Genomic DNA, 72,089 nt, shown 5'->3' with positions numbered 1-72,089 from the left:
CTAGAATTACAGGTGTCAGTCAACAACTGTCCACATACCACAGGTTCTGTGTTACAGCAAATAGCCACTATAGTACATCCACTATGAATGCTCAGTTTAGGCATGAACCTCCCACATTACATGCACAGTGAGTGCTGGGTTACTGATTTCAATCTCACATTCACAAAAAGTGCTGTGTTATAGGGACAAACCTCCTAATGTATATGGACCATGAGTTCTAGGATACAGGTGTGAGCCTCCCTCACTAAAGGCACCATGACTGCTTGGTTACAGACATGAGTGTCTCAGAGCACATGCAGTATGTATGCTGGTTTACAGGTATGATCCAGCCCACTACAGTACATGTACCATGAATACTGGGTTACAGCTAAGAGCCCTCACAAATATGTTCACTGTGAATGTTGGGCTATATGCTGGAGCCTCCCAAAGTACATGCACCATGAGTGCCAGATTACAACCATAAACCCACCATAGTATATGCTCCATGAATACTGGTTTATAGCCATGAGCTTCCCACAATGCAAGAACAATGAGAGCTGAGTTATAGGTTTGAGCCTCCCACAGCACATGCACTGTAAGTACTAGTATTCGGATATCAGCCTCCCAAAATACATGAATCATAAATGATTTGTTTCAGGCTGGTGCTTCCTGCAGTACAAGCACCATGATTTCTGGGCTACAGGCATGAGTCCTTCAAAATTCACGCACCATGAGTGCAGGTTTATAGGCATGAGCCTCTTAGAGTACATGCATGATGAGTAAAGGTATACAGATGTCATCTACCCAGAGTCCATGCACTATAAGGGCTAAGTTCCAGGACTGAGCACACCATAGTAAATGTATCATGAATACAGCCTTATAGGGATGAGACCCCACAGTTTATGCATCATGAGTGCTCTACTATAGGCACAAGCCTCCCACAGTATGTAACATGAGCACTAGGATTTCACATTTCAGCCTCCCACAGTACATGTATGATGAGTGCTGATAAACAGATATCACCCTCTGACAATATATGTATAATGAGTAATGAGTTACAGGCTGGAACCTCCCAGAGAACATGCACTATGAGTTCTAGGTTACAGGTTTGTCCTCTACAGTGTATGCACTGAGTTATTAAATATGTGTATATTAAATATGTGTATCTCCAGGCGGTGATGGCGCACGCCTTTAATCCCAGCACTTGGGAGGCAGAGCCAGGCGGATCTCTGTGAGTTTGAGGCCAGCCTGGTCTACAGAGTGAGATCCAAGACAGGCACCAAAACTACACAGAGAAACCCTGTCTTGAAAAAAAAATATGTGTATCTCTATGTACATGTACCATGAGTGCTGGGTTACAGCATGAGCCTACCATAGTACATGCATTACAAGTGCTGTACTATGGGCCTGAGCCTCTAGGAAAACATTCAGAGAGAGTGCTGGGTTACAGACATGAATTCACTATAGTATATGTATCACAAATGTTTCATTATAGGCATGAATCCCCATGAAACCTGATTGCTTGGCAATAGGTGTGAATGACCCACAGTAAATGCAGCATGAGTACTGAGTTATATGGGTAAGCTTCTCACAACATGTGCACCATGAGTGTAAGGATTATAGGTGTCACCCTGCCACAGTATATGCATGGTGAATGTTGCATTATAGCCAACCGCCAACCATAGTAAAGGCACTATAGATGCTAGGTTGTAGGCATGAGCCTCCCACAGTACATGCACCATGATTGACGGCTTACTGTTTTGAGTCTCACATAGTACATACAGAATGAGTGCTATGTTATAGGCATGAGCCTCCCACAGTTACATGTACCATCAGTGCTGGGCTGTTGCTGTGATATATATATATATATATAAATGCTATGGGCTGCAGGAATATAAGAACTCAGCTGGTTATGACAAAGCTGCCACCTAAAGGGGTCAAGGAATTACTTCAGAGGAAGCCAAACCTCAGGGATTATTTGGTGCTATTTGGCTTTTTATGTATCAGCTGTCTTCTGCTATGAATATCATGTGTGCCTTCATAGTTTTCCCAATTGGTTTTTTCCCTAAGAACTGCTAACAGTGTAGACTGATCACTCTTTGGACATATACATTTGAGGTATTTGGAGAACAGCCTCAAGAAAGGCTTCCTTCCCTCAGGCCCATCTGTTTCTCCCTTTTTAGCAATGGAATCAGATATCTCCCTTAGCTATATCCAAGGACAAACAGAAATAACAGTCCAGACCACCACATGCTAGTCTCCTGAATTAAGGTAAATTCCACACAGAGGCACCGCCTAGGGTCAGGCAGACCTTAAGTACATAGCTTCATACAAATTAAGCTCGGACCCTCCTTTCTTATACAGCGTTAGTGGTATTTATACTAACATTATAGACTTCTAACTTTTTACCTAACCACTTTTAGCAATGTAGATTGACTACATAAATTTCCTTTTTGATATATTAACTGATCTTAGCTCTCAAGTTGACCTCCTCCTATAACCACTCTCTTCTGAGGTTGTAGAAGAATGCCTGACAGCCACTGCCCGAGGAAAATTCTTACCTGCCTTTATGACCCTGTAAAAATTCAAGCCTGGTGACCTAGTGGGGGGGGGGGATTGTTTTTGTTTTGTTTTTGTTGTTGTTGTTGTTGTTTTGGTTTTTCGAGACAGGGTTTCTCTGTGTAGCTTTGGCGCCTTTCCTGGAACTCACTCTGTAGCCCAGACTGGCCTTGAACTCACAGAGATCCACCTGGCTCTGCCTCCCAAGTGCTGGGATTAAAGGCGTGTGCCACCACCGCCTGGTTATTGCTTAGTTTTATAATGGTAAACCTCAGAGACTGAGAAGAAAAATAAATCTATGGACTAAGAGCTCAGTGTGCTGAGATTCTTTTCTCAAAAATAATTGGTGTCATTTGTAGCTTTTCTTCTGGGCTCCTGGGAAGAAGGTTATTAAGGCTGGTCCTTAATAATTTTCAAGATATAAACAAAGAGTGCTGGGATAAAGTCAAGAGTCCTGTACATGCACAATGAGTCCTGTGTTACAGATGTACATCATGAGTGCTGGGTTACAGGCATGAGATTCCCCTTGTACATGCATCATGAATGCTCAGATACAGCAGTAAGCCTTCCACTAGTGTGCACCTAGTGGTGTACCTTGAGTATTGGTTACAGGACTGAGCATACCAGAGTTCATTAACTACAAATCTTGGATTATAAGCATGAAGTGCCAATTAGTACATGCTTGCTGAGTACTTTATTATAAGTATGAGCATCACAGAGTAAGTGCAACATGAGTGCTGAGTTGCAGGCATGAGACTCTCACAGTACATGTATCATGAGTGCTAATATAACAGGTATCAGCCTACCAGTCTGTGATCCATGACTGCGTATTGTATTTAAAAATTGGAGTTAAATGAGTAGCAAAGAGCTCAGAATCCAAGTTTGGTTTATAGTACCCAGGCCAGAAGCTACTCATAACTGCCTGAAATTCCAGCTCTGGAACCAAGCATGCACATGATATACAAATATACATGCAAGTAAAACACAAATACTTTTCAAAATGAATTATCTCCATGTACATGGTATTTTTCAAATATTAAAAAAGGAATATATTTTTTATGTGATGGATGTTTACCTTACATGTATGTTTGTGTACCACATGCATGTCTAATGACAGCAGAGGACAGAAGAGGGTGTCAGATTCCTAAGAACTAAAGTTACAGAAAGTTGTAAGTTGTTTTGTGGGTGCTGCAAGCTAAATGCATGCTCTCTGGAAGAGCAGCCAGTGTTCTTAACCACTCGGATTTTGAAAAAGTTTTAAGTATTTTAAATACTTAAAAAAAATTACCAGCCTCCAATTGTTATAGCTGTCAATGGCAGCAGCTTGTCCAACACTGAGCAATCTGTTCTTTTGGTTCACTTGGGATGTGTGCTTTCCCAAGACCACTTCTAGGCTGATGCAAACTCCCATGAGCCTTCCAAGTCTAAACATTTTAAAGTGTCAGCTTCCTTTGATAGTTAGCTAGTATTGGAGACACATGGTTAAGAAAATTCTTCAGTCTCTGTAGAAGCCAGAAAATATAGTATGTAAAGCATATGTCAAAAAATAAAATAAAGCAAATACACAGCCTTGGAAGTCTGGTATCATTGCCTTAGTAAAAATGGGATAAAATCAACTGAGAGATTAGTGTCACCAAGAAGGTTGGATGTCACCATTTTGGTTTATTCCATATAGTTACGGTAACCAATAACTTACATTGCATTCCTTTTTCTTTTCTTTTTTTTTTCTTTCTTTAGTGGCCAAGTCACAGAGCTGCTTCTTTTGTGATGATGTCACACCCAAGATGGCAGCAAACAACATAGTGGCCTTCTGGTCAAAGATAGCCCAGCTCCCTGCTAAGGTGAGCCTATCTGTCACAGGTACTATCCTGATAGGAGCCAGATGTCTCACAAGTTAAGTGTACACTATTACACCCTTTTCTTTAAAACACCATTTAGTTAGGTTATTATAGTAACTTTAGTTATGTAAGCATGGTACTCCTGGACTGTGACATCTTGCATAATCTAGAAACCAAATATCTTTAACAGCACAGAATATACATTCCCTTTATAAAAAAGAGAACATGGTAGCTCACGCCTTTAATCCCAGCACTCGGGAGGCAGAGCCAGGCAGATCTCTGTGAGTTCGAGGCCAGCCTGGTCTACAGAGTGAGATCCAGGACAGGCACCAAAACAACACAGAGGAACCCTGTCTCAAAAAAAACCTAAATAGATAGATAGATAGATAGATAGATAGATAGATAGATAGATAGATAGATAGATAGATAAGAGAACAGGGGATGTAATGCCTATGTGTGAATCCCCCAACAAGACCACCAAGGAGCCAACTTCCAATGCAAAAACAATAGGTTTCACTTATTCCAGCCTAGACAGGAACCTTCCCAACACCATGTTACAGCAGGTGAAAGAGGGAAGGTCCCAAGCACTCACTTTAAGGGTTTTATATAGGAAAGGTTCACATGCAGAGGGATACATATCTCGGGATTGGACGAGAGGGCTAGAGGTGAGGTAGTTCTTTGAAGTTACTGGCTGAACTATAAGCATGAGGTTACTAATGGCTATCAAGATTCAGGCTATCTACAGAGACATAAATTTTTTACTCCCTATGTTCTGCTTTTGCTGAACCCATGATATATACATTCAGATTTATTGCTCCAGTCCTGTTCTCCCATGAGTTCAACTTCTGGTCAGTTGAGTCTGATACTCCCAATATCTTGTTTTGCCAAGTCCAGGATGTATAGATTTATTGTTCCAGCCTTATCTTCCCATGAGTTCAACTTCTGGTCAGTTCTAAAACTACTTACTGGTCAGCAAATACCTTTAGAGTAGGTAGGGGCAGAGAGCATCTCTCAAGAGGGCTAGTGATTTTTCCCTTTCAGGGACAATTAGGAAAGACTGAAACAAAGCAAAACTGAAACTCAGAAGAGCATACACCAAATCCTGAAGCTCTGTTTCAAACATCAGGGGGTTCAGTTTCAAAAGGCTTAGATTAGGTGATTCTATCCCTGCAATTTACCAAACACCTCTCTTAGGCAATTCCACTCCTTATATGAAGCTCTCCATAGCAAATATCTCATAACTTCAGTATCTCAACATCTTTTGGTGTAAGAATGCAACCCTGTCTTCATCCTTACACCTTAGTGCAATGAGCTCTCACTGGTGCTGACTCTGCCACGTATGGATGATTGCAACACGCTGAACTGAAACCACAAAGAAGGAATTCCTGACCTTTAATTTTTTTCATTTTTCTTAGTACCAAGAAAAGTAGCACACAGTTGATGCCTCCACATTGTTTTCTGGCTTTGGATAAAACCTGCCTCACTTGGAACAGCACAACAATAAAGTGAAGGCTTAGCTCAGGGGAATCTTACCCTTAGGGCACCTTTTCTATGCTTACAGGACAAGCAGGTACCTTCTCTTTAATGGCACTAACCTCCTTGAATTTTACTGCCTCTGTTTCAGCATGTAACTGCTAACTAAAGCTACGCAAGTTTTGGGGTTAAAATGTATGAGCCATCGTGCTCAATGTCTCTGTCTTCATTTCCAGTTAGTAATTGTTGATAGTTTCCTCCAAACAACACATTTCATTTCTTTTTGCCCCAGTTATTCTTTTCTGCTACGGATCTGCATGATTCATTAGTAAAGGTGTCACTTATCAAATATTTTCTAAACAAAATTAGCTCATTGCTTTTAATTCAGCCTCACTCAGGTTCTCAGGATGTGGCAGAATATACACATTTGCTTTTAGCTAAAATATTGCACAAATAATATTTACTGTTTGGCTGCTTTGAAGAGGCATCATTGCCAAGGCAATTTTTATCATAGTAGACTTTAATGAAAGCTTACTTACATTTTTCACAGGATTAGTCCATTGCCATCATGGCAGGAAAAACATGGCAGTAGGCAGGCATGGAGCTAAGAGTTTTCTTATCTTCAGGCAAGCAAGATACTGGACCTGGTGTGTGCTTTTGAAACCTCAAAGCCATGTCCAGTGACACATCTCCTCCAGCAATGCCATACCTACTAATATTTCCTAATCCGTTCCATCAAGTGTTCAAATATATAAGTATATGCAGGCCATGCTCATTCAAACCACGACACAACCACTGGCCTAATTTTTCATGGAGTCTATTTCCCACTGAATCTTCTTGATTTCGATGTCCACTGTCCGCATTCCTCTCAACACTCTTCATCTCCATGTTCTTCTGGAATGATCTATTAAGCTATGTGCATAGCTTTCAATGGCTTAAACTATCCACAGTCCTAATATCCTCCAAATTCCTCTAAAAGATAACACTCAGGTTCTTACAACAACAATATTATTCTTGGGGTACTTTTTTGTTCTTACTTGCTTCTCTGTTGCTGTGATGAAATATCCAACCAAAATCAACTCAATAATGAATGGGTTTATTTGGCTGATACTGCCAGGCCACATAACTCAGGCTAGCAAAAAAGTGAAAATCATGGTGGAACACTGCTTCCTGGTGTGTTCTCTTGTTGTGTCACTGCCTCATGCTCAGCTACACTCTTATCCAGCCTGGGCCACTTGCTTAGGTATATTGCTGCTCTCAGTGACTGTGCCTTTCTATTCCATCTTCAATCAAAGCAATCTCCCAGAGACATTGCCACAGATGGTAATGATCTAGGTAAGTCCTCATTTGGTACTCTCTCAGATCATGCTAGACTATGTAACACTGACAGCTAAAGCTAATTAGGACACACAGACAATATATAAACCAGGTGTATTATCCATATATTACTTAAATAGAAAATACCAAGAAAATAGTAAAAAAATTTGGAAAACTCAGATATGCCTAAGAAATGGGGAAAGGGAAGCCACTGAGACTGAAAAGTGAAAAATAAAACTACTTCCCTACAGAAACTTCCCCATGTCAAGAAATTTCAAGGGACTAGTAAGATACTATAGCCAAAGCCGGGCGGTGGTGGCGCACGCCTTTAATCCCAGCACTCGGGAGGCAGAGCCAGGCAGATCTCTGTGAGTTTGAGGCCAGCCTGGGCTACCAAGTGAGCTCCAGGAAAGGCGCAAAGCTACACAGAGAAATCCTGTCTCGAAAAACCAAAAAAAAAAAAAAAAAAAAAAAAAAAAAAAAAAAGATACTATAGCCATGGGGTTGGGGATTTAGCTCAGTGGTAGAGAGCTTGCCTAGCAAGCGCAAGGTCCTGGGTTCGGTCCTCAGCTCTGGAGAAAAAAAAAGATACTATAGCCAATTTTCAGAATACAAAAAAAAAAAATACATGAAAGTCCAAAGTTCTGAAAATTGAATAATGGATAATTCAATGTATAATTAATTTTAAAACGCAAAATAGCATCACCGATGAAAGACACAAACCTAAAAGTATACCATGGTCCTTTAAACAAAGTACAAGATTCTAATAAAACAACAATAAAAATAAATCATGGGCCAGCATTCATACTGTGGCACTTTAGTACTCTGCTTTGCCAATAACAGAAAATGATATGTTGGTGGAGCTCTTCTTCCAAAATTCAAGAGACTTACTTGAAGTAACTCTGACTACTTCAACAATGAAGATAATAATTTTAACAAATAAAGCTATTTCATTCTCTTATGTGATAGAGGAAACGATGTCTTTTGTGATCACTTAAACTATGTTATTTCCTATGATTAGTGCTTGAAAGTAATTCTGTTGCTGTGGGATGGCTGTATGTCAAGTGTGTTGCTGATTGGTCAGTAAATAAATCACTGATTGGCCATTGGCTAGGCAGGAAGTATAGGCGGGACAAGGAGAAGAATTCTGAGAAGTGGAAGGCAGAGGGAGAGACACTGCCAACTGCCACCATGACAAGCCGCATGTGAAGATGCCGGTAAGCCATGAGCCATGTGGCAAGGCATAGATTTATGGAAATGGATTAATTTAAGCTGTAAGAACAGTTAGCAAGAAGCCTGCCACGGCCATACAGTTTGTAAGCAATATAAGTCTCTGTGTTTACTTGGTTGGGTCTGAATGGCTGTGGGACTGGCGGGTGACAAAGATTTGTCCTGACTGTGGGCAAGGCAGGAAAACTCTAGCTACATTCTGTAGCATAGCAAGGTAAGGTAATACAAAACTTTTAAAACCAAAAGCAAGAATACAGATCTTAAAAGAAAATTTGAATGCTTTGTATTATACACCTAAAGCAACTTGTTTTGCTCCAATTGTTTCATAAGCCATAAGAACTTAAGTGTAAAATAAAGTTTAATCTTTTTTATGAGTGTTTGTGTGTATGAAAGAATGTCTTTCATGTCTATACAGGTGAAAAGATGTTTGTCAGATATCCTGGATCTGGAACTGCAGGTATATATGAGCTTCCCAGCATGTGCACTGGGATGTGAACACAGGCCATCCCCAGGAAGAGTATAAGCTGAGCCACCTGTTCAGCCTCAAAGTACATTTTATGCAATAAACTAAAAACCTTTCACATATTAACAAAACAATAAAAGAACTAAATAAATGGTAACTCATTTGATGATCCTTGTGAAAATTAGGAGGTGTAGCTTTGATGGCATGGGTATGGCCTTGTTAGAACAAGTGTGTCACTGTAGGAACAGGCTTTGAGGTTTCCTATGTTCAGGATACTGTCCAGTGAGTCAGTAGACTTCCTGTTGCCTGCAAGATGTAGTATGCTCAGCTATTCTTTCAGCACATCTACCTGCAAGCTGCCATGCTTCCTGACATGATGATAATGGACTGAACCTCTGAAATGTAAGTGAGCCACCCCAATTAAATGTTTCCTTGATAAGAGCTGAGGTGCTCCTGGTGTCTCTTCACAGCAATAAAACTTAAAGACAACCATAGACATATCCTCCTACATACAAGCTAAAGTGCATTTTACAAAAAGAAGAGTGACAGTGCACATTGAACCTGTGAGATGTGGATCCTGCCGAGATTTTTGCCTGGTGGGGGATGGGCTCATCTTCCATTGGAACTGAGCTAACCTTGAGCAAAATGGAATGGTGTGCTTTGCTCCAATCTTAGCTGATGACCTCATCACAATGGAAGCAGCCATGTGTCTGGGCCATCTTCTTTGATAATGGTTTCCTAATGCCATGCAAGTTCTTGGTTAATGTAGCATAAAACAAATTGGAGACATCCATAAACTTCCTGCTGCCACTGGATAATCAGGTTATTACCCTATTTATACTAAATAGGTGATACCTGATTTCAATGGTGTGTGTTAGTTTTATTTTTCACACATTGCTTTACCTGATATATTTAATGCATTTTCTTAGCCATGGGACTCCAACACTAGCAAAGCATCAAAGGGATCTGGCACTTTTAAATGGTTAGGCATGGAAAGCTCAAATAAATTTTCATCAGCCTAGAACCAGTTTTGGACAAGCACAAGCCCTACCAGAACCAAAGAATACACCACTAGGTGCTAGAAAAGTTGTTTCCAGCAGACACATTTTATAGCTGCGGGCTGGAGATGGAGGTTATGCTGGGTCTTTCTTAATAGCTAGCCCCAGCTTTCCACCTGAAATCACCAAAACTTTTTCTCTAAATATTACTACAGTCAATGTTTTCTGCTCACTTTAGCCCTAACATGCACTAAAAACAATGTCTTTAATTTTCTAGTCTCTTCACAGGCCTTGGAAAAGCAGAATATCATCCCTTCCAGACAAATCAATATTCATGCCCTCCAATTCCTTTTCTCTCCTTATAGGAGGCATAAACTATAGCAGGGGTTCTTAACAAGTATCCTGGCGGGCTCTCATTGCTACCTATTTACCTTAACATTTGAGATAGAGATAGTCTTGCTGCTTTGGTCAAGCAGTCATTTTAAGACTTCTGTTGTGATATTCTCTGCTGAAAATTCTTTGCACTCTTCCCTCATTTTGTGCAGATTTGGGCTCATAAATTTCTTGAAACAGCAATTCTAAGTTAGTTTCTGTTGCTAAGCAACCTTATATTTCTTCTGGATCATCAGGACTGATGTAAAAATGAACTGAAAAATGGCTATTTACATCTTACTGCTATCAATGACACGTAATGGGTATGAATAGATGGCTCAGCAGCTACAAACACTGGTTTTTTATCCACAGGGCCTGGCTTTGATTCCCACCACAGAGGAGACAACTGTCTGTTGTCATGGGTTATCTAACAACCTCTTCTAGCCTCCACTGGTACCTGGAATTGAATTGGTATACACACTGGCAAACATATACAATCAAATTAATTTTAACTAAAAGATAACACATATATGAAGAAATTTTTTTTTAAATATGTAGTTACATATATGTATCTATACCACATGCATACCTGGTGCCCAGGGAGGCCAAAAAAATGCATCATATCTTCTGGATTACAGGAAGTTCTGAACCATCTGACATCGGTGCTAGGAATCAAAATTGGGTATCTAATAGGATCATCATTACTGAGCCAACTCTCAAGCTACTAAATGTCATTATAATGCAGTAGATGAAGATACCCCATTACTCCTTCTGTCATCTGTCACTTGAAGGTAATGAAAGCCCCTGCTACATGGTTGAATGATTCAAGGGATTTCTAGTTTTCTGTGAATGGACTCTGAGGGTTATTGTTATTGTTGACTCACTTGTCTTAATGTGAGTTAAGGCAAGAAAAGGTTTTCTTCAGTAGAGATGAGTCCAGCCAGATTACATAAAAAAATTTCCATAATCCTGGGTGGTTTTTGTTGTTGTTGTTCCTTTGAATTTTTGAGACAGGATCTCTCTACATAGTGATAGATGTCCTAGAATTCACTGTCTTGATCATGTTGGTCTGAAACTCAGAGAGATCCTCCTGTGCTGCATTTACAGGCATGTACCACTATGCCCAGCTGGGATATGATGTTAAATGTCCTATTTTTGAAACAGAATCAAACAATAATATAAATTTTAAACAGGAACCATCATTTTGATGATTAGTTCTACAATGTATTCATTTCAACTGGTAAATCATTTCATGTTCTCAATATTTTGGTTATTTTCTTTGCATTCCTGAATTTAACTTTTTAAATTGTTTTAACTGTGTATACACTTATGCCATGGTGTGTTGACATTAAGAGGACAACTTACAGGTGTAATTTACTATTTTGCCCATGGGAGTTCTAACAATCAAATGCAGGTAGTTACGTTTGGCTGCAAGTGACCTCACTCACCTTATTTCAGTTTAAATATTATTTGTGTATGTGCTAGTATGTGAGTTTGCAATGCCCAGCCCAGATAGAGAAATAAGAGAAAAACTTGGAGGAGTAATCTGGATCTCCCAGAAATTGAACTCAGGTCATCAGGCTTAGCAGCAACCAATTTTACCCAGTGAGACAATTCTCTGGAACAATTGTTTAACTCTCAAAATAAACTAACGCTATCAAAAAAAAAAAAAAAGAAAGAAAGAAAGAAAGAAAAAGAAAAAGAAAAGGACAACATAAGTATCATTTTCATTTCAAAATAGGATTCGTTATTAAAATTGCCCCATGTTCCTCTATCTTTAAATGACTCTATGTTTACAATTTGAATAGGAGAATAGTTTATTGCTATAATGTTTCTACTAATCATATATGAGGACTGGTGAGATGCCTCATTAAAAAAAAACTCTGTCTGCAATGTACAAGGCTGGCAACCTGACTGTGATCAATGTCTTAGAATTTCTATTGCTGTAAAGGGATATTTGACCAAGGCAACTCTTATGAAGAAAACATTTAATTTGGACTGGCTTACAGTTTCAGAGGTTTGGTCCATTCTTTTTTGAGAGACATGGAAACATACAGGCAGACATGGTGCTGGATGAGTGGAGAATTCTACAATTTGATCAGCAAGCAGCAGAAGCAACTGTGTATCACAATGGGCATAGCTTGAGCATAGGAGATCTCAAAGTCCATCCCCCACAGAGACACATTTAATTCAACAACACCATACCTAAAGTCACACCTTCAAATAGTGCCACTCCCTAAGGGGACCATCTACTTTCAATTCATGACAATCACCATATGAAGAGGGACAAAAGAATCCCCACAAGGTTTTCTTCCAGGTCCAACATATCTGCCATTGCCTACAAACCCATAATTGCAATACATACACACACAATGGAAATGTTTTTAAAAAAATAAATCCCGAGCTGGGCGGCGGTGGCACATGCCTTTAATCCCAGCACTCGGGAGGCAGAGGCAGGTGGATCTCTGTGAGTTCGAGAGCAAAGCTATGCAGAGAAACCTTGTCTCAAAAAGTCAAAAAAAAAAAAAGAAAAAAAAAATATATCCCATTGCCCTTACATTATCTAGAACTGTTGTTGATGCTTTTAAGTTTTTCTCCTCAATAAATAATCTTGTGTAATTAAACTAAGTTTGTTGGCTAAAGATCAGAACAAATCCATTATAGTCAGAGTTCTTTAGTATGATCAAATTCTATGATATACAAAGGCTTAAATTAATTACTCGGTGTAGGATTTACTCTTGGATAATTTCTTTCAGGGTTTCAAAGACTAAGGTGATGGACAAAGACTTTACAACACTGATTACATTCATAGAGGTAATCTCCAATATGAATTCTTCCATGACTTTGAGGATAACTGTGACATGCAAAAATTTTATCACATTGCTTATATTCATAGGGTTTCTCTCCAGTATTTCTGGGGGTTTTTGTTTTTGTTTTTTAAGATTTATTTGTTTATTATATATAGTGTTCTGTCTGCATGTATGGCTGCAGGCCAGAAGAGGGTGCCAGATCTCATTATAGATGGTTGTGATGTGGTTGCTGGGAATTGAACTCAGGTCCTCTGGAAGAGCAGCTAGTGCTCTTAACCACTGAGCCATCTCTCCAGCCCCAAAATAAGGAGATTGCTTATGGGGTTTTTTTGTTTGTTTGTTTTTGTTTTTTCGAGGCAGGGTTTCTCTGTGTAGCTTTGTGCCTTTTCTGGAACTCACTTGGTAGCCCAGGCTGGCCTCGAACTCACAGAGATCTGCCTGCCTCTGCCTCCCGAGTGCTGGGATTAAAGGCATGAGCCACCAACACCCGGCTTCTGTTTTTGTTAATTTAACATAATTTCCTTATTGAATCATTGGGAATTTCTTATCATGCACACCAATTCCACTCAACTTCCAGTCCAGCCATATCCTCACTTCATCCCTGCAGCACTCCCAACCAAAAGAAAATTATTTAAAAAAACAAACCAAACGAAGCAAACAAATAAAACAAACCACAAAAAACTTATTTGCTTCTCTATCTTCCCCACCTTTCCAACACCTCTTCATTTGGCCTGAGGGCATTGAGATCCTCGGTGTTCACACAGTATACTCTTTTGTACAATCAGCTTTACTTGCAAATGATCATTGCAATGAGTTTTATTCAAGGTCTCTTGTTTCTGGTATAACTTTATCCCTGGATCCTCACAGAAACTCCTCTTGGATATCCAGCAGATGCCCCAAGTCATGGAGATTCTGAGGGTATTGTTCCACATAACCAATCCCTTCAGGAGCTCCAGTAGGTCCTAAATGACTCCATGTTACAGTGTTCGAGTGGGCCAACCCCAGGCCTGGCTGTGGTCTGCATGGTTGTTGAGCTGGTCAGTCCAGGCACCTAGGGTTTCTTCCCTTAGGCAAAGAGTGGGTAGAGCCAACTCTCTTATGCCCAAGTCATAAGGGTAAATCCTCCCTTGCCCATGGTGTGGGGTGTGGCCATCTCCCCAGAGTGCAGGGGTGGGGCCAGCTCTTTCAGTGCCCAATGAGGGGCAGGAGCAGCTATCCTGAGGCTAGCCAAGGGCAGGGATGGCTCAGTATGGCTTTCTGATTTCATGACAAATGGTTCCTATGGTCCCCTGTGGTGACATACGACACAGGAATCCACACAGAGCCCTGCTGCAGGAGAACCAGAGACCCAGATATTGCCCTCAGCAGGAGCTTGGACCCAAATGACATCCTGGCTCTGGATGGAAGCATATACCACTCGGATCAGGATGGCTCTGGTGGTGACACGGCTCCCACATACCAACAAGGCCACAGGTTTTGGCCCTGACCCCAGGTTTCCATGTAACCTTTGGTAGTAGGACAGGCCTCAGACTTTAACACAGACCCCAACTGGGAGAGGAACAGACCTAGATATGGTTCTCACCAGCAGCTGGGTCTGGATGTCACTATGGCTCCGCGTGGCAGTGCAGGTCACTCAGGTTGACAGCCCCAACAGTAACAGGGCCCTAGGACTCTAACACGACAACAAAACTTGGGTATTCACATGATCTTTGATGGTAACAGAACATTGAACATCAACACAGACAGTTGATGCAGTAGGGCCATGGACCCAGACATGGCTCTCAGATGCAGCTCTGGCCCAGACATCACCATGACATAGGGTAGCAACACGGGCTGCTCAGGTCTGCACGGCTCTGGCTTCAACATGGACTCAGGTGGGTGACCAGAATCTGGGCATCAACATGGCCCTTGGTGGCAACAAGGGCCATGGACTTCATCACAGATCCAGGCTGCACTAGGTCCATGATGCCAGACATGGTCCTTGGCAGCAATCTGGGTCCGTATGTCACCATGGTCCCTGGTGGTGGCTCAGGCCATACAGCCTGGAATGGCTTTGATAGCAGGGCAACCCTCAGGCACCAATATGGCCAAAGGTAGTGGCCCAGACCCCAGAAATCAACATGGGCCCCCCCTTGGCATCAGGAGCCATGGACATCAACACAGACCTGGCTGTTATGGGGCCACAGACAGAGACATGGTCCTTGGCAGCAGCCTGGGCCCAGATGACACCATGGCCCAGGTGTAGCACAGGTCACTCAGATCTGTATGGCCCTCACTGGGGCATGGCCCTCAGCCTCTAACAAGGTCACAGGTATCAGGTGGCAACAAGAGCCACAGACTTGAACAGACTCCAGCTGTGGTAGGACCACAAACTCTGACATGGTCATTGGCAGCAACCCCCTTCTGGATGTCACCATGGCCCCAGGTGGCAGCACATGGTAGAACAGCCCCTGGACATTGTCTTAGGGTTTTGTGTGAAGGAGCATCATAACCACAGCAACTTTTATATAAAAAACATTTAATTGGGGTGGCTCACTTACAGTTTCAGACTAAAGTTCACTATTGTCGTGATGAACATGGCAGTGTGCAGGCAGACATGGTGTTGAAACTGAGAGTCCTACATCTTGTACGCAATAGGAAGTTGACTTACTCAGCAGTATCCTGAGCATAGGAAACCTTAAAGCTTGTCCCTAAAAAGACAAACTTTCTCCAACAAGGCCATACACACTTCAACAAAGCCATATCTCCTAACAGTGACACTCCCTATGAGATTATGGGGGTCAAATACATTTAAAGAACCACATTCTACTCCCTGACCCCCATAAACATTGTTATGGCCCCATAAAAATATCATAATGGGCCGGGCGGTGGTGGCGCATGCCTTTAATCCCAGCACTTGGGAGGCAGAGCCAGGCAGATCTCTGTGAGTTCGAGGCCAGCCTGGGCTACCAAGTGAGTTCCAGGAAAGGCGCAAAGCTACACAGAGAAACCCTGTCTCGGAAAAAAAAAAAAAAAATCATAATGGAAAATGCAATTAGCCTGACTTCAAAAGTTCCCATAGTATATCACAGTCTCATCAATGTTTGGAAGTCTCTTTTGAGATTCATGAAATCTCTCAACTGTAATCCCCCGTAAAATCAAAATGCAGATCACATCATGACAGCATATAATGGTACAGGATATACATTACCATTCCAAAATGTAGGGAAAGGACCATAGTGAGGAAATACAGAACCAAAGCAAGACCAAAAACCAGGTGGCCAAACTCCAAACTCTACATCGAAACACCACCTCCAACTCTGCTCAGCTTTATTAATAGCAACACACTTTTCTCTTGGCCTGGTTCCAACTCCTAGTTAGCAGCTCTCCTTGGTGGGTATATCCCATGACTCTGGCATCTCTAACATCTTGGGTTCTCCAAGGAAATCGAGGCTTCAGCTTCAGTTACACGTAATGGTCTTTCTACTAGGCCTCCACTCTGTGGCACTCCTGACACATGCCTGGCCTCAATGGTATTCTTGAGGCATGGAAACTATTTCCATAACCTACTTCTTCTATCCTTAACTCTAAAGCCTGAACAACATGGACAAAGCTGCCAAGTTCTGCTGCTTGCTGGGACTGGAACATAGCCCCCATGTTCAACTACATCTTCACCAGTTTTCTGTTTTCCATTTTTACTGCCTAAGCTTGGCTGTATTTGAACTTTATACCAGGTTAGCCTCAAACTAAGAGATGCATCAGCCTCTGCCTCCTGAGTGCTGGGATTAAAGGCATTCACCACCAGTTTGGCTCTAAGCTTTTCTTTAGTTCCTTTCTACATGTTGGAAACATAGCTGGATAGGATCTTTCCCTGAAATACCCACTCACTTTATTCCATTTCTTGATCTTCTTCAACACAGGACTTAGTACCATTCCACTTTTTGGTGTTCCTCTTCTCCTTAAATTTTACATTTTGTAATTTACCCTTTTCAACTTCTTCCTTTTCATTATAAATCTTCATAAGAGTTACCACTAATAACAACATGACAGAATCTATACTATGCCGTTTTGAGATTTCTTCTGCCAATGGAACTAATCCAAAATTCTTTATTCAACTTATATTCAGGCACACTCTTCAGGTAAGGGCAAAAGGTAGTAATTTTATTTGTTTTAGCTTCTGGAGGGCTCTGGGTCAATACCACAGTCACCTTGAGTTTATTTCTAATTGGATTTTTATACACCAGCAAGGGGATAGGCAAAAGACCTGCCCCTTTCAAGATCAAAGTACAAAGTACAAACAAGTGTAGAACCTTCCATAACTGTTTTTCTTTTATTTATTAAGGAAATTTTTATTCATTTTACATACCAACCACAAATGCCCATCTCTTCCCTTCACATACACCTCCAGCCTTCTCCCACCAACCCATTCCCCCATTCCCTCCTCCAAAAAGGTAGGGCCTCCCATAGGGAATCTGAGCCTGGTCCATTCAGTACAGGCAGGTTCAAGCCCCTCCCCCTGCATCAAAGCTGTGCAAGGGGGCCCACCATAGGCACTGGGCTCCAAAAAGCCAGCTCATGTACCAGGGATAGATCCTGACCCCACTGCCAGGGGGGCCCTTTAGTGGATAAAGCTACACAACTGTCTTGCTTATGCAGAGGGCTTAGTCCAGTCCCATGGAGGCTCCACAGTTTTGGTCTATAAAGTTCATGAGTTCCAACTAGTTTGGTTTGGTTGTCTCTGTATGTTTCTCCATCATGATCTTGATGCCCCTTGCTCATAGAACCCCTCTTCTCTCTCTTCGACTGGACTCCTGAAGCTTGGACTGATGCTTGGCTGTGGATCGTGGAATCTGTTTTCAGCAGTTACTGGATGAAGATGCTATGATGACAGGGTATTCACTGATCTGATTACTGGAGTAAGCCAGCTCAGGTACCCTCTCCACTATTGCTAGTAGTCTAAGCTGGGGTCATGTTTGTGAATTGCTGGGAACTTCCCTAGCACACAGTTTCTCTCTATCTCCATGATGTCTCCCTTTATCATGGTATCTCTTTCATTGCTCTCCTATTCTGTAACTATTCCAACTCAACCACCCCATTCCCTTATGTTCTCATCCCCCATACCTTACCCTCTATTGCTCCCCCTCATCCCCAGTTTACTCTTGGAGATCTCATCTATTTCCCCTTCTCAGGGTGATCCATTTCTCCCGCTTAGGGTCCTCGTTAGCTGGCTACTCTGGAGCTGTGAGTTGTAGTCTAATTATCCTACATCTAGTACCCACTTAAGAGTAAGAACATACCATGTTTTTTTCCTTCTAAGTCTGGGTTACCTCATTCATAATATTTTCTAATTCCATCCATTTGCTTGCAAATTTCATGATGTCATTGTTTTTTTACTGCTTGAGTTGTACTTCATTGTATGTATGTGCCACATTTTCTTAATCCATTCTTCGGTTGAGGAGCATCTAGGTTGTTTCCAGGTTCTGGCTATTACAAATAATGCTGCTATGAACATAGTTGAGCATATATCTTTGGGTATGATTAAGCATTCCTTGGGTATATGCCCCAAGAGTGGTATGGCTGGGGCTTGAGATAGATTGATTCCCAATTTTCTGAGAAACCACCATACTGATTTCCGCAGTGGTTGTACAAGTTTGCACTCCCAATAGTTGTACATTCATTTTCATTGAATTCTAGGAAGTCTTTAATTTCTTTATTTCTTCCTTGACCCAACAGTGATTCAATTGAGGATTATTCAGTTTCCATGAGACTGTAGCCTTTCTGTAGTTTTTAATGTTGCTGAAATCTACCACTCCACTTTTTCGTGTTCCTTCTCTCCTTAAATTTTACATTTTGTAATTTACACTGTTCAGCTTGCTCCTTTTCATTATAAATCTTCCTTAGAGTTACCATTCATAACCACATGACAGAATCTATACTTTGCTGTTTTGAGGTTTCTTCTGCCAATGGAACTAATCCAAATTTCTTTACACTCAGGCAGGCTCTAGATAAAGGTAAAAGCCAGCCATTTTCTTAACCAAAATAACAAAAGAATGGTCGATCTAAGCAACATACTAAAATCTTCTCTTCTTCCTCTTGAGTGAGCCCCTCACATTTTATCAAAATCACATTCAGCACCGTCTTCTATGCACCTACTAGTTTGGCTCATTAAATAATGCTTAAAGCATTCCACTGCTTTCCAAACACCAAATGCCAAATTCCTCCAAACAAAATCATGGATCGTGGTCAGGCCTATATGGATGTCTTCCCACCAGCTGAGGTCTTAACCCAGGCTGGCCTGTGGGTGGCTTGTGTCCACCTAAGCCAAGTGGCATCAGATGGGTCGTGGATGTCTTCTTGCCAGGCCAGGTCTTGAGAACCCAGGCTGGCCTATGAGTGGCTTGCAACCCCCTGAAATGAGTAGCAAAAGTTGGGCTGTGTTTGTCTTCCCCTACTATGAATTTTGTATGCATTTGGAGACCACTATATTCTGAAAAGACCACATTCATTATATTCATTGATTATGAATTATTTTATGTGCTTGGAGACTATTGTAGTCTGAAAAGTCTTTCCCACATTAATCACATTCTTAGGTTTTCACTCAAATATGAGTTCTTTTATGAATTTTGAGATGACTCCATTGTGAAAAGGCTTTCCCACATTGCTTACATTCATAGGGTTTCTCTCCAGTATGAGTTCTTTTATGCGACTGGAGACCACTGTGTTTTGCAAAGGCTTTCCCACATTCATTACATTCATAGGGTTTCTCTCCAGTATGAGTTCTTTTATGTGTTTGGAGACTATTGTGGTGTGAAAAGGCTTTCCCACATTGATCACATTCATACGGTTTCACTCCAGTATGAGTTCTGTCATGTATTTTAAGAGCACTGCAATTTGCAAAAGTTTTATAACATTGCTTGCATTCATAGGGTTTTTCTCCAGTATGCGTTCTTTTATGAATTTGGAGATGGCTCCGTTGTGAAAAGGCTTTCCCACAGTGATTACATTCATAGGGTTTCACTCCAGTATGAGTTCTTTCATGTAATTTAACATAACTGTAATCTGCAAAAGCTTTTCCACAATGATTACATTGATAGGGTTTCTCTCCAGTATGAGTTCTTTTATGTGTTTGGAGACTACCATGTTTTGAAAAGGCTTTACCACATTGATTACATTCATAGGGTTTCACTCCAGTATGAATTATTTCATGTCTTCTAAGATGAGTGTAATCTGTAAAAGCTTTTTCACATTGATTACATTGATAGGGTTTCTCTCCAGTATGGATTCTTTTATGAATGTTGAGATGACTCTGTTGTGAAAAGGCTTTTCCACAATGATTACATGGATAGGGTTTCTCTCCAGTGTGGCTCCTTTTATGAATGTTGAGATGACTTCGATTTGCAAAGGCTTTTCCACATTGATTACATTCATAGGGTTTCTCTCCAGTATGTCTTCTTTCATGGTTATGGAGATAACACCGATGGGAAAAGGTTTTACCACATTGCCTACATTCATAGGGTCTCTCTTCAGTACGACTTCTTTTATGCCTGGGAAGATAATTCGCACACGTAAATGCTTTACCATATTCATTAAGTTAATGAATGCTTTTATCAGTATGACTTAATTTTACAGTTTGGTCTAATGGTAAAGAGGAGTCAGATCTTAATGTTTTACCATGTTGTTTACATTCATAGGGCTCTTTGTAATTATGGGTTCTTTTGTGTGTTTGAAGATGCCTGTGATGGTCAGAGCATTAGTACACGGCTCATATTTTTGGCATTCTCCTATGAGCTTTTTCATGTTAACTGAAGAGAATTGGAAGAGCCCAGAGCTACACACTGATTACACTCATAGCATTCTCCTATACTGTGAGTCACACTACATTTGCAAAGTGAATCAGGACAAACAGAAGAATTTCCACTTTTTTTTATTCACAGGGTTTTATGTGGTATGAGTTTGTTGATACATTTCAGATGAAGTTTGAAAACAATTAATTGTAAACTTATACCACATTCAGAAAGTCTACTCAAAGTGGGGACTCACTACATATCTTCTAATTGTTCTAGGGGAAAGGTACATTGCTATTCTTTCCATATCCTTTATGCAACTTGGTTAAAGAGTGGCATATATTATACCAATAAAGAAAAAATACTAAAGGTTTCCATAATGCACCCACAGTTTAATTTTTTGTTCTTCATAGAGATATGGTATTAAAATTTCTCCGCAACCTTAACTCTCATAAACTGCCACTCTCACTATATTTTGCTAACTCAGTATAGACTACATGCTTATTAGAAGGCTTCAGACATGTACTTATTGCCTAATCAACAGGTATGCCTTTTGCTATATCCCAGTTGTATGGAACTAAATGGATTGACAGATCTACAGCCTAGCACTCATGGGGCTATGATTAAAATGATGATATCTGTTAAAGCATTGTTTCCTTATCTTCTTTCTTAGAAAAATGCTTTTCAAACAGAGATCAGCTACCTGACATTGAGGTACATCATGTTGTAAGAATTTAATAGTCATCAACACACTTAAAGCTGTGCTTATTTTCACTGTTGCTTTTCCTTAAAAATTCCAAGGCACATTAAAGTTCTTGTGTGTATTAGCTTGCACATGAAAATTACCTTCCATGTCTTCGAAATCTTTGACAATGTTCTTCGATATTATGGTCTTCCCATTTGTAGCCTATAATATAGTATTAGAAAATGCACAATGTATTACTGGAAATTATGCAAAATTTAAGTTACTATATTCAGTGACCCTAAAAACCATGCTTGATTTATTCACCACATTCTGCAGCATTTTCAATCAAAATTAAAGAGGAGCATCAATAACCAAAAAACAGTTGTCTCCTTATTTTAAATGTTGAAGGGAAATTCAGTCTTACCTATAGCAGTAAGGTTACTGTAGGTTTCCAGCATCACATCTTTGTAGAGTCTCTTCTGGGAAGCATCCAGCAAAGCCCACTCTTTGCAACTGAAGCTGATATGCACATCATCATAGGTCAATGAATTCTGAAATATCCCATATATGTGTGCAACAGAAAGCATGATATTGATCACAATGTGAATATATACATCTTTGACAATATAATATATTCATATAATTCTGGTGTTTCACAGACTTATTCCTTGATGGAGAAATTCTAATATAATCACCAAGTCATTTTAGAAGGAAACTCAAAAGGAGGTTCACATGTGTCATTTCTTAGCTCTTTGAATAGATTTATCCTTCTAAGAAAAATGACTATTAACAGATATAAAGAGACAAGCAACAAATCAACAATACTAAGTACACATTGGAGAAATTAAAGGAACAATTACTAACTACAAAAAAAAAAAAATGGGAAAACATGGTATATTGTCCCATGTGTCTTTAATACTACCACTCAAGCAGGTGAATCTCATTGAGTTAGAGGACGGTCTGCTCTATGAAATGAGTTCCAAGACAACCAAAGGTACATATTTGGACCATGTCCTACCCCCCTCAAAAGACCTAAATCAACAAACAAAAGAGAGAATCTCACTGAAGTTCCTACAAAGAGACATGCATTCATTATGATTCTGAATTCATTTTCCAGAAAACTGGAACGTCATAGTTTGAATTGTAAGATTAATAAGATTTTACTAAAAGGGAATGCATGTTTAAATTCATTAGAGATGGATAGATGAAAACATAAGCATTGTAAAGGGAGATCATGAAAAAAAGAAAAAAGAAAAAATAGGGCAGGATAGTTGGTGCAGCAGTGAACAGCACTTTCTGGTCTTGTAGAGATATGTTCAATTTCCAATACTTATATGAGGGCTCACAACTATCAATAACACCAAGTTCAGGGTTTCTGGGATGATGTTCTGACTACTGGGTTCACCAGGCACGCATGTGGTGCATATCCATACAGACAGGCAAAATATTCATATTTGTTCAAAAAATTCAAAACATACACAAAAGGTAGTAAGAATGTCACACTCCTGCATTCCAATGACTCAAGAATCTAAAACAGTATTAGTGTTATGAATATAAGCCATCCAAGGAGATAGCCTCTGCCATAGTTTATAATTCAAGACATGTGAAGTTCAGCACAACAGAGTATGTTTTACATGTACAAAAACCTACATTCCAGGTTTACCAGCCAATAATATAAAACTTACAAACCTGGGCATGTTAGCCCACACCTTAAATGTCAGTGCCTAAAAGGCAGAGTGAGGCAGATCTCTGATTTTGAAACCAGCCTGGTCTCAAAAACTATTTTAAGAACACCCAGTGCTATACAGAGAAACCTTGTCTTCTAAAACAAAACAACAAAATAAATAAAAATAGGCAACCAAAATGACTTACAGATGAAAAGCACTTTCTTCTAGTCTATGTTATTTAAGGATAGAGTCTACTTGGTAGTGAATACATGACAGCATGAGGAGCTGGTTGATCAATTTCAACCACAAGAAAGAAGACACAAAGAACAGAAAATGGGGTGAGGCTATAGACCCTCAAATCACATCCCTAACGAGGAGGAACTTCCTCTAGAAAAGCACCTCCTACAAAAGATTCCACAAGCACGACAAAGAAAGCCACCAATGAAAGACAAAGTGTTCATATATATCATCCTATATGGGAAGTTTTTTATTTGATCAATCACATTCTGGCCCAGGTCACTATAGGCCTACGGTATTCATATGATAAAAATGTAGTTAGTTTATGTATCCTCCCCTCCTCCCCGACCCTGCCATAGAAGCCTCCTTGCTACTTAGCTTCTTTGTGTCTGTGGATTGTACAGTGATTATCCTTTTCAGCTAATATTCATTTATTAATGAGTATATATCATATTTGTCTTTCTGGGTCTAGGTTGTCTCTCTCAGAATGATTCTTTTCTAGATTCATCCATTGCCTACAAATTTCATGTGATTTTTAAACAGCTGAGAAATACTCTATTGTGTGTGTAAATAAACCACATTTTCTTGATCTATACTTCTTCAGTTGAGAGACATTAGGTTGTTTCCAGTTTCTGGCTATTATGAATAAAGCTCCTATGACCATAGTTGAGCAAGTGTCTTTCTGGTAGAGTGGAACACCTTTTAGGGATATGCCCATAAGCAGTATAGCTAGGTCTTGAGGTACATCAATTCGCAATTTTCTAAGGAACTGCCATATTGATTTCCACCATGGCTGTACAAGTTTTCACTACCACCAGCAATGGAAATATTTCCCTTGCTCTACATCCTTGTCAGCATGAGCTGTCACTTGTGTTATTAATCTTAGCCATTCTGATAGGTATAAGATGTCGAGTCTGCCCTATCTATCTATCCAACACCATGCACACCTGAGAAATCTCTGCAGATCAGAACTCCGTTTGTTGCCTAGAAGTGAACTTTCCTGAATCAAACCAGACGCTAGTTAGTGGTAGTTGAAAGTTAAAAGGATTGTAATCAGGTATTACTAAAGGAAGATCCCAATATCTCCTTTCTACCAGTTTTTAAACTATTTGTAACATTTAGAAAATAAACCTCAAAGTTGAATAGAATCTTCAGAACCTCTCTCTACAAACCAGACCTTCAATTTCCCAATCTCTCTTCCAACCAAACAACAAAAGCAATGCCTGTCTGTGCACACTGGACACTGATATGACAAGTATCATAGCCTTCCATAGCAAGAGCCTCCTGCTCCCCAGGAAATTCAAAAACAGCAAGGCTCAGAGGCCAAGGGCCACTGCCCAGATCACCACTCAGACCTAACAGAATCACAATCTGTCTCATGGTCCATCCCAGTCCCAGCAGCTCTGACAGCTCAGCCGACTTGCTCCTCCTGGTATGGAGGGAGACATTGGCCCTCATACATTCCATGGCATGGCTGGTGGTCTCCCTCACAGGTCCCTACAGCAAAACCAGAGAAGAATTCTGGAAAAAAGCTGCAAGCTCCTCCCACTGGGACTCTTGATTGCTAAGCCTTCCCAGAGTCCTTCATTATCTAAGGCCAACCTGCTGCGCCCCAGGATAGTAGCAGCTCCCCTATGGGTTAAGCAGAGATCAAATGGCTCAGATAGCACTGTCCCAGCTGTCTTTTCACACCAGCAGACAGGGCCTAGTCTGAGAAATTTGTATTTTAGCAGAAATTCTTCAAGTCTCCCAGAGCACTTCCTGTTCCTCTTCCAAGGCACAGAGTCCTTTGTGTGAACATTCCATTACACACTCAATGTCCAGTGTAGCAAACACATTACTTCATTGCTGAGAAGTCCTGCAGCCAAACACAGGTCCATTCAATCAGTAACTATTGTTAATGTGCAACTTTTGTTAAAGTAAAAAAGGACACAAATTAGAAAACCATGAGGGGTCATGGTAGAGCTTGGAGGCAGGAAAGAAACTGAGGATATGATGTAGTTATAATCTTAAAGAATTATTATGTAAAGTTGAAACAAGCTTTATAGCCATGTCCTCCAGAGAGTAGGTAATTGTATGTGAGCACAACAAGGATTACTAACAACTTATCTCTTAGGCTGTACATCTTAAATCAGTAAAATAACAGTCCTGTTAGGCGGGGCAATACCATTTTACCCAGATCTTACACTTTGGTTGAACTAATGTACACTAATTTAATTTCACAACAAAATCAGTCCTTTATCCAGTCCTTTATCCAAATTATTCTTGATTGACCTGGTCTATGGACCCTGAGAAATTGCCAATCAGGAAATTTATTGATCATCAAAAAATATTGATTTTTATCCTGAGGTCCAGGACAGCCAGAGCAACATAGAGAATCTGTCTCAAAATTAATAAAATTCCAACTCTGATTTGTATTGACTCATTCTAAAATCCTTTTCTTTATTTTTTCAGAGCTGAGGACCGAACCCAGGGCCTTGCACTTGCTAGGCCAGCGCTCTACCACTGAGCTAAATCCCCAACCCTAAAATCCCTTTCTTAAAATGAACTCAACAATCCCAGCTTAACAACAGCAGAGGTCCCTATAAACAACTGGTTTGTTACAATACAGCAGTGTCTCTGACTCTTTCATCTTTGCATAGAACTGCTATTTTTGTCTGACCATTCTCAAGTCTCACTAAATAGTTTAGAAGGGCACACTTGAGCCAGAAATGGGTGTGCAAGCCTGTAATAGCAGCACACTGGAGACAGAGGCATTAAGACCACTGTCAATCTGAGGAAAGCCTTGCTATATATTCTCTCTCTCTCTCTCTCCCTTGTAGTATATAACTCTCTCTCTCTCTCTCTCTCTCTCTCTCTCTCTCTCTCTCTCTCTCTCTCTCTCTCTCTCTCTCTCTCTCACACACACACACACACACACACACACACACACACAAATAGAGTTAAATATAATTTTGTTTTGTTGTTTGTGACAGGATCTCATCAGAGAGTTCCAGTTGGCCTGGAACTCACTATGTATACTTTAATGTATAATGCATACTAAAACTTTAAGGGCAATTCCAGTAATTATTCCATTCTATATCATTGGCTCATTATTCAAAGTATGAAGGTTTTCTAAACAAGAGAGAACTTCCAGCAATATTCTTTATATTTATTAATATTTGAAGAAAACTGGAAGTAAGAGAAATTTATACAGTTTACACTACTATGTTGTTTACCTTCATCTTAGCATTCTATGAAACCAGCATCTTTTCTTGAACTTTCTATTTTATAAGCATTTCAATTACTTTATAAATTAAGCTGTTTGCACATTTTGTTCTACTGCTAAGACCCTAACTAACTATAGAAGCTGAAACAATGCCTATTAAAGTAAATATTCCAGCTACTAGCAACCCGGTAAATTTTTAAGGTTTTTTTCAAAAGTAGAAAATTTCCAAGGATTACATTAAAATTTTAGGAAGATCAATTATTTTTCTTATTTTACTGGAATCCAAAAAAGAAAAGGAAGTTGTTGAAACAGTTATACTATTATTTGTTGTGCTATCAACACATTGAGTTAAATAGTAGTTACTGTATGTTACATGAAATAAAGATGGCTGTATTGGTTTACTAGATTTTCTAATAACACATGAGGAACAACTACAAAAGCCTGTCTGTGCACAATAGGATTCATTGTTCATTGTATCAAAAGTAAAATTAGCAGTTTTTCTCATCAGGTACTAAGTATTAATATTCACAAGGAATATGTTCTCCTCTATTGTAAGCAAGGTAAAGAAACAGTGAAGCCATACTATTGAGAAAAGCTAAAAGTATGTATATTTCCACACCATAATTTGTTAGGCCATGAAATATTTAGTGGGGCCCACCCAAGGACCCATGACAGATTACATGAAGTATTCAGCTCACATTTAACCCTATATAGGAACAATGACAAGGCTGCTCCTTGTCTTCCAATTGGACAAGGAGGCAAGTGAGGTACTTCTTTAATACCAGTTATGTTTTTTTGAGATGCCTATTTTAATAACTTTGCTTCAAATAATTTACAGGGTAAACTTTTATTTTTCCGTTTTTTCAATAGCCCAATGAAAAGCCATTCCACTACTATTTCCAAGGCATTCTGGTGTATTATTTGTTATTCACAGCCAAATATGTATGTGAAGCAGAAACCTTACTGTATTGAGCACAGTTTAAAAAAAAAAATGCCCTTTAGACATGTAACACCAGCTTAGTCAGGAACCCTAGGGCAAGTGAGGCTGCACCTGATAACCAGAACCCAGTGATGCCAACTGGACAATATATAAGCAGAGATCAAGAGCAACGTGTTAGAGACTGGACCTGACCTTTAGGTAAGATGTGTCACACAGGTAAGCAGTCTTGGACCATAGTTAGGAATTCAGAGTGTGAACCTTGTGTGATGACCATCAGCATAATCAAATATAACTTTTGTTATACTAACTATGCATATCTACCCTCTTGCTCATGACAACATTTCTCTTTTACCCCACTTCCTCTCCAGCATTTGTTGTCAGTTGTTTGGTAGGTCTTTGCCATTCTGATTACAATTACAATTCTTACCAAGAGATCAAAACCAAAATCTATAGAAACAGGAACAACTGATAACATCAACAACCTCCAGAATTCTAATAATAGCCACTATAATTATTTTTTAATACAAAATAGTAAATGTCTCAAAACAAGTTATATGAGTTTGTAAGCCTCATAATATTTCCAGTTTTACTAAGGAGCTCAACTATGATGATTAGCCAGGCCACTCCAGGAATATTCTAAACCTCTAACAATTTCTGATGGATCAGAAGGCAGTAGGAGACCCATTGAAAGCTTTGTAAAGCACCTGGGTAGACCAGTATTTTGAAGGCCTTTTGCTGTGGTATGATCTTCTTGTACACTATGAATGTGTGGTGCTCTCATATGTTAATACTAAAGGTGATTGGCCTGTGGCAAGGCATGATAAAATTAGGAGAAAAATCAAACTGAGGACTCAGATGAAGAGGGATGGAGTTGAGGGAGACATGAGCCAGCTGCCCAAGAAGCAAGATGCCAAAGGACCTGTAAAGTCATGGCCACTTGGCAATACATAGATTAAAAGAAATGGGTTTGGTTCATTTAAATGTAGGACCTAGTTAGGAATAAGCCTGAGCCACTGGCAAAGCATTTATAATTAATATAAGCCTGAGTGGTAATTTGGGAAGTGGCTGTGTTTCAGAACAGGCAGTCGGACAGAAAACTCCACCTCTGTTACAGCCCTTGGAATCAAAAAAGGGTCTGGAGCGTGAGCTTAGAGGCTAAGGAATCAGAACAGAAGGCAACCTGGTGGTGGGAAGGTCCTTATAAGGGGCAGGCGGATGTCTACCCTAGTTTCTCTGAATCAGGGTCTCACCTGTATGGCTATGGCAAGCTGTTCTTTTGCTGTTGCCAGCATCTTGACACTCCTGGCATCTTCAGTGGCAGAAGCATGGCCTCCACCTCTCTGGGTTTCTTCATCAGCCCTGGTTGATTCCTTGCTCAGCAAGATTCAGGTCCTAGGGATCTGCATGGGTGAGTTCAAAGGCTGCAAGGGGTCAGGCAGGGTGACGTTCCAAAAACACTTCCTTAGCTCTATAGATATCGGCAGATAGGCAAAACAAGGGCTGGGGTGGTTGGGTAAGGAATGTGAGTTTGTGCAGACCTACCTTCCCGCTTCCCTGAAGCAAGCCTACCAATAGCCTACTACGTATGCCTTCTTGCTGGGCAAACCCAGGAGAAATTCTTCCACTCACCTCCTCATAAGCACAAGCACAGCAATCTCCAGATGCAACCCTAGGCAAGTCCACACAATATGCATTCCCCCCTCTTACACACACACACACACACACACACATTCACACTAGAGCCCTTCCAGACATTATTTTCTCATAGGATCTGGGAATTCTGTAGTGATCTCAGCCAGGAAAGAGACAGAATGGTAAGAGCTTAGCAGCTACACTGGAGAGCTGATCTGAGATCATGGCCAGGGAAGAGAGCAAGGCAGCTCATCTACTGCAACTCCAGGGCCCTAGAAGAGGGGACTTAGTCCTGCAGGGCAGGAATCATACAAGAGCCAAGAATCCAGAGCCAAAGCTGGGAGGGTAGACAGACCCTGAGTTCTGCAAGATGTCAGATAAAGGAGAAACAACATACTAACATAGGAGGAGAGGGGAAATATGAGACCCCATCTATGAACAAAGGACTACAGGAAACTAACAATGATTGAGAGAGGGAGAATAATTCTTTCCCAGGGATGAGCCTGTTGGTTGATTATGCAAAACCAAGTAGTCTGCCATGAAATCATATAAATACAAGAAGCACCAACTGGACTCAGCAGGTTATATTTAAATATTTATGTGCATACATAATAAATATATATGAATAATAATAACAAAAGAGGCAATGAACTTAAGATGGAGTCTGTGAGGGGCATGAGGTGATTGGAGAAGGGAAGGGAAAGGGAGTTGATATGTATTCATATTTTAAATACTAATCATGAGACACGGAGCTAAATAGAGAATTCTTAGATATAAAATACAACTGGCTGACAAACACATAAAAATGTTCAACAGAAGCCGGGCGGTGGTGGCGCACGCCTTTAATCCCAGCACTCGGGAGGCAGAGCCAGGTGGATCTCTGTGAGTTCGAGGCCAGCCTGGGCTACCAAGTGAGTTCCAGGAGAGGCACAAAGCTACACAGAGAAACCCTGTCTCGAAAAACCAAAAAAAAAAAAAATAAAAAAATTAAAAAAAAATGTTCAACAGAAATCAGCCCCAGTTGCTAGCCAGCAGGGAAAACTCCTAAGGCCAGGCTCCCCCACAAAAACCCACCATCAGATCCTGCAAAAAGACCCCATGCCCTATACCAATACCCATCTGCCTACAACTCCTATCTACCAACTCTCATTGGACCAAGAGGTAAGTGACTGTGACTCTTCTCCCACCAAGGTCCTCTAGGACCCAGGCCCTGGGACACAGCTAGTCCCTGAGAAATCCCACCCAATGGCAAGCAGGGGAAACTCCTGAAGCCAGGCTCCCCCACCAAAACCCCTCATCAGACCCTTCAATCTACAATACCTATGCCCTACATACACCAATACCCATCTGCCTGAGACCCCAGCAACTTCTTGAGACAAGGAATCCACCAGCTCTGATTGGACCAAGAGGTGAGTGACTGACTCTTCTCCCACCCAGAGAGTCCTGCCTCTAAGACTGAGGCCCTGAGACACACCCAGTCCCGGAGAACTGTCACCCAACTCTGCCCCAGTTGCTGGCCAGCAGGGAAAACTCCTGTGGCCAGGTTTTCCAACCAAAACCCCCCATTGGACCCTGCAATGTACAGGACCCATGCCTTGCCTCAATAACCTGAGACCCCAGGAACTTCCTGAGACAAGAAATCTGCCAGCTCTTGTTGGACCAAGAGAGGCTTCCTAAGACACAGAATCCACCAGCTCTGACTAGAACAAGACCCCTAATAAGACCAAGAGCAGCTCCCAGAGATACAGAATCTGACAGCTCAAATTAGACCAAGAGCTAAGATTGGACCCAAAGGGGCCCCTGAGACATAGACACAGCAAGCACAGATTGGACCAAAATAGCAGCTCACTCAGACACAGGCAACTATTACACCTATTAGAGGAAGAGATGGGTAGATGTCAGTGCAAAGGCAACTTTTACACCTATTAGAGGAAGAGATGGGTAGATGTCAGTGCAAAAATACATACAACAACATAAACAAAAATATGGCATCACCAAAACCTAGCACTCCTACAAAAGCAAGACATGAACATCACAATGTATAAGAATCGGAAGAAAGCAACCTTAAAAACAGCTTCATGAAGATGCTAGAAGCTGGTAAAGAAAAAAAATGGAAAATTCCCCTAAGAAAACTGAGGAACAAACAAATAAAAAAGGAAAAAAAAAAAAGGAAGAAATCAATAAATCCCTTAAGGAAAGCCAAGAAAACCATGAAAAGGCAATTAAACATGTGAAGGAAACAGTTCAACATCTGAAACTTGAAATAGAAACATTGAAGAAGAGGCAATGCTGGAAATAGAAAATCTGAGTAAATGAACAGGAAACAAAGATGCAAATATAACCAACAGAATACAAGAGATGGAAGAAAGAATCCCTAGTGTAAAATTATATGAATAATAATAACAAAAGAGGCAATGAACTTAAGATGGAGTCTGTGAGGGGCATGAGGTGATTGGAGAAGGGAAGGGAAAGGGAGTTGATATGTATTCATATTTTAAATACTAATCATGAGACACGGAGCTAAATAGAGAATTCTTAGATATAAAATACAACTGGCTGACAAACACAGAGGAAATAGATTCGTCAGTCCAAGAAAACACTAAAGCCAAAAAAGTCATAACACAAAATGTCCAGGAAATTTGGAACATCATTTAAAGGCCAAAACTTAGAACAATAGGGACAGAAGAAGGAGAAAAATACCAACTCAAACTCACCGAAAACATATTCAACAAAATCATGGAAGAAAACTTTCCCAACTTAAAGAAGGAAATACTTATGAAGACACAAGAAGCTTATATAACACCAAATAGACTAGACCCCCCAAAAAAGTCCCCTCACCACATAATGATTAAACCATTAAACATACAGAATAAAGAAATAATATTAAGAACAGCAAAGGAAAAAGCCAAGTGACATATAAAGGCAGACCCAGCAGAATAACACCTGACTTCTCAATGAAGACTTTGAAAGCCAGAAGGTCCTAGACAGATGTAATGCAAACACTAAGAGACCATGGATGCCAGCCTAGACTAATATGCCCAGTGAAACTTTCAATCACCATAGACAGAATGAAGAAGACATTCCAAGACAAACCCATATAAGGATAACTACCCACAAATCCAGCCCTACAGAAAACACTAGAAGAAAAATCCAACCTAAGGAAGTCAGATACACCCATGAAAACACAGGCAAGAGATAAACCCACAGCAGTAAATCCCAAAGAAGAGAAACACACATACTACCACCAAAAGATAACAGGAAAGAACAATCACTAGTCATTAATACCCCTTAATATCAATGAACTTAGTATACCTATGAAAAGACATAGGCTAATAGAATGGATACAAAAGCAAGACCCATCTTTCTGCTACATACAAGAAACACACCTCAACTTCAAAGACAGACACTACCTCAGAGTAAAAGGCTGGGAAAAGGCTTTCAATCAAATGGACTTAAGAAGCAAGCTGGTGTAGCTATCCTAATATCTAATAAAATAGGCTTCAAACTAAAACCAATCGAAAAAGATTGGAAAGGACATTACATATTTATCACAGGGAAAATAAACAAGATGAAGTCTCAATTCTGAATATTTATGCCCCAAATACAAGGGCACCTACATTTGTAAAAGAAACATTACTAAAGCTTAAAATGCACATCAAACCCCATACACTAGTAGTGGGAGACTTTAACACCCCACTCTCACCAATGGACAGGTCTGCCAGACAGAAACTTAACAGAAAAATAAGGGAACTAACAGACATTATGACTCAAATGGACTTAATAGATATCTACAGAATATTCCACCCTAACACAAAAGAATATACCTTCTTCTCAGCACCCCATGGAACCTTCTCTAAAATCAACCACATACTCAGTCACAAAGCAAATCTCAACAAATACAAAAAACTTGGAATAACCTCCTGTATTCTATTGGACCACCATGGCTTAAAGTTAGATTTTAACAACAACAAAAATTACAGAAAGCCTACAATCTCATGGAAACTGAATATTGCTCAACTGAATCACCAATGGATCAAGGAAGAAATAAACAAAGAAATTAAAGACTTCCTAGAATTCAATGAAAATGAATGTACTACATACCCAAAATTATGGGACACTATGAAAGCAGTGCTAAGAGGAAAATTCATAGTATTAAATGCCCAGATAAAGAAGTGAAAGAAATCTTACACTAGTGACTTAACAGCACACCTAAAAGCTCTAGAACAAAAGAAGCCAAGTCACCCAGGAAGAATAGATGCCAGGAAATCACCAAATTGAGACCTGAAATCAATAAAATAGAAACAAAGAGAACAACAGAAAGAATCAATGAAACCAAGAGTTGCTTCTTTGAGAAAAATCAACAAGATAGTCAAGCCCTTATCCAGACTAACCAAAAGGCAGAAAGAGAACATCCAAATTTAAAAAATGATAAATGAAAAGGGACACATAACAACAGACAACAAGGAAATTCAGAGAATCATCAGGTCATACTTCAAACACCTATACTCCACAAAATTGGAAAACCTAAAAGAAATGGACAATTTTCTGGATAGGTACCACATAACAAAGTAAAATGAAGACCAAATAAACAATTTAAATAGACCAATAACCCCTAAAGAAATAGAAACAGTCATTAAAAGTCTCCCAACCAAAAAGAGCCCAGGGCCAGATGGTTTCAATGCAGAATTCTACCAGATTTTAAAAGAAGAGTTAATACCAATACTCTTCAAACTGTTCCACACAATAGAAACAGAAGGAACGTTACCAAACTCCTTTTATGAGGTTACAGTTACTCTGATTACCAAGCCACACAAAGATGCAACATAGAAAGAGAATTATGGACAGATCTCACTCATGAACATTGATGTAATAATATTCAATAAAATATTGGCAAACTGACTCCAAGAACACATCGAAAAACTATTCACCATGATCAAGTAGGCTTTACCCCAGAGATGCAAGGATGGTTCAACATATGAAAGTCTGTCAATGTAATACAACATATAAACAAACTGAAAGAAAAAAAAACACACATAATCATTTCATTAGATTCTGAAAAGGCCTTTGACAAAATCCAACACCTCTTCATGATAAAGGTTTTGGAGAGATCAGGAATACAGGCAACATACCTAAACATAATAAAGGCAATTTACAGCAAGCCAACAGCCAACATCAAATTAAATGGAGAGAAACTCAAAGCGATTCCACTAAAATCAGGAACAAGGCAAGGCTGTCCACTCTCCCATGTTTATTCAATGTAGTACTCAAAGTCTTAGCTAGAGCAATAAGATAACAAAAGGAGATCAACGGGATACAAATTGGAAGGAAAGAAGTCAAACTTTCGCCATGATAGTATACATAAGTGACCCCAAAAATTCTACCAGGGAACTCCTACAGCTGATAAACACCTTCAGTAATGTGGCAGGATACAAGATTAACTCAAAAAACAGTAGCCCTCCTGTATACAAATGATAAATGGGCTGAGAAGGAAATCAGAGAAACATCACCCTTTACAATAGCCACAAATAATATAAAATACCTTGGGGTAACTCTAACTAAGCAAGTGAAAGACCTGTATGACAAGAACTTTAAGTCTCTGAAGGAAGAAATTGAAGAAGATCTCAAAAAATGTAAAGATATCCCATGCTCATGGATAGGAAGGATTTACATAGTAAAAATGGCAATCTTACCAAAAGCAATCTACAGATTCAATGCAATCCCCATTAAAATCCCAACACAATTCTTCACAGACTTGGAAAGAACAACACTCAACTTCATTTGGAAAAACAAAAAACCCAAGATAGCTGAAAGAATCCTATACAACAAAGCCTCCTCTGGAGGCATCACCATCCCTGACATCAAGCTCTCTACTATTGAGCTATAGTAATAAAAACAGCTTGGTAATGGCATAAAAACTGACATATGGACCAATGGAATCGAATTGAAGACCCTGACATTAACCCACATACCTATGAACACCTGCTTTTTGACAAAGAAGCCAATACTGTACAATGGAAAAAAGAAAGTATCTTTCAACAAATGGTGCTGGCATAACTGGACATCAACATGTAGAAGACTGCCAATAGATCCATATCTATAACCATGCACAAAACTCAAGTCCAAGTGGGTCAAAGACTTCAGTATAAACACTTCAAGTTACAGTAATGACTGACCTGGCAAGATCTGCCCACTGATATTTACAACAGCAGCACAAATATTATGGGAGTAAACAACCACTTCCTTCCTAACTGTATCTAAGTCCCTCGCCACAGGATGAAACACACACTTGGAACCATTATCATACTAGTAAGTCATGGGCCTTAGCGAAGAATTTTACTATTATGCTGCTAACTGAACATAGACTTAAACTGACTTCAAATAACTTACCATTATATCCATAGATCAATGGATCTCCTATCCCTCATCTTTGATGTTTCTAATTGAAGTTGATTGTGATTAAAGTGATACATAACTGGCCAAAGTGCAGAGAATAAGGGACTGGGGAATGGTCTTAAAGCAACCAATCACCTACTAAGTCTCAGGGATCATTGTGGAAAATGTTACAGGAAAGGCAAAAAAGGCAGAAGTGTGTTCTCTTCTTCCAGATCCAATTCCCTCAGGCTTGTCCCTAGTGGCCCAACAAACGACCAGCCAAAGCCTACCTTTCCCACTGCCCACATCTCCTCGTCTCAAAACATCCCTCCACACATTGGTTGCTGCATCCCAGTCACCAACACTAGCAGGCTTTCTCTGTGAACACACCAGCTGAGCAGACCAGTAAATAGGCCACATACAGCCAAAACACTTGCACAAAATCCAGAGAGGAAACAAAAAACAAAGAACATAACACCCACCCAACTAAGACAAATCCAGAAATCAACACCTAGACCTATAATCATCCCAGATCCAGATGCCTAGATGCCAGCATAAGAATATAATCAATAACAACCAGGGCAATATGTCTCCACCAGAACCCAGCTATCCTACCACAGCAGGCCCTGAATATTCCAAAAATAGCTGTAGCACAAGAAAAAGACCTTATACCAACAATATGAAGATGATAAATGTCCTTAAAGAACAAATTAATAAATCCCTTAAAGAAAGCCAGGAAAAGCCAGTAATGATGGAACACATCTTTAATCCCAGCACTCAGGGAGGCAGAGCCAGGCAAATCTCTATGAGTCAATGCCAGACTGTTCTACAGAGTGAGTTCTACTACAGCCAAGAAAGACTACACAGAGAAACCCTGTCTTGAACCCCACCACCCAAAAAATGAGCAAAACACAAATTATTGTAGGAAATAAATAAATCCCTCAAAGAAAGCCAGGAAAACATGAACAATTGGAGAAAAGCAATGAATCCCTGAAATAAAGCCCCTCCCCCCAAAGGAAACAAAGAGTTGAAGGAAATGAGTAAAATTATTCAAGACCTGCAAATGGAAATAGAAGCAATAAACAAAATACAAACTGAGGGAATTCAGGTAAGGAAAACTTTAGGAATGCAACCACGAGCTACAGAGGCAAGCTTCACCAACAGAATGCAAGATACGGAACAAAGAATCTCAGGCATTGAAGATACGATAGAAGAAATGGACACATTGGTCAAAGAAAATGTAAAATAAAAAAAAAGAAATCCTGACACAAAACATCCAGGAATTCTAGGATATTACAAAAGAACAAATATAAGAATAATAAATAATAGAAAAAAAAGAGGAAATTCAAGTCAAAGACACAGAGAATATGTTCAACAAAATTATAGAATAAAATGTTCCTAACCAAAAGAAGGAAGTATTGCCATCTCAGAGAAGCAGTTCTAAGGCTGCACACAGCACATCTGCAAAAAATCCAGTGTTGGTGGGAACTAGGCTTTTCTATCTGAGTGGTTAGGATGTGCTAATGGTAGCTTTCTATATTCTCTCATGTTGAAATCTTTTCTCATCTTGGCTTCTCTATTTTCTCATGTTGGCTCCACTCTCCTCTTTGTGCTTATAGCAATATATACTCAACAGAAAACTTTCATGTTGAATATAGGAGTTACATTTTAAGGTCACATGGAGGATATTTGTATGTATGTACACACAGTCACCAAGACACCAGTACATGAGTAATTAAATAATAAATCTCTGAAGCAATCTACATGTTTGTATACTGTGGAACTGAATAAAAGTTATGCTGGACTGCGTTAAGTCCTAGGATGGCAGGCAAATATACATATGCTTAATGCTTTAAGCATAGACTTAAGACTATCTGAGTCCAAATCCTTTGAACCACATGCAAATTACCCTGACAAATAAACAAAAGTAATAAAAAACGATGGGTAAGGAGTTGCATTAGCCATTATGGCAATTGTAACCAAGGTTAAAGACCTACTTTGATCCACAGGACACACAGGTTGGAAGGAAACAAGTTACGCATAATTGTCCTCTGACCTCCACAAAGCACTATGGCATCTGTGTTTGTGCAAACAGTAGAACGTTGAGTACATGTGTTTACCTTAACAAGAAAAGTAACGTGCTTTAAGTTTATTACTGAACCACCCTAAGTCAACTTAATGAGTGGGGAGATTTTGGTGCTTAAAATAATTTTATCTAAAGCAACAGTAGCTGCAATTACCAAATGCAGTTGCTAACACCCATTAGAAACTCCTCTAGTGTCAGACATTAGTTGATATGTTTGCCACAGGACAGTTGACAATTTAATATACACACAAATTATAATACCATCTATTAGTATAGGAAGATGACAAGGAAGTCCTTAAACTTTAAAAAATACAGAATACATGCACTTGCAAATAATCACTCTAGTGTGAAGATTCCACAAGATACCAAGCTGAGTTCCTCCTTCTGTGAAATCCTCCAGTGCTGCAGATTACAAATACCTACATTAAAGGAGTTTTATTTAAAATTCCATTCTCAGCCAGGCGGTGGTGGCGCACACCTTTGATCCCAGCACTTGGGAGGCAGAGCCAGGCAGATCTCTGAGTTCAAGGCCAGCCTGGTCTACAGAGCGAGACCCAGGACAGGCACCAAAACTACACAGAGAAACCCTGTCTGGAGAAAAAAAAAATTCCATTCTCTAGGATCCATCTCATAACTGCTCAGATTTAAGAGTAACTCAAATGTTGAGTAATCTGTAGTAAGTGTTAATATTCTGATCTGCCCCCTTGAAATCTCACCTGTTGGCACCGCCTGATGTAAAAGGCTCATGTTAAGGAAAAACTCCACCCCTTCTCTCTCTCTCCACTCCTATGAAGTCTACACCCCTCGATTCCTCTCTCTCTCCCTCCCTCCCTCTTTCTGTCTTCTCTCCCTCTTCCCGATCTTTTCATCATCTTTCTATTATAACAAACCATTTCTGCATGTGGATGCAGTGTTTGGGTTGTGAAGATCCACCTGCCACCCCACCGCCATGCCCGCATGAAGTGGGTCACCCACCAGCTCACTGCTGCACCTGCCCAGCATGCCAGCATGGTTCCCTGCACAAGTGGGATACCCTAGCCAGGACAGCTGGGGGGCTCCTACATGTGCATAATTCATAACACTGATGCCCAACATCTCCAGGCAATCCCACTGCTTTCTACTGTGCAACAGTAGTCTGTGGAGCTCTGGGATCCTATACCACCTGCCATTTTTCTAGCTGGAGGACCTTGGGGGACTCTTCACCCTACCGCATTGGTAAGATTCCTCTCTTCCTTTCTGGCCTGCCATTTTTCTAGCTGGAGGACTTTGGGGGACTCTTCACCCTACTGCATTGATAAGACTCCTCTCTTCCTTTCTGGCCATTTACCTACAACTAAGGATTCGTCTCCTTTCACTCACTAGTACTGTATGTCTTTTGGGCTCTAAGCCCCTCAGCCCCTACCCCTATGCGACGGCATATGGAGGTGGCCTGTGCCCTCTGAATTCCACAGCCCATAGCCTCTATAATGAGGGTCCATTAGCTATCCATTATCATTGGCCCTCGCTGACCCTCTAGGATGCTAGAAATCAGTCTGCTGGGCCTTGTACCTCATTATGGAAAAATGCACCTATCCCCTCCCAGTTGCCCCCCCCCCATGCTCCTCTAACCTCTGCTGAGCAATTGCATCACTATCTGCTGCCAGGTTCCTTTACATTGCATGTACACCCCTTGCCTCTACTTCCTCTCCTTGTCTGTAATTCTCTTAAATCTTTTCTCTCTGTCACTTGATTCCTGTTCCACCCACAGGACTTGCCCTTACCAAGCCCTACTGGTTGCTATGACACTGCTCAGAGCCAAGCCCTTCCTGCCTCCAGCAGCCCGCCTTTCTTCTACTGCCGCTGCTACCAGAGCTTGAGAGATGGCTACGTTACCTTGTTTCTGACTAACTTTTAAATGCTTCACTTTACCTGTTCCTTATCTGTTCAATTTGTCTTGCCCCCCCCCCAAAAGACCATGTGGTCAGTCGTTATATTTGATAGGGGCGATCACGTGATCAGGTGGCACCATCTTAAATGAGGGCAACCAGGTGATCATCTTAAATAGATGTGGTCTAGCCACCATCTTGGCTAAGGTCGAAACAGGCAGGTCATATGGCCTCCCTGCCATCTTTACTAATGGTAGCATGGGCAGAGCGACCGGCACTTGTGCCGTCCATATGGAGGGAAGTTAGGGAATCATCTTCCTCACGCATTGCTTCATCATTATTTTATGGGCCAAGGAAAAGCCCTCCAGCCTTGGCCTGGCATCCCCCAGCTGCCTCTCTCAGGCTCCAGCCATCTGGGTAAAGGGAAGTCCAGTTGCAACATGCCATTTGTTCCTCTGCAGCTGCTCATGTGGGTTGGACATGGAGAGGTATGTACTCCCTTCTGGGGCATCAGTGGAACCACATGCAGGTGTTATTGTTATATTAAGATTTTAAATTTCAGATTTTAACATTAATACAGTTCTGATACACTTTGGGTCACAAGCTCAGGATTTTAAATTTTCCCTGGCTACTCATTACCTGCTTTTCCACAATTTGGATTTTGGCACTGATTGATAATACTAATTTATCTAAAATTTTTATTTTTTTCCTCACTTTTTTATGCCTAAGGATGGTAATTTTTCTCTCTCCTGCTCTTGGGACTCCTCTTCTTCTCAATTACTAAGAACATGGGCCAAAAGGCTCCAAACAAATACATAAATTTTAACTTCTGTCTCTAGCCTATATACTTCAGCAGGCTGGAAATAGACCACAACCTGCAGCACTTTCCCTGCTATGGATGCCAGCAGAGATTCTTGTCTACATGATGTGGACCAACCCAGGCAAACGTAACTGTTCCCTAACTCTACAGCCAGGTCAGACAACCACATGCTTCTGATAAATGCCCCATTGCCTAGCCTTTGACTAGACATTCAGCCTTTTTGGGAACTCTGACAACACCACAATGCCAGCTCAAAGCAGTTCCAGAAGAGAATACATTGTCCCATGTTCCCTGTCCAGAATAGGCTGAAATGCTGGGTCAAAAGGAAACCTCCTGGCATAGAGAACCAATTGGCTAACTAATGCCAACTGACATTTATTAATTAAAATGGTTCTGCAATAAGACAAGACCTTGACCTTCTTCATGCAGAGCCAGAGATATTTTATGACCTTAAGGGATTATTATTTCTGTATAAATCATTTGAGATGGAATTTCTGGTCCACCAAGAGGACCAGTGTTGGGTTGCACCCTCGCTTGCAAGCCCCTTTTGTCTGTTCTCATTCGGCCTTGGGATCTTTCCCTGTCACTCTTCTTTGCCTTCTCAGGACACAGTTTAAGAAATAATTAATTATTTTCCCAGGGGGTAGTGATGCACACCTTTAATCCCAGCACTCGGGAGGCAGAGCCAGATGGATCTCTATGAGTTCGAGGCCACCTTGATCTACAGAGCAAGATACAGGACAGGCACCAAAACTACACAGAGAAACCCTGCCTCAAAAAACCAAAAATTATTATTATTATTATTATTATTATTATTATTATTATTATTATTTCTATATAAGCCATTCAGGATTATAATCTGGCTGTACTCAAAGATAAACACCCCCCCTTCATTACTAACTTCATTAAGATGTAACTAACTGGGAAACCTGTATATTCAGATTTAAGTCATATATATGCTCTCAAAGTTATATATACATCTAACAGATTTTGTTCCCGCAGTCCTAAAACACCTGTAGAGATCTGAGAATATGGCATTTAATATAAAAGCTTTTTATGATAAAGAGACATGTCAGCTCCTGGCAGCATCCTTTATCTCCTCCAAAAAGATAGATGGTCTCAGAAGAACTTCCACCCAGAAGCTTATGGCAAGGCTGGCCACACAGCGAAAAGCTGAGATCCTGTCCAGACTTGGAGGACCCATTGCCCCCTACTGCAAAGTCAAGGTGGGTCAGTCTCCCCAAATTTCTACTCCACAGAAAAAAATTTGTCAGATCTTCTGGGCCTATCAGCTGAACAAGTGCTGCCTTTGGGGCTCCCACCACACACACAACCATGGAGAAACTTGGGATTGCTGCTTAGGTGGCTGGAAAGCTGTCTCACGTCTTAAATTTATCCTTCTCAGATCTGATGATATTTGATTACTACGGTATCAGTTTAACAGCCCCAATCCCAAGATTTTTTTTGTTTTTGTTTTTTTGAGACAGGGTTTCTCTGTGTAGCTTTGAGCCTTTCCTGGAACTCGCTTTGGAGACCAGGCTGAACTCACAGAGATCCGCCTGCCTCTGCCTCCCAAGTGCTGGGATTAAAGGCGTGCGCCACCACCGCCCAGCCAATCCCAAGATTTTATATATATATATATATATATATATATATATATATATATATATATATATATGCTCTCCAATTACAGACAGGTGTGCTTCATTCACAAACTTCATGGTACAGGATAGACTGCTTTCAGATATAACTCTGGTGGTTCAAAGTTTTAATATTGATAAATGCAGCTTTGATAAACTGATGGAACATTGACTACAAAGAGTTCTTAAGAGTCCTTAAATTTCTATGGATTTTTAACCCTTTAGCTATGATGTAAATCCATTCCAACTGTCTTACAGATTACCTTCAGGTTCTTAGAAAAACTTCTGCTAAATCTATTCCTAGCAACCTGCCCACTCAGCCCACTTAAGGAACAGTCACCTGAGATCTCCATGTCTGAGATTTCAACAATGACAGCTAACTATGCTTCTTTACTCCTGCCTCCCACCATGCGTGACTCAGCTTCCCCCCTCCCCACTTTGCCCCTAGTCAGCTTGAAGTAGCCTTGAGAATTCAGCACCCTTGTTCCTCCACTTGCTCCCATAACTCTTTTTATAATAATCAAAATGGAAGAATGTTAATATTCTGATCCACCACCTTGAAAACCAGCCCCTTAGAGCCGCCCTGCATCGTGATGTAAAATCCTCATCTTAAGGAAAACTCTGCCCTTCTCCACTTTTCCTCCCATGAGGTGTGCACCCCTCTCTCTTGCTTCATCTTACTCTCTCTCTCTCCCTCTTCCTGTCTTTCTACCTCTTCATCTCTCTATTATAATAAACTTTCCATGTCAATGCAACATTTGGGTTGTGAATTGGCCCCCGCTGCATCTGTCCAGCATGTTTTGCACAGGATCCCTCGGGGGTCCCCTTTCCCCACAAGCAAATTCATAGCAGTAAGCTCTTCTTGCAGTCCTGACAAGCAGCCAAATTTGGTTACCATGACTCCACACTTGTTGAGTTTTTGTTTTTCAATCCCCCTATCAACCCCCTCCAACCAATGTATGAATGGCACAAAGGATGTAAACAAATGCCCTGTTTCTCTGCAGCCTCTGTTATATAGCTCAAATTGCCTGAACCATTTTCCTTTCTAACTCTAAAAGAAGTAAACCTAGCTCTTCAGATCTGACACTAAATTTAACTATTCAGGGGAGTACATGGCATACAGGCCTAGCACTCAGAAGCTGGAAGGAAAACTGCCATGAATTGGTGGCTAACCTGGGCTAGATCACAAAACAACAATAAAAAAAATCCATTCAGGATAGTAAGAGCAGGCCTAAGATTTTCAAGTCACTGAAAAACTCTAAAACCTCAGAGTGGCATAAACTGAGCAACACTTTAACTCGATCACTTTGGTTCCTGACCTGCTTTGGTGGGGTGGTGGATGAGGGGTGGTTCAGATCCCAAAGAAGATGTGTGGAGTCTGAGGAGGTGATTGGGAGGAGACCTACATGGTCTGAGGGTGAAATGGGTTGGCTGTCAGCAGCTTTTAACTGGAAAAAAAAACTATACCTTTCATACTCAATAGTTGCACATACGATTAAATGGGAGACAAGGGGTGTGGCTTGAGATCAAGGGTTGACAAATCTAGCATTGACCTTGACATAATACTCATGAAAATGAAAGGGCCACAATATCCTCTTGCTGGAAATAAGAATGTCTCCCTTGCCAGGCAGTGGTAGTGAACACCTTTAATCCCAGCACTCGAGAGGCAGAGGTAGTTGTATCTCTGTGAGTTAGGGGTCAGCCTGGTCTACAGAGTGAGTTCCAGGATAGCCAGGGCTGTTACGCAAAGAAACCATGTCTTGAGAAAATAAAAAATTTTAAAAAAAGAATGACTCCCGTTTTAGCAAGCAGGAACTTTTCTCAAGACCCCGAGGGAATGGAGACCCTTATCCAAATGACTGACCTTGGGAAAAAGGACTTCTTTTGGGGAGTAGACAACTATACTATAATTTCTTTGTCTTACTATTTTGGCCCATTCTGCTCATAATGCTCTCAAAAGGGAAGGTCCTGATGTCTTACTCCTTTCCCATTATACTGTACACTTCTGTTTCTCTGTATTTATTAACTGAACTCTTGCCCTTTTGGCCTCAGTCTCTGGATCTGAATTGTAGGCATTTCATCCTTGGGATCAGGTGTATCTAGTAAATAGCTAACATTCCTGTTCTTGGTGTAATTAGGAGGGAACAAATTAATTCCTGGTTCCATGGATTTTTTCCAACAAATTATTTTGTTTAGAGAGGTTACCATTTTACACGGTTTTATCATTTACCAAAGCACACTCAAAATTTCTCAAAAAGAAAGGCATTAATATCGAGAATCATTAAAGATGAAATTAAAAAGGTGCTAGAGATGTGTGATCTGCAATGTTGAAATGCTAGAACTTTGACAAGCAGCAATAGTCACCATGCAGACCATGCCATCTCCCCCTTTTTGTTTTTTAATTTAGACATTTTGAAATCATATTGAAGAGATCTAACAAGGCTTGTCAGTCATTGGAGGATGACTGGAAGGAGAAGGATGAGAATGAGCACAACGGCTAGAATAATGGCTAAGTTGGTAATAAATGACCAAAGGGTTTTTCCTGTCACAATAACTAGATCACTCTGGTTCTTATATGGGAAATAACTATGCAGCAAAAAAGGAAAAAACACCACTCGGTACTCTTACAAAATCATATAGAAGGTGGCAATGAAGATGAAAATCATCCTATTCTAGGTTCTAAGAAGGTTTCCACCTGAAATATAATCTGGGGGCAGAAATAAAGTTTTGTGTACAGGTAAGATTCTAGCTTGCTACTTTCAACAATAGTGAACTAAAGACTGAATGATTTCACCAGTAGACCAGGACAAGCTATAAATTGATTTCAAGGGTGGCTATGTGATCAGATGAGAATGCAAAGGGACTTTGCAAATATCAGGTGTCACAGAAGCCCTTAAAAAGAGACTGAACAGCCGGGCGGTGGTGGCGCACGCCTTTAATCCCAGCACTCGGGAGGCAGAGCCAGGCGGATCTCTGTGAGTTCAAGGCCAGCCTGGGCTACCAAGTGAGTGCCAGGAGAGGCGCAAAGCTACACAGAGAAACCCTGTCTCGAAAAACCAAAAAAAAAAAAAAAAAAAAAAAGAGACTGAACATATATAATACCAGGCAGTGGAATGATTGACAATAGTGTCACACTACTTTTTACAGTGTCTCAAAGGTACCAGCTCATTGGCATTCTTACTCTAGCATCAGTCAACTGACACTCTACCCCAAAACCACACTGTATACACACACAAGAGTTATGTTTTCAGCAAATACAACAATCATAACTTTCTTGTAACTTATAGAAGCTAGAAATTAGTTTAAGACAGTCAAAGTAGACCACCCAAATGTTTGTATTATAAAATAGAAGTTCAATAAAATAAATCAGAAATGTAAACATAATGGCATGAGAAAAAGCTATAAAACAAATGACTTGTTATAATTGTTCAAATATCAAAATTTATAAGCATGCGTGCTTAGACCATATGTGTGCCTATGGGAGTTTTCTAAAATTAAGCAAAAGTACCAGAAGTACCAGAGTTGAAACAGTAAGACACTAAGAATGCAGACTGCAGTGATGCTCCAGCACTTCAAAAGTATAGACAGGAGGATCAGGAATTCAATGCCAGCATGGGCCACTGTTTAAAATATAATAATAAATAAGTAAGTAAATAAATAAAACCACTATTGGGAAGATAATGAGAAAGCACAGAGGGTAGAGGGCCTTGCTTCCAAGCTTGGCCTGTGTTGGATCCCCAGGTATCACATGACAGGAGAGAGAACTTCGAACTTTCACACATGCCCACTACACACAAATAGGCAAATGTAATATTTTAAAAATAAAGAACTAGGGGTGGCCGAGTGGCAGTGGCGTATGCCTTTAATCCCAGCACTCGAGAGACAGAGCTAGGCAGATCTCTGTGAGTTCGAGGCCAGCCTGGTGGGCGGTGGTGGCGCACGCCTTTAATCCCAGCACTCGGGAGGCAGAACCAGGCGGATCTCTGTGAGTTCGAGGCCAGCCTGGGCTACAAAGTGAGTTCCAGGAAAGGCGCAAAACTATACAGAGAAACCCTGTCTCGAAAAACCAAAAAAAAAAAAAAAAAAAGACTGGGTAAGGTTACTACAATGAAACCCTGTGTCAACAAAGACCAAACAACAACAACAAAAATCAGACTACCTATATTTCTACTTCAGTCTGTTGATTGCAAAATATTTCCTGTGGATTTTTTTTTTAACTCACTTGGTAAGATTTAATGAATGTAAATCTGTGTTGTTTTAAAGCATTTTTTGTTTTGTTTTTGTTTTTTTTGGGGGGGGGTTCTTTGTTTGTTTGTTTTTATTTTTGTTTTTTTGAGACAGGGTTCCTGTCCTGGCCTCAAATTCACAGAAATCCACCTGCCTCTGCCTCCCAAGTGCTGGGATTAAAGGTGTGTGCCACCACCACCCGGTTTAAAGCATGATTTTTAAAGAAAGAAACTATTTCTGTTTTCACTGGACCAAAAATACTTATTAGTCAATCAAATTATTGAAACAAAAATATAAGCAAGTTAAATTTTAAACCAAATTTTAAACTCCCTTTATTAAAAGTGCAACAAAGAAACTTTATCCTAAGAAGGGGGAAGGTGGCTTCTCCCTAGAGAAACTTTTGGTATGATTTAAAATTGAAACATCTTTCTTTTTTTTAAGATTTATTTATTTATTTTGTATACAGTGTTCTGCCTGCATGTGTGCCTGCAGTCCAGAAGAGGGCACCAGATCTCATTATAGATGGTTGTGAGCCACCATGTGGTTGCTGGGAATTGAACACAGAACCTTTGGAAGAGCAGCCAGTGCTCTTAACCTCTGAGCCATCTCTCCAGCCCTGAAACATCTTTTTAAAGAAAAAACACTAGCATGTAACAACTTGGCCTAGAATTATACATGCATACTGTACTATAAAGGCCGTAGTCCTAACTTTGACATTACAAATTAGTTAGGTAAAAACTAAGCACTGAGGATAGTTTAATAAAGTTATGAGAATCAAAGCCATTTTTAAACTAACTCATCCCATATTAAACACTACCAAGTAAGTTTTCAGTTTGTGTCACTTCTGTGTCAAAACTTAACAGCATAGAGAGAATGTCTTGACTCACCTATTCATAGTTCCATTTTATTTCCTTCTTTGTAAAATTATAAGACATACTACTTATGCTACTTTCCAATCTTAAAATGAGGATCAAATGTATCTCGGCAGTTTCTATTGTTAATTGAAAAATCTGTATGGCTGGGCAGCAGTGGTGCACTCAGGAGGCAGAGCCAGGTGGATCTCTGTGAGTTCAAGGCCAGCCTGGTCTACAGAGCAAGATCCAGGACAGGCACCAAAACTATACAGAGAAACCCTGTCTCAAAAAAACAAAAAAAAAACAAAAAAAACAAAAACAAAAAAAAAAGAAAGAAAGAAAGAAAGAAAGAAAAGAAAAAACCCTGTATAAATGTACTTCAATGAGCATAAGGCTACACTGAATACTATTTATTTTAAAAGACCAGACATATTAAGTTGTATCTAGAAAGCAAATTATTTCCAATGATCATTACTGAATAATTCTCCATGATACTGGTGTGGTACACAAAAGTTTTCAGTACCTTTTGATGTTTTGGGTGTCTCTTTAGACTTTACCAGCTAAGCATATATCATCCATAAGGCAAAAACATTTTGACAGGATTTCAGATTTTCTGATGAGGCATGCTCAAAATACCTAGTGAATATTTTAGAAGATAAGAACACATTTCCAGAACTAATGGGATAAAAAAAAAAATCATATAGGCTAGAAACTTCAAAATACTTAGAAGCAATACTCACTCTCTAAAACATGCAGTTTTCCTTTCTACTAAAACAATTTCCAATTTTAAGTAATGAACTATGTAATTTACTAAAATCCCACAAATTCAGGAACTAAGAAATAGTCAATTGAATCATTGGTCAACATAAAAAAAAAAATGTCATCTACCATGTATTCCAAATACACTTTTTCACACTAATTCCAGGAGGATAATAATGGATATTCCAAGGCTGAAGTGTTAACAGTTTCATGGAATCCCTACAAAGACAGCCTTCTCTCCTATGGTATTTGTACCATTCTTAAACTGTTGGGATCCTCTCATGACTTTCTTTGTTTTTGAACACAATGAAAACAAAAACAGGATCCAGGAACTGTGGATCATTCCCCTAGTCCCATAACTCAAAAGGCTGGGGCAGTAGGGTAAACACACAGTACAGCCCAGTCTCAAAGAAAGACAAAGTATATATTACAAACACGTGTACAATGAACTTCAATGATTTCAAAGATGCACTCTGAGGGGTTGGGGATTTAGCTCAGTGGTAGAGCGCTTGCCTAGCAAGCGCAAAGCCCTGGGTTCGGTCCTCAGCTCCGAGAAAAAAAAAAAGATGTACTCTGAATTCTAGAATAAAGAGTGATTTTATGAGAATAATGTAGGTTTCTGTGGGTTTAATCCATTCCAACAGTTCTATAGTAAGAATGAAAATCTGAATAACAAAAAGAAAAAGATTTATTTTTATGGTGTATTTCATTCATGTTGTAAAAGACTATAAAAGAATGGAGTTATGGTATCTGTTTCAATCCAGGAGAAGACATATATGTGGTGGAACATTAATTACAAAGTGAGGTATAATTAAGCAAATGACTAAGTGAAGAAAATGACTAAAACTGCTTGCAAATGGAACTAATGAATAAGGATACACATGAAAAGGAAACAAAAGCCAACAAGTACTTATGAGTTCATTTATGAAGGAAAACAAAAATTAAGAAAAAAATAAAAATGTAAGCAATTAAACCACCAGCAGGCCCACGTTCAGTCAAAAATTCCAAGAAATGCTTCCAAGCAAAGATCACATTATAGCTTGACTTCCAAGAGGATCACACAACTCTTGACACATGATGTATGTTAATGTTTGTTGTATGATTAAGCAACAGAATTTGGTGAAGAATAATTTCACAGATACTCACTGCCTCCCTATAAATCGATGAAATCATTTAGAAATATTTTCTTGAGTGAAAACTAAGGTAGAATAGTAATGGGTGGCATGGACCACATGGCAACCACTGCTGCTTGACAAAGTTCCAGCATTTCAACTTTGCAGACGACAATTCCCCAACACCTTATTACTTTCATTTTTAATGATTCACACTATGTATTTTGGGAGCTCCCTTATGCCTTTTCTTTTGGGAAATTCTGAGTGGGCTTTGAAGAATGAAAATTTATATACAATGACAGTCTCTTTAAACAAAATAATTCTTTGGAAAAAATCCTTACTACTATGTAACCATATAGTATGATGACTGCACACCGGAATCCCCAATGTGCCCTCCTGGAAACAGGAAAGTTAAAGAGATTTACTAACTGGACATACCTGACCCCAAAGATGAAAAGCATCCAATCCAGATCCAGAGCCGAAGGCCATTAAAGGCAAGAGTTCAGTTAGTAAGTATGGAGCAATCAGAATGGTATGGTATCATGGAAGAAGGGTAAGAAATCAGATCCTTCCCTTTTGGGAGCATATGAGACAAACAGGCTCATATAGTAAAACTAAGACACAAAGAAACACAATTAGGGAAAAGCTCACTGTTTTTGCTGCATCATGCCCCTTGAGGAATGAAAATTGCTCTTAAATTGTAGTGGAGTGTCTGGTCTCCAAGGATGGCCTTTCTCAAGGTCAGGTATTTGGATAAGGGCCTCCATTCCCTTAGGGGCTTGAGGAAAGTTCCTGCTTGCTAAGGCAGTCATTCTGCTTATCTCTGGCAGGAAGAACTTGTGGCCCTTCCAGTTGATGTAAGAGGGTGCCAAGTAGAGTAACTGAACCTTTGAGAACAACAGGCATTCAGATACTTGATCAATGATGGATTGGATCCCCTCAAAGGCAGAATCCTTGCTTAGCCATGGAATGAAAGATATCATAGTGGAAATGGTACCTATCTGAATTCCTTTTTGACCTGGATATGGTAGCAAAGGAGTCTGTGCCTTCCCGATCTGAAGAAATAGCTCACTTGCCTATAGTCCCCATCCTTAAACTGCTCACCCCTCACCCAAAAGAGGCACTTATTGGATTTGGGGACCAACAGAATGGTCACGGCAATAGTAGCACTGCTGGCTATAAGACAACCAACTAAGGAAGGCATAAGGAAAAGCTGTATCTTCTCCAATTCATGGTGTGTGTACAATGGTATAGCCATGTGGTCATCAAAACGGAAAACCACAAACTGGCAGATTTTTAATTTGCTCAAGGGAGGCATGGATGGAAATGACAAAACATAGCAAAGACATCAAAATTTATGTAAACATGCACACAGGCAGGACAGACAAGACACTTAAAAATAATGAAATAGTAGACAAATTGGCATTGTGTTCAATTAAGACTAGAATATTAAAACTTCCTGGGGAACAAATTCAGAATAAATTATCAAGGATGATAGATCACATAGTTAGTGAACTTGAAAGTTACCCCTACCACTAAAAAATGAGGGGAAATGGAGAACCAAATTAAATCATGACAACCCTATGAGAATAATTGTTTTTTTAATTTTATAATTTAATTTAATTTTACATATCAGCCACGGATTCCCCTGGCCTCCCCCCCCCAGAATAATTATTAAAATGAACACAGACTGGAAAATTAAGAAACCTGAGAATATTAGCATAATAGTAAACAAGAAATCCTAGATCACATAAAACATAGACACACATGGTTTGATAAAAAGAACCTTAAAGTATCCTGGCAGGCCTGTAAAGAAGCCATTAGAGACTGCTGCCTTTGTCCAGCACTTAAAACTAGATTCAGACATCGAGTATCAGCTATAACATGGTCTCCTAAATAATTTAATTATAAACTACAAATAGATTTCATTGAATGCTTGACTAGTCACAGGGGTCTATCTGCCTACACCCTTGTAGATGTAAGCACAGTCCTTGGATTAGCTAGAGAATGTCACAGACCAGACCAAATGGCAACAGAATATATACTCTGGTGTTGGGTAGCCAGATACAGCTGCCCAATAATTATTGAGTCAGATCAAGTAACATTTAACAAGGTCTAAAGTCCACAGGTGGTCCCAGACTATTGACAGTGGGTCTTCCATTTAGCTTATAACCCAATTGCAGTTGGCAATATAAAAAGATGGAATGAAATAAATAAATAAATAAATAAATAAATAAATAAATGGATGAATGAATGAATAAATGAATAAATAAATAAATGGATGAATGAATGAATAAATGAATAAATAAATGATGGAATGGACTGCTTCAAACCAAATTATCACAACTCAAAGATACCTCTTGAAAAGGCTATTTAAATTGCACGCTGTGAGTTGAACACTAGACAAAGACTGAATAGAGTTATTATTGAATAGAGCTTAGAAAAAGCTATTAACTCAGATTTAGAGATAGAATAACCATATAGTTCTTGACTATGCAGAATAATTCCCCATGAATGTCTTTACAGAAACAAGAAATACTCTAGATTTAAAGTGACAGAAGTTGTGGCACCTGGAAGAAGCAATACAATCTGGACTACAGACAAGAAAGGAAATCTGAACCATAGAAAAAAAGAGAACACAAGATGGAATACCACCATGACATCAATCTGCTGGGGCAAAGCACACAGGACACTACTCCTGGGACTCCTCCTGTTGAATTCCGTAAGTTAAACATTATCCAATTAGTCAAGATCAGGCTCCTTAACAACACCATTGTTTGCTTCACCATCACCAACACCACTGAGATGGTCAAAGTCAGAGTCATCATCATCTTCAACAGCTAAATCTACAGCAACAGGAACAATGAACAAAACAACCACCATACCAACAGCTTCCATAACAAACAAACCAAGAGTAAACTATGATATTGGTGATTTACCCTACTATACCTTGGATGGATTCCTACCAGAATATTAGAACAATGAACACTCCATCCTAAACCCCATATACACCAGGAATACATTATATGATCAATATGCTCATTGTGAAGCTATTAGCAATACAGTTTGGTATAGCTATTGTGATGAGAAAAGTTAATGCCCATATTGCACCAAGTTTGACAGTCACCAAAGACCAAAAGGACAAGGAAAATGCTGATTTTAAAGAAACACATTGAAATATCATTTAACATAAATTTGGAGAAATATCACAGCAGCACTAGCCATCTACAACTTAAACTAGAGAGAAATATCTCTTAAACCATCCTTCTACCTTACTATGATGAACAAGGAGATAATGACATTTGAGATGCCAGATACGGCAGCAAACATAAAATTCCTCTCAGCACTTTTGGCCTTATACATATGGCAGACAAACCCTGTGTTTGGTTACCAGTACAATAAAACTACAGGGATTGCAAATAAAATGTATACAATAATCAGGATTGAGACCAGAATGAAGAGCCAGGTTACTTAACTGAGGCGACATCAGCATCAACCATAACAAACCCATAGACAGTGACAGGAGAACACCATGGAAGCATTTTCTCTCTTGGAATGCAATACCACTACCATATGAATGCAAATGCTCAAGTTCACTTTTTGGACTATAACCACAATTGAATAGGACAAACATGACTGTAGTGTTTCTGGCTGAATTTCCTAACCTACCCTACTATGGTAAAATGGACATATGGAATAACTGATAGAGAAGGCAGAAAATGATTCGTTTCCACCAATTAATAACTGGCTGGAAATTACAGCATTAGGAACACAACATTACAGACTTTCATTGATCTTGACTGACCTGCTGCCACAACCCTTCAAATCCACCACCTGAGGAGAACCCATGGAGACACCTGGGTTCTATGAAACTCAGATTATACCTTAGCACAGTTAGTCATATTTTATACAGACATGGTTTATATAGCACAATTTTTAAGGCAAAAGGCCTCAACCCCCAGATAAGAATCTCTGAGATGGGTACCAAATGATGCAAAAGGACTAATGTACTGACTAATGTCACCTCTTACATATGGGATAAACTCTCAATGCAACCATCCAATTCACACTAGATCTGAGAGAGCAAGTCTTTTCAAATTGCCTTGTAGTCCATCAAGTGCTCCAACTTCAACTGGACTTCCACTATACAAGGTTCAATAAACCACCAATGAAACAACAAATCTAAGTGGTAGAAAAGACAATGTAGTCTAACTAACCTATCCATCATTTTCATACACCATTTTCAGAAGATTTACAACTTGACAAGTACATTTATTGACGTATTTTTAAGGAAAATTATGAAAGCATAGGAACAATGGACTCTACTAATTATCAATGATACAAACCCATCTTTATAACAACAACAAAAAAAAACCTGATTGCCAAATGAGGAAAAAAAAAATTTTGTGCTGTGATACCAAGCATACACTCCATGACAATGAAACAACAGACTTCTCAATTCCACTGAATACACACCAAGAATATCACATACTTCTTTCCTCCCAGAATACGAAACATTAGTTCCCAAACTGTTGAAATTTCAGCCTAGACTTATACCAGCTACCAAATTGATTATGTCAACCCAAGAGTGGATATGATACAATTTACAACCAGAAGATGCCCTAGATACTATAACTCTTTTGTGCCAAGTTATCACATAAAAAAGGCAGACCACACAAACTTACAATTGTGGAAAACTGCAGGTATGATCTTTCCCAACTGAAAACATACACACCTAGGACTTCCCTATTATTTCTACATGATTCTTCCACTGCCACAGCTCAAGGAATGGGGCACTGGAAACTTTTGTGGCCCATCAGCCCAAACTCACTACATCACATGCAGGAACTCTTCACAAAGGACTCCAATTTGATGAGTGATATATCTTCCCCATAACATGGAAATCCTGTAAAATCAAAGAAAGCAGCCTAGCCAGGCGGTGGTGGCGAACGCCTTTAATCCCAGCACTCGGGAGGCAGAGCCAGGTGGATCTCTGTGAGTTCGAGGCCAACCTGGGCTACCAAGAGAGTCCCAGGAAAGGCGCAAAGCTACACAGAGAAATCCTGTCTCGAAAAACCAAAAAAAAAAAAAAAAAAAAAAAAGAAAGCAGCCTAACGCCATTCATTGATAGAGGAGAATTGGATGAGAACTACAAATTCTTCACAGCTCACTACAAGGCAGCATTTGTCAACTCCCCTTCTTCCCCTCAAATGGTTACCAGACAGCCCATGGTGATGCCTTGACAGAGTCCACAAAGATACACAGTAATGAGAGCTACCGTCCAGAGAAATTCCTATCTGATGGAGGTTAAGTTTATAAGCAAGACTTATGAAAAATACTGTCTATGAATAACTGGCTGCATCTACCTGTGATTCTCTTGTGTTATCTCATGGTTTCTCTTTATAACAGTTTAGGACTTGTCACACAAATGCTGGCAGTATATTCCTCAGTTTCTGAGCACTTATCCCTGTGTGCTATAGAAGGATGACTTTTTCCTACACTGTATTTTCTGGTATATAAAACAAGCTCTCAGAGTACAGTCATTATCTCATTTTTTGGTGAGGAACTCTGATGCCTGTTCTCTATCAACAGCCCAACTGACAGGGTAAGTTAGCCAAAGAAATGTCCTTGTGAAGAGAACACAGGAGGAACTTTCACAGATATTATTCATGGGAGGAACTGCAGCTGTCTGGTCTTGCTTAGATCAAAACCCTTCAGAAGACTTGTGGTGAACTAGAAGTGTCAGAGATCAAACATGGACCATGGAAAAGTACTAGCTAGGCCAGAGAACAAGCCCCTACCCTAAACCAAAGATAAGGAACAGGTCAGGCAGGTCAGGTAGCATAGCAACAGAACAATGGGCCCTGACCAGTGACCTTACCACCTAGCAGCCGCACGACTTGCATGTAGCCCTTCACCTGCACGTCCCCCTTCACCTGCACCTGCACCCCTTCTCTCCTTCCCTCCCCCTCCCATGCTATATAAGCCTTGCTGAGGAGAATAAAATTTGCAGCTTGATCAGAACACACTAAGATCTAAGCTCAGTTAACTGATTACTTTTAGTCCTGGATTTTATGTGCCTATCAGACAATTAGCCAACTAAATTATTTTAACCCAATTCGGAGGGGATTTAGTGTTACACTCAGCTCTACCATGGGAAAAGGCTCAGCAGCCCATAAGTTATGAGATAATTGCCCAGTCTCTCAGCCTTGAACAAAAAGTTACTAGACCCAATTCGGAGGGGATTTAGTGTTACACTCAGCTCTACCATGGGAAAAGGCTCAGCAGCCCATAAGTTATGAGATAATTGCCCAGTCTCTCAGCCTTGAACAAAAAGTTACTAGACCCATTTCCTAGGCTATAGTAAGGCAGAAAATGTATTCTTAGATCTGAAATGTCCCCTTTTTTATGCAGCCAGCTTTTGGTGAATCAGCTCTACTTGCTTTCTCCTTGGTTAACAGGTTGCCATGGTTACAAACTATACCTGGCTCAGCAGGAAGCTGCTTTTTCAGGAAAGCGGCACTCCCTGTGCTTTTTTAACCTTTCTGCATTTTAGGGACTACAAAATATTAGCCTACACTATTATTTACACTTAAGAAATGTAAAATAATGCACATATTGTTTGCCTTTTTCTTAGATCTCTCAATGGTTTAGTTTCCTCCCTTTATAACCTGTGGCAGCCCCTTTAAGAGGTAGTGGCACCTTCAGTGCTGAAGCTGCCGTTGGCTACAATATAGAAAAGTTTTGTTCTGTGTAACTTTCATCATATCTTCAAAGAATGCCTGTATTCCTGAGATGTGACCTTGTAAACTTTTTTAATGTTATCAAGTTGTTAATGAATAGATATATATGCTTGTGAATTTATAATGAGAAGAATAAAGAACACATGGAATGAAGAACCTTGGCCTGTGTGTGTGGTTATTATAGAAATCTTTTACCCCTCTCGCTCCTGAGAAGTTTTTCTGAGGAACCCTGGGTAAGGGCTGGGAGCTGATTCTCTGGATCCTTACAATGCCTGACCTTAGTCTACCTGCAGGACATAATTACACAAAGGATCCAGAAGGTCTCACTTACCTTCAACCTCAAATCATGACTCCTACCTGAAGAACTCTGCTCTGAGACTGAATTTAGGAGAATACCAGTCTTCTCCTACTATTCAGGAAATAAGTTTGCTGCAAGAAAATCTTTTGTAATTGATAGTTGCTGGAGTTACGTTGGTTAGCTCCTTACTTGGAGTTGGCATAGCATCTTCTGTCCTTTTGGATATCAATACAGATACAGATACAGCAGACATTAGAAATCTTACTTAACAACAAAAATTGACTAATAATCCCTTGTCTGATGGACTAGCTACTACTCACAAACTGATTACCGGCCTTCATTTGGAACTAAATATCTTAAAGCAATCATTGGCAGATACTAACAAATATACAGCTTAAAGTTTGAAGAGACTAGCTGCCACCAGCCAGATCTCTCAAAATTATCTGCTACAACTTATTCAGAAGAAAAGACAAAGAGAAGAATATATCCAAGCAAAACTCAGTTTTCAATGAGTACACAGACCTATTTCAGCCCTTTTCTACAGGATTTGGAACAAAACGGTAATCTGTAAGTTTCTACTGGACCCAAGGCAAACCTCTTTGTGTGATCATGGATTCTGCAAAATATATTTACTCTTAGTCTATATGAACAATGCAGTACCAGCTTAGCACACACACCTACTGCCTATTAGTCTAACTACAGAGGATATCTAGTACCCAGAGAAACATACCATTTCACTTGGAACCTTTGTGTCCACCCACCCTCTGCCCAGTGAGCTCCAAATGTCAGAACTGACTCCTTATGTATTATTTGCAAACCAACTCAAAGACCAGTCTTTATGGAATGCTATATGAAGGCCTTCAACTTCACAGTTATTATCTACATCATCACCAGTGATACCTTGGACTTCACTTTTTATTCTGCAGAATCTAATTGTCTGGCTATATCCAATGCTACTAGAGTTACAACTCACTTCTCAGGACATGTAAACATGTCCAGGATCTCCAGCCTAATCCCTGAACAGAGACATGTTTTTGACTCAGGTACCCTATATAATAATGAACACATAGATGTCTTAGGAAAAGCTAGAAAGCCATTAATGAATGAAATTTCCACTGTTCTTTCCTTTAACATGCCACAATTACAGTCAATGGATTATGAGATTACTAGGGATATTGAGACCCTGGGAGGACAGATAAGAGTCCATCATTTATCAGCTGTATTCAAAGTAGACACCATTGCCTTTGCCCATAGTGAGCAAGCTTAAAAAATGCTCTTTATTTGATATAACTTGTAGGATATTTAGATTTGACTATACCTGATGCCCCACACGGAACTTATTCCACTGGATAAAGGAAAGCTTTTGGTTTTTTTTGTATACATATTGGTCCTCTGGGCATATAAATTCCTTATGATTATTTTGGGCTTGTTTAATAAGCTTCATTTTAGGAGTAACTTTGACAACAAGCTCCAGAGGCTACTGTTACCACAGAAGGAACAAACCAAGAACTTATGATTCTGGCAGACATATCTGTGCAAATCATTATTCAAGAAACTTTTTTAGGAAATGTTTCATCTCCATGATGACACCTCAGGCTAGGAATATTATATCCCATATCCTTGGTTCTGTCCTACAACATCATTGTCATTTTTGCCAAAAAGGGAGGGGGGGTCTATATACATTGGTCATACACCAGAGGTGGAAGCCTCTAGAGACTCAGCAGAATTCCTGATGTTTATATTCATGATTTTTTTTCATAATATTAACATACAAGAAAACTGAGAAACAACTTTAGAAGCTAATCATGAAGCTTACTGAACTCTTAGTTGCTCTTTTCACTAATAAAAGAAGAAATACCTGGCCCACAATCATGAACCCCAGGCTCTTACTTGATACTATCAAGTTAGGATGATGCTGTACTTTGATTGGCTTAACTCAGAGCCCTACAGCTCCAACAAGGCTATGCCCCCTTTACAACATTTTTGTTTGAAAGTGATTGCATTTCCTTCTATTTCTGAATGTGTTTTCAACTTGGTGCATACCAAACCTGGAGAAACATAAATTTGGGAAAGTAAGTATATGCTAGAGGGATCATAACAATATCCTGTGATCTATATAATTGTTACATGAATCTTAAAAGGTCTTATTAATAAAAACAAACCTGGAGCCAGGTATTAGGGTGAATGCTGAAAGATCAGAGAGACCGAACAGGCCACAGCTAACCTCACCTCGCCAATGCCTCAGCTGATCTTGTTTCCTTAAACTGGAAGCCTCCGAGTCCTCACTCGTAATCAATCTCAGCTGAACTGCTGCTAAAAGCCTAAAAGCTGAACCAGGCTCTAGTTCTGGTTTTCATGCCTTATATACCATTCTGCTTCCTGCCATCACTTCCTGGGATTAAAGGCGTGTGTCACCAGGCTTGACTGTTTCCAGTGTGGCTTTGAACTCACAGAGATCCATATGGATGTCTGCCTCCAGAATGCTAAGATTAAAGGTGTGAGTGTCACCGTTTTCTGGCCTCTATGTCATTCTAGTGGCTGTTCTGTCCTCTGACTCCAGATAAGTTTATTAAGGTTCACAATATATTGGGGAACACGCCAGGCGGTGGTGGCGCACACCTTTAATCCCAGCACTCGGGAGGCAGAGGCAGGGGGATCTCTGTGAGTTCGAGGCCAGCCTGGGCCACAGAATGAGTTCCAGCAAAGGCACAAAGCTACAGAGAAACCCTGTCTTGAAAAAACAAAAAAATAAAAATATTGAGGGACACACCATCACAGCATAACATTTTGAATAGTTTTATGTTTTGGTTCCTGAGACTTTTTTTATATTTATTTGTCTATTAGTACTTAAAATATTCATTGTATGCTTTGTCATTTTCCTGTTGTGGCCTGAATTTGCAAATTTCTGTGAAAGTGTTAATAATTCTTTTTTTTTTAAGATTTATTTATTTATTTATTATAGATACAGTGTTCTGTCTACATGCATGCTTGCAGGCCAGAAGAGGGCACCAGATCTCATTATAGATGGTTGTGAGCAACCATGTGGTTGCTGGGAATTGAACTCAGGACCTCTGGAAGAGCAGTCAGTGCTCTTAACCGCTGAGCCATCTCTCTAGCCCGTTAATAATTCTTATATGTGGTTCCCATTGGCACTATGCCTCAAGGACCAGGGAATGAAATGTAATGAGCATAGTTTAAAAAAAAAAAAAGGCCTTTTAGATATGTAAAAGTAGCTTAGTCAGGAACCCCACTATACTCAAGGCTGTACCCAATAAGCAGTGAGTAATATCACTTACTCAAGATAACCAGACACAGCTCTAGAACTCCAAGACACCACTGGAGAGCGTATAAACAGAAACCAAGAGCAATGCTCTGCTCTGCACATCTGGAGAGACATGACCAAGATCAGCCCAGCGGCTAGAGTGTCTCCCCTAGGATCCTGACCCTTGAATCAGACACTTCTATTAGCAGCTGGACCTGAACTTCAGCTAAAATAGGTCACACAGGTAAGCAGCCTTGGGGAAATAGGCTTAGGACCTTAGTTAGGAATTTAGAGTGTGAATCCTGTGTGATGACCATCAGCATAATAAAATATAACTTCTGTTATACTAACTATGCATATCTACCCTCTTGTTCACAAAAGTTAGGATCATTTTCCTATGATTAATATTTAGATATTTAGATAAAAGTCTGCATCAGAGTGAGGAAAGGAAAATTTGCCAAACCAAAGGCAAGAAAACAAATTTGTTTTGGTTTGGTTTGGTTTTTGGTTTTTCGAGACAGGGTCTCTCTGTGTAGCTTTGCGCCTTTCCTGGAACTCACTCTGTAGCCCAGGCTGGCCTCGAACTCACAGAGATCCGACTGCCTCTGCCTCCTAAGTGCTGGGGTTAAAGGCCGCCGCCACCACTACCAGGCAAGATAACAGATTTTTAAAGAAACATTGTATGACTTGTATTATATATCTAAAGCAACTTGTTTTGCTCTAATTGCTTTATAAGTCACAAGCACTTTTGAAAACAAATTTATCCCAATTTTTATGTGTATGTTTGTGTGTATCAGAGAATGTCTTGCATGTGTGTGCAGATGACACAGCAGAAAAAAGTGTATCAGATCCCCTGGACCTGGAGTATAGGTGGTTATAAGCCTCTAAACTTGGATGCTGGGATCTGAACTCAAGTTACCTCCAAGAAGAATGTGCTGACCTGTAGCTAGAGTTTTCCTGCCTGGCCCACAGTCAGGACAAATCTCTTTCACCTGCCAGTCCCACAGCCTGTCAGACCCGACCAAGTAAACACAGAGACTTATGTTGCTTTCAAACTGTATGGCCGTGGCAGGCTTCTTGCTAACTACAGCTCAAATTAATCCATTTCCATTAATCTATACCTTGCCACATGGCTTGTGGCTTACCGGTATCTTCCCATGCTGTTTGTCATCGTGGCGGCTGGCAGTGTCTCTCTGACTCAGCCTTCCACTTCCCAGCTTTATTCTCCTGCTTGCCCCGCCTATACTTCCTGCCTAGCCAACGGCCAATCAGTGTTTTATTGATTAATAAGCAACACATTTGCCATACATCCCACAGCACTGACCAACCAAGACCCATAATACTTTTAGATTATTGGATAAAAAGTCTCACAGATTAACAACAACAAAATCTAAATAAATACAGTAAATAAATAATCCTTGGGAACATGATGCATCAATGTTAAGATGTTGTTTATGGTCGATTTGCACCAGAAATTGAATGCAATCCAAAAACAATGACCCAAAATTTTTAAAGCAAAGCTGAATTCAAAGCCACATGCAAAATTGAAACACTTCAAAACGCTAAATGGGATTATTAAAAAATAGTACACACATTGACACAATGTAACTTCTATATTTACCACTAAAGCTACAATAATCAAGAATGTGTGGGCATATACCCAGGGATGCTCAATCATACCAAAAAGATACATACATGCTCAACTATGTTCAAAGCAGCACTATTCGTAATAGCCAGAACCTGGAAACAACCTAGATGCCCGTCAACTGAAGAATGGATTAAGAAAATGTGGTACATATACACAATGGAGTACTACTCAGCAGAGAAAAACAATGACAGCATGAAATTTGCAGGCAAATGGATGGAACCAGAAAATATCATCCTGAGTGAGGTAACCCAAACCCAGAAGGACAAACATGGTATGTACTCACTCATAAGTGGATACTAGATATAAAGCAAAGAACAATCAGACTGCAACCCACAGAACAAGGGAGGCTATAAAGCGGGGGGGGGGGGGGGGGGGGACCCTAAGATGACTGTGGCTTATAATAAGTTTTGGTTTTACTCAATTACTGGGCAAGCCTCAATGAAATATTTCACTATTAGGATAAGAATTTATACTGTATCAAGCTGATAATAGAAAAATAAATAAATAAATAAATAAAAATGAAAAAAAGAATGTGTGCAGTATTTGTAAAACAATGAAGGAGATAGAGAGAAAAAGGCAAGACAAATACAGTCAATTTTAACCAAAAGACCAAAGGAAACCCAGCCAGGAAAACTGTGATCTTGAGCAATGCTACCTATGAGTCTATATGTATAGAAATTAAATAATTGGGACTTCACAACTCCTACAAAATTAACTCAAAGTGATCCTTAAACTGTTAATTTTCTGACCCTCTGGCTACTGATATTTCTTACGGAGAGGCTCCATGCTCTAGAGCTCTCTCTGCAAATGGAGGTGATCTCCTCCAGAGCTTATTTTGGGCAAACTGAGCCCCAGTGATTCCCAATCACAAAACAATGTTCTCTGCTTCCTGCCACATGGATTATGGCACAAGATGTGGCATCAGCCCTATCCACCTGCCCAACACCATGCAAACCTGAGATACCTCTGCGGCTCAGAAACTCCATTTGTTCCCCTGGAACTGAACTTCACTAATCCACACCATGGTGGCTGACAGTAGGAGATAGTTAAAAGCATTCTAATCATGTATTACTTTAGGATGATCCCCATTACCTACTTCCTACCATTTTCTAAACTATCTGTAACATTATAAGATGAACTTGAAAGTAGAGTGCAACATTCAGAACTTCTAGAAACTAGGTCTTCAGCTTTGCAACCTGTCTTCCCACTACACAACCAAAAGCAATGCCTGTGTGTGTGTGTGTGTGTGTGTGTGTGTGTGTGTGTGTGTGTATGTGCACACTAGACCATGACTATTATAAGCATCACAGCCTCCCATACCAGGGTGGCAGAGCCTCTCCCTCTTCAGGGAATCCATACTCAGCAAAGCAAAGAGGACGACAGCTACCACACGGGACCAACAGAACCAGCATGGTCCAACTCAGTCCCAGCAGCTTAGACTCTGACAGTTCAGCCAACCTGCTCTTCCTGGACTGGGGATAGTGGCCCCCACACTCACTATGACATTGCTTGTGGTCTCACTCACAGCTTCCTATAGCAGAACCAGAGAAGAATCCTGAAAGAGCCTAGAAGTTACCTCCCATTGGTGCTCCTGATTGCTAAGTCTTCCTTCCAGAGTACGTCATTAGCTAGGACCACCCAGCTGCGTCTCAGGACATTAGCAGTTACTGTACTGGGTGAGCTGATATCAAATGACTCAGACAAACAAAGGCCTTCCCAGCTCTGCCTTTCCACCCTAGGGTCACACAGGGTCGAGTCTAGGAAATTGTAGTTTAGTAGAATCTTCCATTCTCCCAGAACACTTCCTGTTTCTCTTACAAGGTACAGGGTCCTTCCTCTGTGTGCACATTCCATTATACAGTCAATGCCCAGTGCAGTCAAACACAGATCACATTTAAACAGTAACTGTTGTTAAAGCAAAAAAAGTCCATGGATTAGAAAACAATGAAGGGTCTTTGGGGGGGTTTGGAGGCAGGACAGACATAGTGGAAATGACATAACTATAATCCCCAAAAATTATGTTAAAAAGTTGAAACAGGTTTTATGGCTATGTGCTCCAGAGACCAGTGATCTGTATTAGAGCACACCAAGTACTACTTATACCATTTCTCCCAAGTTGTGCATCTTAAACCTGGAAAAACACAGTCATGTTAGGCAGGGCCACACCATTTTATCCAGTTCTTCTACTTTGGCTGAACTTAGTGTAACTAAGTAGATAAAAGTTCTTTATCCAGATTCTTAATTGCTTTGTCTGTGAACCCAGGAAATGGTCAGTCAGGACGTTTACGGAACATCTAAAATTGATTCCCTCACTACTCATTGCTAATGTCAACTACTCTCAAAGCAGGAAAGCTTTTGTTATGAATTTGCAAGAGTGGGGAACCCCCAGCTGGCCAGAATAAGGTTATCCTACGAGGTGAGGGAAAATATGCAAGGCAGATGCAGTTGGGGGAGGGGGCAGCATGTGGAAAGTCCTTCACACCCAGGTGCTGCATCCACGTGGAGAGTTTTATTATAATAGAGAGACGAAGAGAAAGATAGGAAAGAGGGAGAGAAGAGACAGAGAGAAAGTGAGAGATGTCAAGGGTGCACACCTCCTAGGAGGAAAAGTGGAAAAGAGGGAGGAAGGGGAGGCGTTTGCCCTTAAAAATGAGGCTTTTACTTCAGAACACAGGGCGGCCCCAAGGGGCCAGGTCAGAATATTAACAGCTTTCATCCTTCATCTTGACCTTTCCTTTCTTTGCTGTGACTACAACTGCTTTAAAGTTTGTCAGTGAACTCAATTCTTACACAAGTCCCTCTTCATTTGTAAATTCCCAATAAAATCTAGAGGAGTTGGAGGATACTAATTCACTAGTAAATTTTTCCTTCTCACAAACCAGCCAAGGCCCAGCCTGAAAGGAGTTGCAAGACTCTTCCCAGCGCTGGGCAGCACAGGCAGGATTAGGTATTCAAAGAAATTCTCAATTATATATTGTGAGGCAGGCCTGAGCTACAGGAGACATTGATCTAAACCAGTGCTTCTCAACCTTCCTAATGTTGTGACCCTTGAATACAGTTCTCGTGATGTGGTGAGACCACAACCATAAAACTATTTTCACTGACACTTCATGACTATAATTTTGCTACTATTATGAACTGTAATATAAATATCTGTGTTTTCCAATGGTCTTAGACCACTCCTGTGATAGAGTAATTTGATTTCCCCCAAAGGGAGCTGCAACCCCCCAAGTTGAGAACCACTAATCTAAACTGATATAAATAAATATCACTTAAGAAAAAAATGGAGGGGGCTGGAGAGATAGCTCAGAGGTTAAGAGCACTGGCTCTTCTTCCTGAGATCCTGAGTTCAATTCCCAGCAACCACAGGGTGGCTCACAGCCATCAATAATGAGATCTGGTGCCCTCTTCTGGCCTGCATGTGTACACGCAGGCAGAACATTGTATACATAATAAATAAATAATTCTTTAAAAAAGAAAAAAGAAAAAAATGGAGCCTGGCCGTGGTGGTGCACGCCTTTAATCCCAGCACTAGGAGGCAGAGGTAGGCAGATCTCTAAATTCTAGACCAGCCTGGTCTACAGAGCAAGATCCAGGACAGGCACCAAAACTACACAGAGAAACCTTGTCTCAAAAAAAAAAAGATGGGCGGTGGTGGTGCACACCTTTAATCCCAGCACTTGGGAGGCAGAGCCAGGCGGATCTCTGTGAGTTTGAGGCCACCCTGGGCTACCAAGTGAGTTCCAGGAAAGGCACAAAGCTACACAGAGAAACCCTGTCTCAAAAAACCAAAAAAAAAAAAAAGAAAGAAAGAAAGAAAGAAAGAAAGAAAGAAAAGAAATAAATAGAATGAAAGTCTTAATGACTGGAAAATAGAAACAAATTGAAATTAAAGCAGTAATGCACTTAAAGAAAATGAAATTTTAAAATATCAATAATTGACTTTTTAAAATGATAAAAATAATTGGAAGAACACTTTGCTATACTGACTTTGAAACAAAGTAGGTGTTTCTTCCCTGGTTAAGAGAATGCCAATAACAAGACATTTTATTTCTTTGTCCCCTGTAAAATGTTAGCTGCTAAGTGCTTTAAGCTGACACAGATTTACAGCTAATGGCCTGTGTCTTAAACCTATGAGCTGTGTCAACCAGTATTGCACATATCTGCATAGGAGAATTTTCTAACAGGAAACTGAATACTTGGTAGTTCAAGCTACACTCCCTAAATTGTACACCCACCAATTCTGTGTCTTCATTCACATGGAAGGAATTAATACATGCTGGGAAATTACACAGAAAATCACTCACTGTGCTCCTTCTTTATGATGGAGACCCCTGAAGCTCACTGCCTTAAACTTCAATCTGTGTCCTAGCTATTGCCTAATCTGTTTCCCCCTGTAGTGTACACAGTGCTGTTCCTCCTCTTGTGATCTGCAGGGAGAAGCCCTGCTCCACACACAAATCTTTTTTTTTTTTTTTCTCCTGTTACTGCAATGGACAGTATACTATATAACTCAAACTGGTAATTTTAGAACCCTGTGGTGCTGCAGACCTGTAATACAAAAATTCAGGTTGGTCAGTCAGGGGGACAGCAAGGGCAATGTGGCTACAGACAGGGTTCAAGTCCACCTACATCTGAGACTTTGACTAAAAACCACTTTTCTTTTTTGTTTTGTTTTGTTCTTCAAGAGAGGGTTTTGCTTTGGAGCCTGTGCTGGAACTCATTCTGTAGTCCAGGCTGGCCTTGAATTCAGAGATCCGCCTGCCTCTGCCTCCCAAGTGCAGGGATTAAAGTTGTGCCCCACCACCGCTCAGCACTCCAGCATTCAAAACTATTTTTCCAAAAGGCTGGAGATGCAGCTGTTCTACAATATGCCTTTAAAGCACACCGGGACTTAATGATGGTTGTGACACTGTTATGTCCCCATGAGCAGCATGTTAGAGGCCTATTTTTTGATGGGTGGATGGGCCTTTTGGCTGGTTGTAAATCAGGGTGGTCTCCTTTGTTATGGGAATATGGCTTAATGTCTGGTTAATCTTGGTGAACATTTACATCTTATCCTACTAATCTCTAACAAGCATGGCTAGCATACTACTTATCTTTGGAGTATTTGGGAGGAAGCCCTCCCTTAGCTAAATTCTACTTTGTGTAACTTAATGTCTCCTAAGAATTGATAAATCCTTATACCATCAATTCTATTACCTACCATCAATTCTAATCTACATCACAGTTTAGCAGTGGAGTACTACTCGGAACAGGAGATACATTTTTACTCCAGACAGATCCTAAAACTAAATGTTAAAAATACAGAACTTCTGAAAGATACTAGAGAGACCACGGCTCTACCAGTTTAGCAAATCTGCCCTCCATAATGATAATACAAGCACTACAAGACCCAGCATTTCAGTGACTTCCACAAGGATACTTCTAAGCGCAGTCCCACTCCCAGTGATCTGCAGACCCAGTCCTCGGAGTGAAGTTATGCAGAGGCTGCTGCCCAGGCCCAAGGAGTGGCAAGGACTACCAGGCAGGATCAAGAAGGACGTGCAGGAACACGTGGATCTGGCCGCTAGCTCCCACCCAGCCGAGGAAGGACACGGGTTCCCTCGGCTCAGCAGTACGCTCCTCCCAGTCTGAGGATGATGGCCCCTAGCTGAACATGGCCAGCCACTCCTCCCCATCTGGGGACAGCAGCCTCTCACTCACCATGATGCAGCTGCCGAGCTTGTCTACGCTCTCTCCACAGCGGAAAACACACCGTAGCCCGGGAGCCAACTTCCAACGTCCTCACGGCTGAAAACAAACCGCAGCACAGGAGACAACTTCCGACTTCTTCAGCAAAGGTGCTGAGTTAGAAGCCTGGTGCCGGAAGAACCCTCCCATCTGACTAGCGGTTCCGCTGGAGGCTCTGATTGGCTAGTGAGGCCTGAGTGACAAGACGGGGTGAGCTGAAGGGACATATCCCTGTGGTTCTCAGCCCTGGCTTCCACCTGAAGCACAGATCTATCCCAGGTTAGCTGGAGATTTGTGGCAAATTCAAAAGCAAGTCTCTTGTTAATGTAAACCAATGGGTTCCGTTTTAAAAGGAAGTATACAAATTTAGAAGGAAGCTAATCAGACAGTGTTGCACAAGAGGAACACAGGGTATTTAAAGAACATAAACAAATGTCCAGAGTAGTGTTGAGACTGATAGCCACAGCAACATATGCGGAGTTGATTTCTCAAGATCTGAAGCAACCCCTTCCCAAAGGCCCTGTCTCCAGATCTTTTCCAGATCTCTCAAGCATTTTACTGGTTTTTGAGATGGAGTTCTGTTTTTGCTCTATACATCAGGCCTTAGACAAACCTCCCAAGGCCTAGGCAGATCGCCAAATTTGGAGAGGCCTAGTTTTTCAAGTATCTTCTAGAAGTTCTGCACTTCCCATTTGACATTTAGGTGCAAGGTCTATTCGCAGTTAATTTTGTGGAAGTTATAATTGGCATCTCATGTACTCCATTCCTAAGTTGTGATGTAAAAGAAGAACTGGTGATATAGAGGATTTACCAATGCTTAGAGATAGTCACACAAAGTAGAATTCAGCTAAGGGGGGAGGGGCTGTAAAATACCCCAAAGATAAGTAGTAAGCTAACCAGGCCTGTTAGAGGTCAGAATGCTAATTTAAATGTTTGTTGACTTTTTATGTATACTGCTATTGGTCACACATCTGTGGTAAAAACAACTAATGAGATCTTCATCCATGAAGAGTCTAGAGAGAAACCTCTGTGTAAAGATTTCTCTATACTAAGCTTGGGCATCATAGTTTTAAGAGGGATTTCTTAATAGTATTGTACTGGATTCTGCACACATGTTTTGTTATGTATTTGCTATTTCTTTGTATCAACTACAAAGACACATTAAAAACCATAAGTGTGCTTATAGTAGTAATGTCATGTATTATATGATGGCTACCTTGTATTTTCTCTAAGGTTTAGTTTAACAGATTGTACCTAGGAAATATTATTACATTATCTTTTTTTTTTTAAAGATTTATTTTATTTATTATGTATACAGTGTTCTGCCTGCATGTGTCTTTGCAGGCCAGAAGAGGGCACCAGATCTAATTGTGGGTGGTTGTGAGCCACCATGTGGTTGCTGGGAATTGAACTCAGGACCTCTGGAAGAGCAGTCAGTGCTCTTAACCTCTGAGCCATCTCTCCAGCCCATATTATTACATTATCTTATACACAATTTCTATTCAACTTTCTTTCTTTCCTTTTTTTTTTTTGGTTTCTCAGTGTAACAGCCTTGGCTGTCCTGGATCTCACTCTGTAGACCAGGCTGACCTTGAACTCACAGGGATCCACCTGGCTCTGCCTCCCAAGTGCTGGGATTAAAGGCGTGCGCCACCACTGCCTGGCTCTATTCAACTTTCTTATATTTAATTGTTGTTGCTCAGCACTTTTTTATTTCATTTTTTTAAATTTATTTATTTTTCTATTATCAGCTTGATACAGTATAAATTCTTATCCTAACAGTGAAATGTTTCATTGAGGCTTGCCCAGTAATTGAGTAAACCCAAAACTTATTATAAGCCACAGTCATCCTAGGGTCCCCCCTGGTAGGTAGCCTCCCTCGTTCTGTGGGTTGCAGTCTGATTGTTCTTTGCTTTATATCTAGTATCCACTTATGAGTGAGTACATACCATGTTTGTCCTTCTGGGTTTGGGTTACCTCACTCAGGATGATATTTTCTGGTTCCATCCATTTGCCTGCAAATTTCATGCTGTCATTGTTTTTCTCTGCTGAGTAGTACTCCATTGTGTATATGTAACCACATTTTCTTAATCCATTCTTCAGTTGACAGGCATCTAGGTTGTTTCCAGGTTCTGGCTATTACAAATAGTGCTGCTATGAACATAGTTGAGCATGTATCTTTGTGGTATGATTGAACATTCCTTGGGTATATGCCCAAGAGTGGTATGGCTGGGTCTTGAGGTAGATCGATTTCCAATTTTCTGAGGAACCGCCATACTGATTTCCACAGTGGTTGTACAAGTTTGCATTCCCACCAACAGTGGAGGAGTGTTCCCTTTGCTCCGCATCCTCTCCAACATAGAGACATTCTGACAGCTGTAAGGGGGTATCTCAGAGTCGTTTTGATTTGCATTTCTCTGATGATTAAGGATGTTGAGCATTTCTTTAAATGTCTTTCAGTCATTTGTGATTCTTCTTTTGAGAATTCTCTGTTTGGCTCTTTAGCCCATTTTTTAATTGGATTGTTCAGTATTTTGATATCTAGTTTCTTGAGTTCTTTATTTACTTTGGAGATCAGCCCTCTGTCAGATGTGGGGTTGGTGAAGGTCTTTTCTCATTCTGTAGGTTGTCTTTTTGTCTTATTGACTGTGTCTTTTGCCCTACAAAAGCTTCTCAGTTTCAAGAGGTCCCATTTATTAATTGTTGCTCTCAGTGTCTGTGCTGCTGGTGTTATATTTAGGAAGTGGACTTGTGTGCCAATGTGTTCAAGACTTTTTTTTGTTTCTTTTTTTTTTTTTTTTTTTTTTTTGAGGGGGAGTGTTCAAGACAGGAGTTTCAACCTGGCTTCAAACTCACAGATCTGACTGCTTCTTCCTCCCAAGTGCTAGGATTAAAGGTATGAACCACTACTACCCTGCTTGGAATGCTCAGTTTTGGGGATTTTTTGTTGTTGTTGTTTGTTTTTTTGTTTTGGTTTTTTTTTTTTTTTTTGGTTTTTTTTTTTTTCCGTTTTCTTTGTCTTTTTTCTTTTTCTTTTTTTTTTTTTTTTTTTTCCAGAGCTGAGGACCGAACCCAGGGCCTTGCGCTTGCTAGGCAAGTGCTCAACCACTGAGCTAAATCCCCAACCCCTGGAATGCTCAGTTTTAAAGCAACATATTTAGCTCAATTCCCTCCTAAGTCTCAGGGATCACTGTGGAAGATATAGCAGGAAAAGCATGAAAGGTAGAAGTGTTCTCTGTTCCTCTAGACCCAATACCCTCAGGCTTGTCCCTTGTGCTACAACAGATCACCAGCCTCCCCACTGTCCACATCTCCTGTGGATCCCACAGACAATCCTCTCTTAACCTCCCTCCCCCAACTATTTGCTGCATCCCAACCTCCAGCACCAGCAGGCATTCCCTGTGAACACAACAGAGGAAGGTCAACAAATCAGGCAACACACAGCCATCACACTCTTTCAAAAATCCAAAGAGGAAACAGAAACCAAGGAGCATAACATACACCCAACAGGGACAAATCCAGACCTAATAATCATCCCAAACTCAGATAACCTAGATGCCGGAATAGGAACTTAATCAATAATAGCCAAGGCAATATATCTCCACCAGAGTCCAGCTATCCTACCATAGCAGGCCCTGAATACTCCAAAATAGCTAAAGCACAAGAAAAAGACCCTGAAGCCAACTCTATGCAGGTGAAAGAGGTCCTTAAAGAGGAATAAACAAATCCCTTAAAGAAATCCAGGAAAACACAAATAAACAATTGGAAGAAATGAATAGATCCTTTAAAGAAAGCCAGTAATAAACAAACAGTTGAAGGAAATGGAGGGAAAAAAAAAAAACTCTCCCAGATCTGAAAACAGAAATAGAAACAATTAAGAAAACACACACAGAAAATTCTTGAAATGAAAAATTTAGGCATGCAAACAGAAACCCCAGAAACAAACTCAACCAATAAATTACAAGGGATGGAAGAAATAATCCCAGGCATTGAAGACATGATAGAAGAAGTGGATATATCAGTCAAAGACAATGTTAAATCTAAAAAAAAAAAAAAAATCCTGACACAAAACATTAAGGAAATCTGGGATACTATGAAAAGACCAAATATATGAATAACAGGAATACAGGAAGGGGAAGGATACCAGCTCAAAGGCCCAGTAAAAATTTTCAACAAAATCATAGGAGAAAATTTTCTTTATCTAAAGAAAATGCCTATAAAGGTACAAGAAGCATACAGAACAACAAATAGATTAGACCAGGAAAGAAAGTTCCCCCACCACATAATAATCAAAATACTAAACATACAGAACAAAGAAAAAACATTAAAAGCTGCAAAGGGAACAGATCAAGTAACACATACAGACAAGGCTATTAAAATTATAACTGAACTCTGAAATGAGATCCTAAAAGCCAGAAGGGCCTGGACAGATGTGATGTAGACTCTAAGAGACCAGATATGACACCTCAGAATATTATACCCAGGAAAATTTTTAATCAGCATGGATGGATAAAATAAAGTATTCCATGATAAAGTCAAATATAAACAATACCTATCTACAAATCCAGCCCTATAGAAGGTGTTTCTTAGAAGGAAAACTCCAACCCAAAGATGATAACTACACCCATGAAAATATAAGAGTTAAATCATCTCACACCAGCAAAATCAAAAGAAGAGAAACACACACACACAAGCCGGATAGAAGAGCATACATGAAATTCTATGAAACTTGAACTTAGTCACACAGTTAGGAAATTTTAAAGTTTTTTTTTTTTTTTTTTTGCTTTAGAAATGTTACTGTTAATTACAATGTTCCGTATATTAACACAAGATGGGCTCCTTCGGTATAAAAAAAATGAAGTAAGTTTTAAAAATATTTTTATCTTCAATAAAATAAATGTCAAGTTTACAGAAATTGTCTAAGAAGAGTGTATGAGAATGCATGACTTTAGAAGGGACTGCTAAGAGGCAGGTTGATCTCTAAGGCTTTGAGGCTATCCTGATCTACATAGCAAGTTCTGGTGTCTTGCATGGGCTCACTCTCATGGAGTGGTCCTCAAGTCAGATCAAACTTTGGTTGGACACTCCCATAAGTTCTGTGCCAACATTGCCCCAACACATGCAGAACTTACAGTACGTCAAAGGTTTTGTGGCTGAGTTGGTGTCCATGTTTCTCTTCCAGTAACCTACAGAGTACCTCCCTGCACCAAAGAGACTAGAATGTAGGTGTGAAGGCTCCATGCAGGCATGAGCTCGACCTCTGCTCATTCAGTGAACTATGTGGATATTGTCCTCAGCAATGGGGCCATGGTGTCAGTTTGGGAAGAACAATTCTCTGTCCTAGCCTGAGTTGTTTAGAGATCTCCACAGAATCTCCTCAGCTAATGACCCAACCCAATGTAGCCCACTCCTGCCACTGAAAGTCTTGCCTGAATACAAGAGATGGCCAGTAGATACTGCATATCTTCATTATTAGGAGACCTCACTGGGGCCACCCTC

The 72,089-nt window shown here is 40.2% G+C and overlaps 1 protein-coding gene across 2 annotated transcripts; it reads right to left on the bottom strand.

Annotated features, from left to right (window-relative positions):
* Positions 1 to 19,537: 19,537 nt before the first annotated feature.
* LOC131896935 (zinc finger protein 431-like) lies at positions 19,538 to 66,713 on the bottom strand. 2 transcript variants are annotated; one of them, XM_059247784.1, is made up of 4 exons: positions 66,564 to 66,713; positions 21,912 to 22,038; positions 21,649 to 21,709; positions 19,538 to 20,562 (listed from the first exon to the last, which is right to left on the bottom strand). In XM_059247784.1, exons 1-4 carry the CDS (start codon positions 66,564 to 66,566, stop codon positions 19,617 to 19,619), a joined length of 1,137 nt encoding a protein of 378 aa, XP_059103767.1. In that variant the 5' UTR covers positions 66,567 to 66,713; the 3' UTR covers positions 19,538 to 19,616. The 2 variants fall into 2 exon arrangements, with proteins under 2 accessions (XP_059103767.1, XP_059103766.1); XM_059247783.1 differs by lacking the exon at positions 66,564 to 66,713 and adding an exon at positions 28,790 to 29,154.
* Between the last annotated feature and the right edge of the window lie 5,376 nt (positions 66,714 to 72,089).

The sequence above is a fragment of the Peromyscus eremicus genome, chromosome 20 (genome assembly GCF_949786415.1).
Source record: "Peromyscus eremicus chromosome 20, PerEre_H2_v1, whole genome shotgun sequence".
NCBI lineage: Eukaryota > Metazoa > Chordata > Mammalia > Rodentia > Cricetidae > Peromyscus > Peromyscus eremicus.
This window is presented reverse-complemented; position numbering and strand designations above follow the sequence as displayed.

Excerpts from the sequence above, each read along its gene's own strand:
- LOC131896935 (XM_059247783.1), bottom strand. The coding sequence starts at position 28,831 with ATGCTGGCAACAGCAAAAGAACAGCTTGCCATAGCCATACAG. Across the intron at positions 22,039-28,789 it reads AGCTTGCCATAGCCATACAG|AATTCATTGACCTATGATGA; the intron begins GTGAGACCCTGA and ends GGGATATTTCAG. Across the intron at positions 20,563-21,648 it reads AGATTTCGAAGACATGGAAG|GCATAAAAGAAGTCGTACTG; the intron begins GTAATTTTCATG and ends TTATCTTCCCAG.